Source organism: Aedes aegypti, unplaced genomic scaffold (assembly GCF_002204515.2).
Source record: "Aedes aegypti strain LVP_AGWG unplaced genomic scaffold, AaegL5.0 Primary Assembly AGWG_AaegL5_hic_scaff_1027_PBJ_arrow, whole genome shotgun sequence".
Lineage (NCBI taxonomy): Eukaryota > Metazoa > Arthropoda > Insecta > Diptera > Culicidae > Aedes > Aedes aegypti.
Window position 1 is genome coordinate 14063 of NW_018734436.1, and position 63142 is coordinate 77204.

At 38.3% G+C, this 63142-nt stretch overlaps 2 protein-coding genes and 1 long non-coding RNA gene across 3 annotated transcripts; 2 read left to right on the plus strand and 1 right to left on the minus strand.

The window, feature by feature from the left end:
* Positions 1-7326: 7326 nt before the first annotated feature.
* Positions 7327-8728, plus strand: LOC110680201 (sentrin-specific protease 8-like). The gene has a single exon (XM_021856020.1). It carries the CDS (start codon positions 7797-7799, stop codon positions 8442-8444), a length of 648 nt encoding a protein of 215 aa, XP_021711712.1. The 5' UTR covers positions 7327-7796; the 3' UTR covers positions 8445-8728.
* A 9514-nt stretch (positions 8729-18242) lies between these two features.
* Positions 18243-56033, minus strand: LOC110680199 (fatty-acid amide hydrolase 2-B-like). The gene is given in 7 exon segments (XM_021856018.1): positions 18243-19272; positions 19337-19483; positions 19486-19595; positions 37336-37468; positions 37535-37754; positions 39572-40044; positions 55835-56033. Coding segments are annotated over 6 exon segments (1698 nt in total). The 5' UTR covers positions 39872-40044; positions 55835-56033; the 3' UTR covers positions 18243-18484.
* A 436-nt stretch (positions 56034-56469) lies between these two features.
* LOC110680200 lies at positions 56470-57330 on the plus strand. Its single transcript, XR_002502788.1, has 3 exons — positions 56470-56745; positions 57029-57179; positions 57253-57330. It is a non-coding gene; the product is annotated as an uncharacterized LOC110680200 (long non-coding RNA).
* The last annotated feature ends 5812 nt before the right edge of the window (positions 57331-63142 follow it).

Genomic DNA, 63142 nt, shown 5'->3' on the forward strand with positions numbered 1-63142 from the left:
TTGAATTTGATTCCGAGCTGATTAAATTCACCTCGGTGATTTGACTCTAGATTACGGTACTGACATAGGCCATTTGATCCGTCCTCTTGACTATCGCTCATTGCCTGCGCCCTCAGCATTATACAGCTGTTTTTTTCAAAATACAGCTTTCACCTTTCGAACAACAATTAAAGTGTGTTTAACATTTGATCTAAAGGTTATACTGTGTAATACAGCAGTCCCATACCGTAACAAACTTAAGTTTATTCAGATCATCAATTAATTCAGTACGTTATCTCTTTGAGATTGGTTCAAACCTTGAACCCATTACACAGCGTAACAAAAATTACATTTTTGCGTGTCTCAAGGATCAAATTATGTATCTCTAGTAGCTTTAGGTTTGCTAAATCTGATGCTGTCACAATTTTTAGCAACAGGTCGCCAAAGTTGTATAAAACACTGTTTTCATTGATGTTTACATGAAATTTAAAGTATGAATTATCAAACTTTTTTGAGATCTAATCCACCAAAAATGCAATATATGACTTCAACTTTCATTTCAGATATAATTTGGTTGAAATTGCTCGAAAAAAAATAGATTTCTTCAACATGTTTGCATACTTCATACAAAATACTTCGTTTTTCTAATATGTCAAAACACAATACTTTTCTAAACCAACAAAAATAACTTTTGAGCATCCAAAGTATCATGAACTTTGTTGATAAGTATTGTTACACACATGAAGCATGCATTCTGTGGCAAATTTAGTAAATAAATTGCCATACATGCTGGAAAACTTGAATTCAAGTTGGGTGAAATAGTCAAATTTTGCATTTTCAGCAGCCAATATTTCAAAAACTAGACGTGCTATGATATTTTTGAAAACGGCAATAGCTTTAGCACCCCTCAATTAAGTAAATTACGGTATTTTGGTGCTTGAGACAAAAACGTGTTCCGTAGTGTTATTAACTGCAACAAAATTTAGATGAAAGGTTCATTGAAGGTCACTCATTTGGCACTCAATGCATCAAAGCAGCGGCGCCACCGTATACCGTTTTGACTCATATTCCGAACACTTAAGGCCAACAGAGACTTCAAATGCATCAGATTGGCATAAATTGGCTGATATTTGTGTGAAATTTTAATTTCTTCGTAAAGTCTAACGGTTAGCTATTGGTTGTACCAATAAAAATGTTAATTTTATTAGTTTTAGTATTGTTTTTACGTTAAAGTATGGAGCAACATTTTGATTCAAATGCCGAACACTGTGTTCATTCTGTCTCATATTCCGAACACCTTGATTCAAATTCCGAACAGAACAAATAAATCGTATTCAAATGAATAATTTGGCAAATAAATTAATCTGAGCTTGTTCTACTGGTCTCAAACTGGAAGGGAGAAACCGATACGAAATTTATGTACGTCACAGTGAGCCGAGATTCTGCTGTCACGAACTGTCACTGTGAGCCCGGATCTTAAACAATGGACAAACATGGTAAAAGCGCGTATTTGATTAAAACATATTTTTTGCATTTCGTTAAATGTGACAAAAAAGACTATTCTTGCTTATTCAAAAGCAATGTCACGATAGTACATTTTATTCTAATTGAATATAAAGTTCAAAATACGCATAATTTTACTTTTTCCAAATTGAAATGCCTAGAAAACTTTGGCCCTTTTTTCATGTTTGTCCAAAAAGTTCGAAAGTACACAACAACATAAAACTAGTGATTTTCATCAAGTCTGCCTTGATTGTCGTCGGCAAGCTGAAGTTTTCTTGCAGTTTGAAAAAACTTGCTGTCATATTTTGTGTGTAGTATCGGTGCCTCCCTCCCAGGTCTCAAACTAGTGAATCATCACTACTCCCGCGGTATAAATTATATTGGAGACGTTAGAGTTAGATTGCAATTGACTGCCATTTTCTTGTTATTTGGTGACATATTTCAGCGAAACATTTCAACCAAATCGCCATACAAAAACAGAGTGTTCGGAATATGAGTCTGTTCGGAATTTGAGACAAAACGGTATGGGATTTGACATTGTTGCAGCATTGCTGTTCTGTCAAACACACACGTCTACGATGGTGCTATCTATGCATTTCATAGCGGCCGTTTTGGTTATTTTAATGATCCATTAGTGATCGCGAAAGGCGAATGTGTCGAAAATGTCGAACTATAAATATACGAAGCATGTCGTAAAATATTATTTCATAACGGATGATTCAATACTAATTTGAACGATAACTTATGCAAACCATCGAGGTTAATTTTTTTTGAGTTTCTAATTTTTAATTTTTAATTTGTACGATGTAAAGAATAGCAGGGTGAATATTAAAAAGTGTTCAGAATAGAAGTGGTCAAAGCAACAGGAGTACCCGGTAATAACATAAAGTTTGTTTAACCCCTCTACCGGCAGCTTCATTTTTTACCCCAAAAATATTCAAACTGCGATAACCTTTTGATTTTAGACATTTTTGCACCATTTTTTCACAAGATCTCATATCTCGTATGGCTTTGACGATATTTAAATGTTCCTTAGGGGACCGAAATTCCCAATATAAAAAATCTTTGGCCACCATTTTGTTTTTAGTCAATTTTTCGAAAAACTAAAATGTGGCTATACAGTGTCATATTATATGCAGCTACTCTGAAAAAATATGAAAATCGGTTGAGTTGTCTTCAAGAAATCTGAGAATTACAAAATGATGTAATTTGAAGATTTGAAGATCTTTGTACGGCCAGATTGGTACCATAAACAAAAATGTTCATTACTCCAAAACTGTTGCACCAATTTGCCTCATTTCTTCACAGCAGACTCTCGTTGAAGTATTGATTCGAGAAGCAAATGATCGAACATGAGAAAATTTCTGTAGCCTTCGATATTTATGTGGGTTATGGAACAACGTCGGTCCCCCAAGAAATATTGGAATTTCTCCGGAAACAGATGACCAATGATCAATATCGACACAGATTATTGAAAAAGGAGAATTTTTTGAGGGCTTGTGAAGAAATGGTGCAAAATCATCGAAAAACAAAAAAGTTATCGCTGTTTGAATATTTGTTTGTGGTGAACATGTTGAGTTTATTGTGGAGGCCTTCTATAGCATTTGTGACGCACTAACTAAAATATTAGAAGAAAGCGATGTTTATCAACTGAAAAACGACTTTCACATAACAATCCATACAAATTTTATAGAAGTTAGGAATGTAGGCAAGCAGAGCACAAGCGGACACACGCGTGCTGGTCTCGGAAGGATGAAATAAAACGGAATAAACGCCGCGATACTTTTACGAACAAGGACGAACTGAATTTACATACAATAGGCCTATTCACATGACGTTCCAAAACAGCTGATCTGGAAGCAGTTCTATGAAAATGGCAGCCTCGTGTATGCACCGATCCTCCACCGATGTAAACAAATGCATAGACGGACCTGTCACATGAAAAGGCCTATGGCGATATCGAATTTACTACAGGCTAAAAATAACTTTATTGTTGTCGCCTTCTTTAAAAACATAAACACTTAGAGTATTACCAGAAGGGCCAAATATAAATAGGGGTAAGAATGTCAAAACTAAAAGATGTAGTAAGGGGTGAGACACTGCCATATCCCATCAATAAAAACGATCCAATCTTCTATTAAGGCTGACCAGAATGTCACTTGCTGCAAATGACTTGCAGCCCTTTGCACTTGGGTTCCTCAACTGTTTAACATAAGCTACTCATACATGTGTCAAACCTACTAACGCGCAGAAGATATGCGCGCAATTCAAACGCAACGTCAAAACTCAAGTAGGCTTGTTCGTTCTTCAACGACGCAAATGTTTCAAATTTGCTAAATCTGAAACATGAGCTGATTTTTATTATCACTGCGACGGTATATCGAGATTTTCAGATAATATCATAACATGGATTTATCTTGCAGAGCACAATATATTTTATTACTATTAGAACGTGGCTCAAGTTGTTGTAAAATATGTTGCAGAATTACAATTTTTTCAGTTCGAGTTGTACGACGAGTGCTGTAAAAATCGAGTTCTGCAACGAGTTACGTACAACATTTTTTGCAATTTCTTAAAAAGTTGCGTAATGTAAAAGCTTTGTGTAACAGTCATATCGCAACTGATTTCAATTAGATAATGACCTTTCCATGACAGATTGGCGTGATGAAAAACAACCTTTTACGATGAGAAATTGCAAAAATAAATATTGGCTGTTCCTTCTAATTGTAACTGAGGTTACTCAAGTAAGTCAGATGTGAAAATATTGTATAATATTGGTCCCAAAATGCTGCCTTGAGGAACACTAGCTCTTACAGGAAGTCTCTCAGACCTCGAGTTCTGATAATTAACCTGATGTGTACGATTTGACAGATAACTTTGAATTACTCTAACAATGCATGTTGGAAAATTAAAGTTTTTTTTATTTTACAATCAAGCATTCATGCCAAACACAGTCGAATGCTTTTTATACGTCTAGAAGAGCAAGAGCAGTAAAATAGCCTTCAGATTATTGGAAGTGCACTGTTGCACTGCTACACATCAGTACGCCCCTCGGTGTGCACAACTAGAGAATGCAACTCCATGCGACTGCAGAATCCATCTCTGCTACACCGGCAACAGCAGCAAATGTTGGCGGTTATTTTTCACTACAGTTTTTCACATCGACGTGTCCAAACGTGTATTTCTCTTCGCTTAAAATAAAAGTTGTTTCGAAAGTATTCTCGCGAGTTTCTTATTTCGTGCTTCCTATTCCGATTCCCGTACGATGTTCTCTGTTGCCATTTGTCCACCTGCGCCATCACAGATTTGTTGGAACGAATCAAATTTGTTGCACGTAAAAGTTGATGAGTGGTCGAAAGTCCATGACGGACTCCAAACTATTCATTGGCAAAAATTGAATTTTCGTTGATGTGGACTATCATTCTGTTCAAAATGACCTTCTCAAAAAGTTTACTGATGGAAGAAAACAAACTGATTGGACGATAGCTAGAAGCTTCTGCAGGATTTTTGTCTGGTTTTAAAAATGGTACAACCTTAGCATTTTTCCATTTGTCAGGAAAATATTCCAACTGAAAGCTTTTTTTCAATATATCAACTAAAAATGATAAACTACTTTCTGCAAGTTTCTTGATGAGGATGTTGACAATTCCATCATCGTCAGGAGCTTTCATAGTTTTGATTTTTTTAATAATAGTTCTCACTTCTTCCAAATCAGTCTCGCAGGCATTTTCGAAAACGTTCTCTTGATTGAGAATATTTTCGAAGTCCTGAGTAACTTGATTTTCAATTGGACTAGTAAGTCCTAAATTAAAATTAAGCGCGCATTCAAACTGCATAGCAAGTTTTTGAGCTTTTTCGCAATTAACAAGTAATAATTTGATTTCCTCTTTCAATGCCGGAATTGGCTTCTGAGGTATTTAAAAATTTTTAGATAATTTTGAAAAAGGCTTAGAGCCAGGGTCTAATTGATATATTTTATTTTCAAAATTTTTGTTTCTTAATTGAGAAAAACGTTTCTTGATTTCTTTCTGCAAGTCTTGCCATATAATTTTCATAGCAGAATCGCGAGTGCGTTGAAATTGCCTTCTCCTCACATTTTTAAGACGGATCAAGAGTTTAAGATCATCGTCTATAATCACGGATTCAATTTTTACTTCACATTTTGGAATTGCAACTCTCCTGGCTTCAACAATGGAATTTGTTAAAGTTTCAAGAGCATTGTCAATATCAAGTTTTGTTTGTAAAGAAATGTTAACATCAAGATAAGAGTCAATATACGTTTCATATATATTCCGACTGTCCAAAATAATTGAAAGTGGAGCTGATTGGATTGAGAATCGCTTCATGGGACATTTGAAATGTAACAGGGACATGATCAGAATCAAAATCAGCATGAGTAATTAGTTGGCTTCAAAGATGACTAGAGTCGGTTAAGACCAAATCAATCGTAGATGGGTTTCTAGAAGAAGAAAAAACATGTTTGGCATTAAAGTGAACAGTGACGAAATTTTTTGACTTATTTCGAGTCAATTACCGCAAGTTATTTTTAAGCAAATTTGCCTGATGCCCAGTGCATTGAAAAAGCAAGTAAGTAGAATATGAAAGTATATTTACCAAGATGTGTTTCAACAGAAACAAAAAACATTTATTTCAAATGACGAAAAAAGTTGATGTTTTATATGCCAATGAATGTTGATTGCAACTCTTCAAGATATTTGGAAAGAAGTTCGCGATATTAAGGAGTTTCCTGCAAATCGCGACAGTCTCCTTCCTTTGCGATTTGAAAGAAAATATCAATTTCCTCCATGAAGTTCAAAATTTCCTGCCCAAATCTTCCAAATTCCTTTCTCCCATTTTTGCCACGTTGAGTGACAGTTTCAAACCCCACTATTGTGGAAGGAAGTTGTGAATTCAGAGATTCATCCTTCCTTTTGTTCGTAGTTGCAACCATGTTCAGTTAATAAAAGAAGAAGTGATCTTCCATGAGTTTTTTTTTTCAAGACGGTGTCCAAGAAGAAGGATTACCACCGCTAGCTTTCGCTAACGAGTAAAACAAAAACTTAAAAGCACGGATCCAAAAATGGTTCGAAAAATACAAAAAATAGTACTGTTCTTGTAGCACTGAAAAGTACTCTTTTGGTTAGCACTGAGAAGTACTGTTTTATTGCTATATGCAGCTTTTGAAAGAAAAAAAATCCTAGAGCAGAACAAATTTGTGTACGCACAGCATGAAGGTACGTTGCGCACTTAGTCCTGAAACCGTGATATATCACAGTGCGAATCCATCGGATTTGGAGTTAGAACTAGTGCGAACCTAGGATGGAAGTAACATAAACGAATTCGACAGAAGATGAACAATGGGACAGATTCCCTATGTTGCGTCATTACAATGCAAGCAACATGACATGTATGAACGATGTTTCGTCCCGAGTTTGTCTCGTTGCTAGCATTGGGAAATGCACATCCGAAGAAAAAAAAAATTTTTCATAAAAAGCAGCTCACAACATACCAAATTGAATAGAAGATTCATTTTTTTTTTTAATTAAATTGTGTTGGTGTGGAATCAGAAACATTTGGTGAATCACCACATACTGACTACGATGTACTTTGGCAAACATGGTTTGTTAAAACATAATGTAGATCGGAAAACTTGTTAACGCGATTGCTTTCCAGTTAAGCTTTTGATAGCTTTGAATCAAAAATATGTTAAATTTAATATTATTTCCTCACAGCTTAAACTACTTCGTTTCGATTTACTGTTTGGTATCATCCATAAGAGTGACATAAAAAATGTCGCATGCCGTCTACGAGCTCTCAGCTCTGCACCGCTCAGTTCTCAGTATATTCCGCTCTCTCGTCTTGTGCAGTTCAGTGGTTGTGAGTGGTGTGCATAACATTCGCGATATTCTCTTGCATCTCGCAACGCAGGAAGCATCCAGCAGTGCAGTGTTCGCTATCAGTGTGTTGTGGCTTCGGGTAAACGTTTGTGCAGTGTCGGGAAAAGGTTCAATCATTGTGTGCGTGTTTCGTTCTTTTACGACTCGACGAGGGAATCAAATAAAGCCAAGTACTGGTGAGTACCCTTCAAAAATGCATTTTGCCGCGATTCACGTTTTCTCTCTCAGCAAAAATCAAAACAATCACTCAAAAAGTGCAGTGCATCTCTGTTGCGTGCGGTTGCCGCGCAACAATCCGTATCTGTCAAAATTTGTTTTCGTTTCCTCGGTGAGTTTCGATTTGTTGTGCTTCCGCGCTGCCAAAAAACAGCTGTTCCGAGTGAAATCCGTAATTCCCGAATCGACCGACTATCCAGGATGTCATCCCGCGGGGATCAGGTTGCCTTGAGCTACCACGAGTCGTGTCTGCGGTTGTCCGACGTGGAACTACTTAAAGGCCCGTTCTGGCTGAACGACCAGATAATTTCCTTCTACTTTGAATACCTGGAGAAGATGATCTTCCGGGATGAGGAGGACTTGCTGTTCGTGAGCCCGGAAGTGACCCAATGCATCCGGATGGTTTCGGAGGAAGATGTTGGGATATTTCTGGAACCGCTGCGCGCCTCGGAGCGGTCGTTTATATTTTTCGCGCTGAACGACAACCAGATAGCGGATCAGGCCGGAGGATCGCATTGGAGCTTGCTGGTGTTCTCCCGGCCGGAAATGGTGTTCTATCACTTCGACTCGTCACACAACAGCAACTCGGACATTTGTCGGCAGTTTGTGACGGCGCTGAAGCGGACGTTGAGGTGTCCCAAGGCGCAACTTCGGACCGGAGATTGCCTGCAGCAGAGTAACGGATACGACTGCGGGGTTCATGTCCTGTGCACCGTGGACAAGGTAACGCAACAAATCCGGAAGGCGGGGAAGATCGAGGGCGTCAAGAGTGCGAGATATGACGTTATTCGAGGCAAGCGAGAGGAAGTTCTGAACATCATCATAGACCTGGGCGGGAGGATCAACTAGGGAGAATGGCGCGAAAGTTGAGCTTGTATGGATTCCACTCCACCGGAAGTGCTTTTTTAGCGATCAGTGTTTAGATGCCACCTCCTGAGATGTCTGATGTTTCTTCGTATTGTAGCGTAAAATTGTTCGTTGAAATAGAATATGTATATTTTATAGACATTTTTCAATTGTGCACAGAAAATTTACGTCTTATATTTTGTGATTCTAGATTATAGTAATTTATCAATCCTCGAAATAGTGATCGAAAAATGTAGCCTGCATTTGATACAGAAGCACAAACTTCAGTTGGTAGATGAATTCTTTGAAACATATCACGCGTCCATAAAGAACTTGATTTAGAAATAGTTTCCAGAATTGTTGAAGCATTGCAAAGCCGTCATTTGATTCTTGTAATGAATATCTTTCTTGTAGGCACAGCTTCAACGTCAACGTCTACAACCGGTTGCTCGAAAGGAATATCAAAGAAGACCTCCAAATGCTTACCACGGGAAGATAAACGGAAAGATGATTCCCAATATCAGTCATCGATCGATGGAACCGTTCGGTTGATTGCCGTCAGTATAAGAGCACATTGAAGCCTCCTGTATTTTGCCTGTGTTGGTAGCAAAGCTCAAAGCTTTGAGCCAACCCTTTTCCAGTAGAAAAGCTAGGCAAAATACAGGACGGTTCGATGCTTACTGACTTCAAAATGGCTTGCTCAACTTTCACTACCTGATTAAATTTCAATCTTGTCGCTCCCTTGCGACGCCTATCCACCTATTCATTTCCATCATTTGCTTCTATAGACTCCTTTTAGCTTTGAGTCGCATGACCGCTAAAGCCATAAAACAATTAAAATTAAAACAATCACGGTCGATACCTTCTCCTATATAGGAAAGATAAACTTTGCAATGAAGTCTCAGTCGGCAAGCGCTCTTCGTATGCATTTTCCAAGATTTGCATGTTGCGCAAACTATCTTCGTACCGGAAAAACACTCTTGTATATATTAGTAACCTGCTAAAGTGACCAGTTCTGCTTCAAAGATATATTTCTAAAAAAAGTCTACGATTCAGCGGATACAATGACTCCAAAAGCAACGAGTTGCAACAAGTCAAGCTTGAAAACACGACAACATACTTTTACTTTAATTTATGAAGCAGAATTCCAGTCTTCGTGGTCCTTATAGAGAAAATCTAAGATGTGCTGTTTCGACGGTTTCGATGCACTTCGCCATATGCTTGCCACAGCACGGTAAGTCAATAACTAAATCGCGTTATGCAGCCCACAGGCGACTCAGACTCTTTGACCAAAATGGACTCCGGCACCAGGTTAATGCCAAATTGAAAGTTAATGAAACCGATTTGACGGTTGGCGAACCGGTCGGTCAAAATCAAATGAGTTAGCTCGAACCACTGGAGGCTGAACCAAATGATTGACGAACTGATTGTACCATTTGTAGGGATGTTGCACGAATATCGACGCCAGCACGTTAAATTGAAGCATTGGCGTCGCATGAACTTCCGATGCAGATGAATGGCAAGTCAAAATGCGTAAATTAAGAGAACATGATCCGTCATTGAGTTCGGAATTTTCAAATGCATTATTTTCATTCATAGTCTAGAAAATTTACACGAAAATCTGTTCACTGTATTCTCCAACCGAGACATTTCAAATTTGCATCAAATAATGTTCAGTTTCGAACAGAAAAACGGATTTTTGAACGTTAAATCCACACGCAGCTCGACTTCACGGTGGTCTAGTGCGCTCCCAGAAATCTTCAATCTATAGACCAATGCACTTGTTCACTAATTTGACGTTTGAGTTCCTTCAGGGTTTCCATCAGGAGTCCCTCTGAGAATTCCATCGGTAATTCCACTAGGGATTGCACCGGAAATTTCTCTAGGGATTCCATCAGAAGTTTCTCTAGGAATTCCATCAAAAGTTCTTCAGGAGATTTCATCATAAGTTCTTCTAGAGACTCCATCAGGAGTTCCCTTAGGGATTCCATCTAGAATAACTCCAAGGATTCCTACGGGAGGTTCTTCAGGGATTACACCTGGAACTTCTCTAGGAATTCCTTGAGCAATTCCATCAGAAGTTTTTCCAGGGATTCCGTCAGGAGTTCTAGGGATTACATAAGGAGTTCAACCAATGATTCCATCAGGAGTTCTATAAAGAATATCTTTAGGATTTCCTACAACAATTCCATCAGGAGTTCCTATAAGGATTCTATTAGGAGTACTTTTAAGGCTTCCATCAGGAATTCTTTCAGGAACCTTATAATACACACTGGGGTCATGCACAAATTACGTAACGCTCCGAAGGGGGGGAGGGGGTCAAGCCAAGCGTGACAAGCCATACAAACATTTCGGAGGGCTCGTACAAAAAACGTGACAAAGGGGGGGGGTCAAAAAAGTTGAAATGTAGCGTGACGTAATTTGTGTACCATCCCACTCAGATTAAATTACTGGGGTCGGTGAAATTTTACTGGGTTTTGGAACTACCGAAAAAGTCAGTAAAATGAAAACTGTCGCCACGCGTAATTAAAAAGCAAATATCACCATGTTTTATTTTTTATAGATATATGATATAAAAAGAAAGCTCTCCGCAAAATTTCAGTGAAAAATCTCTGTTTTTCGATTTCTGACATTTTGTTTTAGTTTACTGACTTTTTCGGTAGTTCAAAAACCCAGCTATTTTTACCGAACAGATGGAGTGTGTGAATTCCTCCGGAAATCTGGGAGTCTGGGATTTCATCAGAAGTTCTGGAATTCTTCCAAAAGTTCCATCAGGAATTCCTCTAGGGTTATTCTGGGTTCCATCATATATACTACATATCCCTTTCAGGACGAACCAGCACAATTGTGCTGTTCGACACCCTTGACATTGAATGACTAATTCAGCCAATAAATCATTGTTTTACTAAACTTTTTCGATTTCGATTATTGAATTATCATTGATACTTGTAATCAAGCACAACAGCTTTTGTTTACATCGTGTTTAGAAAACACCAGCTCAGGGTAAACAAAAAGTAAACAAACACCGTAAGAATTGAAAAAGTTTTATCTGTCGCAACTTTTCAACTCAATACAGAACCAGAACAACGGCCTAACTGTCGCCACGCGTTATTGAAAAGCAAATTTCACCATGTTTTATTGTTATCGATATATGATATAAAATGAAAGCTCTCTGCAAAATTTCAGTGAAAAATCTCTGTTTTTAGATTTCTGACATTTTTTTTAAGTTTACTGACTTTTTCGGTAGTTCAAAAACCCAGTTATTTTACCGAACATATTGAGTGTGTACCGAAGAATTGAATAGATTGAGTGTGTAAATTTCTGCGGAAATCTGGAATTCTGAGATTTCATCAGAAGTTCCTTGAGGGTATCGGGAATTCTTCCAAAAGTTCCATCAGGAATTCCTCTGGGTTCCATCATGCTATATACTGCGGATTCCTCCCGGAATTTATTAGGGGTTTTACGTAAAATTTTCTGCCAGGGGTTTCTCTAGAGAATTCTTCAAAAGATTTCTCCAGGAATTCTTCAAGGAAGTCCTCCCGGAATTGCTTAAGGGTTTCAAACCGGAATTTGTCAAGGGATTTCTCCCAGAATTAATCAAGGAATGCCTTTCGAAATCTCCCATAAAGGAATTAATCTCGGAATTCCTCCTGAAATATCTCCAACGATTCTCGTGGATTAAGGGGCATATTTTGTAAATCGAGCAGATTCATGTGACTCGTCTGTATTCATTGTCGATCAAAGCAAACATGCATATTTCAGATGTCACCCGTGGACTCCCATATTAATCCAGTCACATAGAGTGACAACTGATGATGATGATAATGATGATTATTTAGCCACCATCAGCGCAAGGATTACCTATGGCTGCAGAATCATACCGGGATGGTATGATCTACCTGATGGTTTGTTGTAGCAGGGCTAGTTAATATCTTTGAAGACCTTTGGAAGACAACACTAAGGCTGTTTTCTCGTGACAAAAGGCTGGCGACCCCACGCACTTTCATCCAGTCGACAGTTCAATTAACTCCCTTAGGCTACCCCTCCCCAATACCCAATATATAGTAAAATATCATACATAGTGTTATTAAAGTATCTTACCGTAAAATTATAAAAATAAAGAAATTAAAAATTATACTCAGCTTAATCCAAATAATCTCAAAAAAAAAAAACGTCTGGGAAAGTATTTCAAGCTTGAAAGTTAACCAGTTTGAAACATGAAATGAACATCAAAAAATGGAATGCTTCTGATATTGAACGACCTCTTGAATATTTTGCATCCAACAGATCCAAAAGTTCTTCTCCAGAGCGGATTAATCTGGAAAACGGATCACTTCCAAAGGCTCGTCACGAACTCCAAATCTAGAAAACGGATCACATCTCACAATCTCCTGGAACTTGTATCCGAAACGCCACAGCACACACGGAAACCGAAACCTCGAACAGCTTCTATGGTTCGGAAAATTTTCTCCTCCTGAAAACGGAGAAAAAAGTTGGACGTTGAAAAAACTTGACTTGTTAATTCAAGGCCTACTAAAGTATCAGTCACATAGAGTGACAACTGTCGAAAAACTCGAGTGACAGAGCAGAGTCGAGCGAATTTTTCGGTCGACAGTGACTCCAGTCGAGTCGATTTGATCGAATCGACTTATAAAATAGACCCCTAAGATTGGTTTGCTGTTGACGAGAAACGTAATCACCTATCTTGATGCATTTCTACAAAAGAGCGCTTATTTCTGATCGTAGTACGCAGTTGAAAATAAATGTCAGTTCTAACGGGAGTAGTTGTAGAAAATTTCTGCAAGAAATCGGCGAGAAATGTCCTTAGCGATTCCTTTTCAGCAGCAAATCAAACTTTATCAGGATTGCTCCAGGGATGTAACCCTAATTGGAAGCTAGAAATACCAATATATGATAATTTAGCAAAACGTCCAAAATACAACTTTGTATTGTTTTGATGATCGGTGTACTTTGGACGTATTGGGGCTTCTGAAAATCAAACGTCCTATATGACAGTTTAGATGCTAACTTCGTGAAAATGAACATTGGACGTTTTATTCATTTTCATTTTTGTTTAATCAATGGATTCTGATGTAGATGAGTGTTTTATATATCGTTCATTACTAAATACGTTATCATTTGCACGGATAAACTCATTTTTTTTTTTTTCAAATTTGTTACTTAGGTCCTCTTGAAAAGTTACGCAAGATTTCATTGCGCGTGCTTAAATTTGAATTTGGGAGGTATGAAGATTAGTCTGAAGGGTAGACCGATTTCCAGAATGGTTTCGATATTCGGTTTGAGTGATGGGAGAACTTCTGAACCGTTCCAATTAGGGATAGTCGTCAATTATGGTCTTTTGAGAAGAGTGGCATTTAGTAAGACTAATGTGGGTGAAATTGGGAACAGCTAAACCGTTTTCTTTTCCTTTTCTAGGATCGAACTGAACCTACCTGAGGTTAGGTCTCATACCAGGCATTTCAACACGTGCGAATACGAGAGAATAGAATGCGATGTGGTAGTCCCTAGGTTGCTTAATAGGGTAATATACGGAATTCTTTCGGAGTAGACCGCCAGTCGTTCCCAAACGATTTTGGCGTGCTACACACTCCAAAGTTCTCACCAGAAGTTTTCCACAGTTCTATCTAAATTAATGAAGGATATGGGCAAAATCCCTCTTTTATCCCGATTAGGAATTCCCACGTCAAAAATCTAGCTAGATATAACTTTTTTTTATCTTTAACGAGATTTTCAGGCCTAGGCAAATGCATCTTGGTACCAAGTTTCCTTCCAAAGGAAGTCGTAACTATAACCTTTTGGTTAAAATTGACTATCTCGGGGATCGGATCCTCAGAACCTCAGCGTGAGTGGCGTGTGTTCGAACCACTACACCAGGTCCGTCCATAAATAATTCACAACAACTCATTTAAAAGTATACCTATGGGCCCGCACAGATAAATAGGCCTATATTGATGAGATCAGTTTACCATTCTGACCAGTTAGTTTGTTATTCTTGAACTGTAGAATGGTATAGCATCCTATAACTATCTCAATGTCGTTGGTTTCCATTGTTCGCTCCACTGTCCTAGAAATTTCCTGCGTTGTTTTGACCCTCATTGCCTACGTTCTCAGCACCATTAAAGTGTTCTTCAAAGTGCTGCTTCCACCTTTCAATCACTTCACGTTCATCAATCAAGATACTCCCATTCTTCTTACTGCACATCTCGGCTCGCGAGACGAAGGTAATGCTCCACTAGCTTCTAGTAGCACTCACGCACATAACATAAGTGGAACTCGAGCTCAAGAAGTGATACCCACTTTAATATTTGCATGCTGGTATAAGGACATCGAAATGTCAAAAGAGTTATACAATATTCATTATCGATATTCACGCTTAGCCAGCGCTGTATATGTTCAAACTACACAGAATGAGGCAACCAATGCAGAACTAGCTGACTGAGTGAAAATTCTGTGTAGGTCACACTCATTCTGTGAGTAGCTTTCCTATACAAAATGAAATGAGAAATCATCTGCTGATCAACTGTGGACATGAGAAAAGCAGGTAATCCGTTGGCCGTTGGTAAGATGGGGAGTTTTCTAGCGAAAAGCCGGAAGACGATCGCAAATGCGAAAGTTTTTCCCCATTTGCTTCCGCTGCGGCTATTCGAATGAAAAATCCCTGAAAAACTTTAAAATTTGTTTTTTATGAAGCAAAACAAAAATAGAAGCAAATTCTGCAAGCGTGGAGAAGCAAATTCTCCTCTTCTGTGCGTAATTCACTAATTCAGTTTTGTTCACCACTGTTTGCACAAAACTGTGTCAGCCCCCTTTGCACTGAATATGTGCTGCACGAAATGAGGCCGATTTTGTGCGCTCGGTACCCATTTTTGAGCGGAACAAGTTTAGCGTGTTGTATTGAAATGAATTAAAGATAACATATATTCAGAGTGGCTACAAAGAGAATGGAAATAATTATTTTTGGTACAGCTTTAGAATTAGATTTCGGCCTCTCATATCCGAGATAATTGAGTCAATGTAAAAGCTATCTACACGGAGAAATATTTTTACCTAATTTTTGAGTTTACTTTACCCAAAATTAAGTATATCGATTATAGTTTCAACCCAAAATCTCTCGGTTTTCTCTTTCTCCCACACGAATGTTGTCAAAAATAGAGAGAGCTGCATCTACCCAATGGGGGTACTTTGGCCCAATAAGCCAAATTTGGGTAAATGCAACTTTTCTTATGTTTGGGTCGAAAGAACTCAATTTTGCGTTAAATCAACCCAAAATTGGGTATATTTTTCTAATGGAATTAAAGCCAAACTACCTAGTGGGGACCTTGAAAATTTAGCCAAAATTGAGTTATTGGGCTGAACTACGGAATTGCGTTGAAACAACCCAAAATTGAGTGAATTCCGTCTCCGTGTATGTTGTTTCTAACATTGTCATGTCTACCTATATCAAGTGATAGTCATTACACTACCCTATGACTCTGGCACATTTTACTTGTTCGTACCTATTGGATTTCTGAGCTATGAATACTGGCTGCTGTATGCACAGAACAGGGAGAGTGTTCTCGGACGATGGACTGATTAACATATTATTTTATTCTTTATTTACAGGATATAAAAGTGGCGACGAGGATCATGGAAACGTGTGTTGGGGATAATCGTTTTTCTTTGGGGTGTCGAATTGCCAATTTCATTTGTTTTTGAAAAGTGTGGTGAAATTGCCGATATGAGTTGAACCAAATTGTTCTCTAGAGCTGACGAAATCGTCGTTTATTTTGAAAAAAGTTGTTCTTTTGTGAAGCGATTACTGTATTGAGATGAACGGAATTGTTCTTTAGTGTTGACGAATTTTCAAATGTAATGTTGAGCAGTGTGAATCCAATGGTTCGAATGTTTTGTTGTAATCATAATCAAATTTGTGAGTTGAAATTAAAATTGTGGAATTTTCTGGGTATATTTTCGATTGCTCATTGTATGAATTATTGTAATTATTGTCTTTTTAAAGAGTTATTGCAAAGTTTCTAAAGGGGAAAGGACTGTCATGTCTACCTATATCAAGTGATAGTCATTACACTACCCTATGACTGTGGTACATTTTACTTGTTCGTATCTATTGGATTTCTGAGCTATAAATACTGGCTGCTGTATGCACAGAACAGGGAGAGTGTTCTCGGACGGTGGACTGATCAACATATTCTTTTAATATTTATTTGCAGGATATAAAACAAAGCATTTTTAGATGAATGAACGGAAGGATTTTGAAAAACAAAAGCTTTTTCGCGTTAGTAAACATTCTGTGGTTATGAAACCTGAATATTGGAGATTATGAAAGAAATCATTAACAAATTATGAAAAAAAAATGTCTTATCGTCAGACATTGCTTTTCAGCGTTCCCTGATCGTAATGTCTGCAATCTTTGCAGCAACTGGTCTATTGCTCGAATCATGTGTTTTTTGTTTACCGTTGGCAATGACACTCGATGTCTTCTATCTAGTTTAGTTTGTTTACCACTTGTCAGCAGCTGAAAGTGGGTACAACTTTTCAACTTGCTGTGGCTTCCGAGTTCCACATATGTTATGTGACTCACGTGTTTCTTTAGACCAGATATCTTAGGATATATCGGGCTAAACATGTTGCTTAGTGCTTGCAATGACTATGAAAGTGATTCTAGCAGAAGTTTTCCCATTTTGAAAGACATTTTTCCAAAATACTGTCAATAATTTTTCCATAAACTGTTCTTGCGATTTGATTAGATTTTTATCAGAAATTTATCCAGGAATTTCTGCAAACAGTCATTGATAATTTTGTGCCAAGAACTTGCTCTATAAATGATCTCCAGCTTTTTTCAGAATTCCTCCGCGAGTCAGAAACTCCATCAAGAATTCGTGATTATGTTGTACTTGACAATACCACTTTCAGGTATTTTTAAAAAGTTTCATCTAGAAAATCTCCCTCGGAATTGCAATGAAACTTGCTGTGATTACATATACTTTTTTCCAAGTTTCTCCCAGAAGTCCATTCATACAGTTTTCACAAGTACTCAACCAGAAATACCTGAAATAATTATTACAGTTGCCTCTCCACATCTCGATATCGAAGGGACCATCGAGATAGGGAGAGATCGAGACAAAGAACGAATTTTTGATGAATACTAGATTGAAAAACACTCCGTTGCCAAGAAAGTAATACACAAACAGACGTCATTTTGAGCTCCTAATTTGTTTTGAATCCCAAAACTTTGGTCTAGTAACCTTCGATATTGGTCATATCGATATACGGAGACAAAATTGAGAACGAAAAATCAACAGAAACACATCGAGATATGGAGATATCGAGATAAGGAGGATATCGAGATATGGAAAGTGAAAATGTTTGCAGACTGAAGGGACTTATGAAATCATCGACATAGGGAAAGATATCGAGGTGTAGAACATCGAGATGTGGAGAGTCGACTGTATTATTTTTCTTCTTCTTGAAATTACGTCCTCATAGGGACAGAGCCTGCTTCTCAGCTTAGTGTTCAATGAGCACTTCCATAGTTATTAACTGAGAGCTTTCTTTGCCAAAATTGCCATTTTAGCATTTGTTTATCGTGTGGCAGGTACGATGATACTAATGCCCTGGTAAGTCAAGGAAATTTTCATTTCGAAAAGATCCAGGACCAACCGGGAATTGAATCCAGACACCTTCAGCATGGCTTTGCTTTGTAGCTGCGAACTCTAGCCACTCGGCTTGGGAAGGTCCCAAAAAATAATTATTAAAGGTCATCAAAAGAATTTGTTAAATGTGTTAACCATTTTATACCATGTATATTTTCTCCATAAAAAAATATATCAATACACTAAACAGTAAAAGGCCGGTGCCGAAATGCTCGACTGCATTCGCAAACGCATACAAATACCTCTGAAGCTCGTTTGTATGTACGTGTCAGCAAACACAAAATAGTAAGTTCACATTAGTTTCCTGCAGTAACGTCTCGTTGATCACTGGTCCCATCGTATCATTATCCCTCGTGTCCCCCCGTTCGCCGGCTAGGCCAAAACCTCCGGTGCAACCCATCCACCGAAGGCACGTTCCAGCTCGCACGCTACGGCCAAGCATAGCCTGTCCTGGTTCACGTTGGCCACGACCTGCAGCCCGATTGGCAAACCCTCCCGACCCAACCCCAGAGGTACTGCCGTCGCCGGGAATCCCAACACGTTGATGATTCCGGTATAGCTGAAGTTCAACGCCCTCACGATCGGTTCGTTGTGGTAAGGCGCCACCGTCGGATGGGTCGGGTAGATGAACACTCCGTTGTCCCCGAGCATGGTTTTCATCTCCTGCAGGAGTTCATCCCGCTGTTTGACCATGTAATGGTACTTATCTGTTCCGTACTGGATTCCCTTCCGTTCGGTGATCGCAGTCATGATACCCACAAAGGTATGATTCGACTGCCCGATCATCCACTTCAGAGCCTCCACGTACGGATTGATCTTGTCTTCCAGATTGTCCAGTTGCGCGTCGAACGAAATGTTCTCCTTGTGCTTCATGTTACCGAACCAGATGGGAGCCGACTTGCGCAGCTTGTCCAGGTACACCTTCCGAACTTCGGCCTTAACGGTGCTGCGGAAGTGAGCCATCACCTTCTCCATGGCGTCGCGGATATCCAGGTCGACCGGGGACACTAGCAAACCGCCTCCGTCGTTCTGTTGGTAGAAGAATCGAACCTGCTTCAGGTCAACGGGTTCGTCCAGTCTTAGCTTCGCTGCGTTCTGATCCGCGATTATCCGCAGCATAGGTTTGAGATCCGTCGCGTAGCGACACATCGGTCCAATTCCTAAAATAGAAATAATTCCGATGATCAATCTGTAATTGTTTGGAAGATCAAAAATCCAACAAACCAAGGAACATCTCCTGTTCGTCGCTGATCGCCTGAGGGTACTGTCCGTCGTTTGAGACCACATTCCGGGACGGTTTGTGTCCGAAGATTCCGTTGAAGAACGCCGGCATCCGGATGGAACCTCCGATGTCCGACCCAAGTCCGAAGGGGAACCGGCCGCAGCCTGGATGGCACCCTCACCACCGCTCGATCCACCGACGATGCGATTATTGTCGTACGGATTGCATGTGCGACCATGGATGGTGTTGGTACTTTCCCACCTGGGAGAGAAAAGAGTAGAAAAGATTGATCATTAATAACTTTTGTATGAATCACAGCAGTGTCTTCTATGCTGACCAATAAAACAGCAGTGGATGCAAAGTGAAAGGAGCACTTTCAGCAGTTTCAGAATGGTGAAAATGGAAATATAGCGAGGAAACGGATGAACACAGACGAAAACAGTGGAGCTGTAAACCCACAAACGATAAGAGAGGTTATAAGGCTATAGCGTTCTTCGTAAGACTTCTGTGAAGAACGAGATCCCCGTCAAGCTTCTCAGGCACGGCAGTGAGCGGCTTTACTAAACGTTCCATCGAGTAGTTCAGAAAATCTGAAATCAAAAAAATGCCTACCGGTTGGTACGCCCAAAATATGCGTCGTATTACAGTGCTTCTTATTGCATAGTTCCAGACAATTCGGCCGAGAAAAACCCCTCATGCCAAAGTGAATCATGGAAGTGTCCAAGTTGCTCTACACCCTACTATATTTTTGTTTATTTAATTCTTCATGTGCCGAATTGCTTAGACGAACGACCACATGAAAAGAACGACTTTTCATAGAGTAAACTGATTGTCTCCCCTACGTCTGCTAGAGATCCGATTCCAAGTTAGAATCCCTTACCTGAATCAGATTTGGATCATCCGACGGATGTGGAATCAGAAGCTAGTTGATTAAGTCATTGAAAAATCCAGACTAATTTGAAGAATGGTGTATGGACGCACTCAGGTATAATTTTGGCAACTCCGAAAACAGAACTGAAAAGTGTTACTCTGCCCATAACTGCATATTTGTAACATTCGACAAAAGTAGGCATTGAGTAAATGGAATACCAAGTGTGCGTTTTATGGCAGTATGGAAGGAAACTAAAATTTCTAAAAATTACCAGTAACTCAAAAGTGCTTATTTGAGGCTGATATTTTGAACAACTCATATCGCATACTAGGTGAATTGTCATAAAATAATTCTGATAGAAATTTCAGTGCCCTTGCTTTATGAGAATCATTTATAATCTCAATGTGACTATTATGCGGTTATTATTACCAATGTGACAAAACAACTTGGGATTTTTATCGAATTTTCTAGAACAATCTCACAGATTTCAGTAAGGTGATCGAAAGTATTTATCATTTGATGACTCTCCATGGTATTAATTCCAATTTGTCAAAAATGTCGAATGTGACTGTTTTGCAGTTATGGGCAGTACTTTTCAATACAGTTTTCAATGCTGAAAAGTAGCACTTTTCGGCATTGTTTTGTGTGGTTGGAAAAGTAGGCTGTTATGTGGTCCATTCTGTTAATAAAAAGTAGGCAGATATGCAACGGAATTGCAAAAAAAAAAACATTTTAGAGGTCTGTGAAGAAAATTCTTTGGAACTACACGATATAAGAAATACACGGACTGTTCAACAATAGGTGAGATTTTTAGCCGTTCAACATTGGGCAAATTGCCCTATTTGCTAGAAAACTCTTTAATTGAAAAAAATTCGGCGCGCCGCAATCAAGACGCTATTTGAGCTGTTCAGTGAGGATCCTTTCGGGCATGAACTTTAATCAACTCGCTAAAACATGGGATGGTACACAAATTATGTCACGCTTAATGAGAGCTTTTTCAATACCCCCCCCCTCTTTCTTTCTCACGCTTTTTTATAAGACCTCCAAAAGTTTTTTAAGGCTTGTCAAGCTATGCTTGACCCCCTCTTCCACTTTGCAGCGTGATATTATTCTTGAATTGACCCTTGGTAAAACAATTCAATCTAAAGCCTTGATTACACTACGCGCGCAATGCACGAACGTTTGTTCAGAAAAAAAAATCGTTCAATATTCGCGCGAACTGTTCGAGGTAAGTACGAACTGTCCACCCATATATAAAACAGTTCGAACAAACACGTCATTGGTTCCATGATTGTTGGTCGTTGCAACCGAAGTGTGGTGTATTCATTGTTCGTCAAAAAGTGCTGCTGTTGCTGTTATCAGAGTATATTATTAACCAACGATTTACCTCAACTAATGCTTCTTTACTTCCAGATATTTATTTAAAATTATTCTATGGTTTCTTTCAAAGACCTTGCAAACATTAATGCAAAAATGTTAAGAAGTATCTTCAGGATTGACCTAATAAAAATGTCGAGGAAATCCTTTAGATATTTCGTCAGAAACTCAAGAACATCATGATATTTAGAATTTCCTTTAGGATATCGTTCATTGAATGTTTTATCGATTCCTTCCGAAAGCCGTTAGATTCCTCCAGGAAGCCCTTTTTTCGGTACCAGATTTTCTAGACCGATTCTGATAGGGCTCCAGAAATCCTCCTGGGATTTTTCCAAGGATTATTCAAATTTCACAGATATGCATTTTGTTGGATTACTCAGGAATTTTTTCCAGGATTCATTAAATAGTTCTTCAGAGATTCTTCCAAAGATTCTTCAAGTGATTTCTCCTTATATTCCTCTAAAAATTCTTCCAGAAAGACCTGAGAATTTCTCTAGGAAAATCTCTATTGGGGATGTTCTCAAGGCTTTCTCTAGTTTAACGACAATTTCTTAAAGGAGTACTTCAGATATTTCTCCAGTGATATCTCCAGAAACTCCTCAAGTAGTTCTTTCGATATTTTTCAAAGAATTATTTCTGAGATTTTCTCCAGAGATCGCTTCAGAAATTCTTCCAGAGATTCCACCGATAACTTATTAAAGGATTCTACAAGAAATAACTTCCTCAATTCCTATAGAGATTCCTCAAGGATTTCCTTCAGGAACTCTCCCAGGAAATTCACTACATGAATTATTCCTATGATTTTTCCAGGTAATCCTTCAAGTTTTTCCTTTTAAACTTCTTCAGAGATTCGTTCAAGACCTCAAAAAATCTAATATCTGCTCTATAAATTCCTACAGAGATTACCCCACGAATTCCACCCATGAATTCCTGGAGCAATCCATTAAGGAACCTCTTTAAAAATCTCTAGAAGAATCCTCGGTGAAATTTATCGAAAAAAAAACTGAAGAAATTCTTGCATGAGTCTATGGGGGGATTCCCGAGGAAATCTCTGGAGGAATTCCTGAAGAAATCTCTGGAACATAAAACATGCCTTACGGCTACACAGTCTTCATTTTTTCAACGTTTTTTTTTTATAATAAAGACTACGTAGACGAAAAGCATATTTCATTAAAATATACGGTCTATTCTCTACCACCTCATTTCTGGAACAATTTCAAGAGGAAACCATCAAGAGATTTTCTGGAGCCTTGTAGGAATTTCTGTCAAAATAACTGGATTTCTCTGCGGGAATCATTTTAGAGATTTTCTCAGAGTTATCCCTGGAGAAACTCCTGTGTGGGAAGGATTATCTAAGTAACTAATTCAGGGTGTCTACTACCTGGAAAAACCTGGAAAACCTGGAATTATCAGGGAATTTTGTGAAACCTGGAAAAAACCTGGAATTCTCAGGGAATTTCACTAACAATCAGGGAAATTTCTTTGAGGCAGTAATTCATGGTAGAATGTGTACATGACAAATGACTTTCACGTAGAAACTCCCCAAAAAAATTCGGCTGCGCCGCTATCAAAACCCTCCTTTAGGTTTTCAGTGAATCTTATCGACTTCCCAAGACATGATTGTCTCTATTTTTGATGAAAGGTTTCTGAAGTTTTTTTTTATCAAAATGGTCTCTAAAATCACTTTTTTCATATCTTGCTTGCAGTGAATTCTGATGCTAAATGATGTAGGCATAAGAGAAACCTTCGGTGACTGTTACGAGACTTTTCAACTAATTCTTTAAATTTTAATCTCAGATTTCTCGAGGAAAACCTTCAGGAATAATCCTAGTTGTTTCTCTGGAGATTTCCTCTGGGATACTTCCAGGGATTCCTATCAGGATATCGCACGAAATTCTTCTGAAGATTCCTCTGCCAATTCTCTTAGATATTCTCCCAGAGATTTTTATAAAAGATCTTGAGTAATTTATCCAGAATTTGCTCCAGGAAACACTATATGAGGACTTTCTCTAGATATTTTTCCATTAATCCTTCAACCGAATTTTCTAGTTGTTACTGTAGGAGATCTTCTGAGAATGTTTACTGTATTTTTTCCAAGAAAAACCGCAAAGGTCAATTCCACAGTTTTTGAAAGAAATTGTTCAGAGGTTTCCCCTCAAACTCGACCCTGTGTTTTATCATAGAATTCTTCTAGACTTCTCCAGAATTTCATCGAATGATCACAACTGCAGTCGAGTCTAGTACACGACACTAAAGATGGCCTTTCAGTTGAGGTCGAAATACGCGTATTTGTCAAAGGATACAAACTGTAGTGGAATTAAATGGTATAGTACTAAATTCGGTTTTTCATTCACTTACAACTGCAATTCTTCAAAACATTTCTCATAAAATCCCATGGAACTTACACAAGTGATAACAGTTTCCATACTAATTAACACTGTAGCATTTTACCAGAAAATTATACACATATTTTTTGCTTTTTTTTCAATTATCCCAACAATTTAACAAGAAAATCTTCAAAAAATTCTTCAAGGGTCTATGAGTTCTTCTAGTAACCGTGTGACTTAAAAACTTACACAAATTTCATCAGAGTTTGCTTTAAAATTTGCTTCAGAAATACCTCACGAATTGAAAATTTTCTCAAATTTCTGAAAAATTGCCTTCACATTTTCAGGCAGGAAAGCCTAAAAAAAATCCTGGAAGTATACTTGGACAAATCATTAAAGACTTCCTTGAGAAATCTTTAAAGGATTACTGTAGTAATTCCTAAAGAAATCAGAGTAATTCGCGGAGTCATCCTTAGAAAAATTTGAAGTTGAAATCTTAAAGAAATTATGAAGGACAATTTTTAAGAAATCCCTAGATACATCTTTGAAGAAACTTCTGGTTGATTTTTTGAAGAAGCTCTAAACGAAAGTCTTAGAGGATGTCCAAGGAAAATTGATGGAAGAATCACTGGGTAAAATCTTGGAGGACTTAGGTCTTTCTTGGAAAACATCCGATAGAATCAGTAAAGACATTGCTGACGATCTCTGATTTAATTTCTGTGGTTACAAATGGCAAAACCAGGTCGTGTTTTTGAGATATCTAAAACATAATTAGCTTATTTTGAGAGTTTCGGCTTACAGTCTTTCAAAATTGCGTTGATTAATTACTTATCATCTCCGACGTTTCGGTCCGGCTATTGGACCATCTTCAGGTCCAATAGCCGGACCGAAACGTCGGCGATGATAAGTAATTAATCAACGCAATTTTGAAAGACTGTAAGCCGAAACTCTCAAAATAAGCTAACAAATTGTCCAGTCGAAACATATTATCATAAAACATAATTCTTTTACGAATTCCTTAGATAAATTCTCGAAGGGATTCCATGGGAAATAGTCACTACATGAACTCCTGGAGACATTTAAGTCGTGAGCTAGCCTAGTGGTGCAAATTTCACAAATAAAGAAATCCATCCATCTATCCTAGCCTGAGTAAATCTTCGGAGTAACATCTGGATCTTTGGGCAAATACTTGAATTAATGTCTGGTGAAATTCCTTTAGAAAATAATTGAAATATTTATCGAAAAACATGTTTTACGACATGTAATTTTAATTGTGAAATATTAATAGTTTGGGTTCACCCCTCAGTATGATGCAAATCGTGCAAAAGTTTGGGTTCATCTGAGCCACACGCACATCATTTTTGTCAATATCTCTGTCATTTTTCAACCGATTTTAATAGTTTAAAGCTTCAATGGCGCGTACATGATTGGTTTGAGATTTCACAGATTTAAGTAAGTTCAGGTGAACCCAAACTTTTGCACGATACACCATACTGAGGGGTGAACCCAAACTTTTGCACGATTTGCATCATACTGAGGGGTGAACCCAAACTTTTGCACGATGACTTGACTGACTGTTTCAATGATTTTGAATACTTTCCAGATTTTTCCGCCGAAATTTCGTGGGGTCTCTTCAAAGAATATAAGATTACGATTCTAATGACACCTTGATTTAAAATTTTGGTCGACCCAATGCTGAGGAAATTAGATATGATTTTTCAGTGTGTTTTTTGAAAAATTTTACAACTTACAGTATAAATTTAGTATACAAAATTAAAAAAATGTTTTTGGAAAAATACATACGAAGTAAGAATAACTCTTTGCCTTTCAAATGCGGCTTAAAGAGTTTGAATTGGACTTGTAATCACAGAGATATGGACAGAACACTTTTGTATGTTTTTGAGGGGGTGAACCCAAACTTATGCACGGGAGTGTACAATCTAGGCTTTGTATCAAATACAATTCAGTGGACAAAAACTTAAGCTTTGAAATTGTTCTACCTTTAAATAGCTTCGACAAAATATTTGGAAGCTTGAAACGAATTGAAGCAAATTATTTTGTCAATAACTTTTTATATGTCTGAAATTGGAATATTTCTTAATCCTGGAATTATTTTGTAGAACCTGAAAAAAACCTGGAAATATCAGGGAATTTCATTTATGTAAACGAGTAGACACCCTGTAATTACTGAAGAACTCCTGGAGGCATCTTTGGAAGAACCCTTGGAGGTATCCCAGGAAGCATCACTCTAGAGATTTTACTGGTGGAATTCCTAGAGAAATTTTCCTGGAGAAATTGTTAGAATAATTTCTGATGAAATTCATGCAGGAATTCATGGGAGAATCTCTGGAAGAATTCCAAGAGGAACTCTTAGAAGAATTCTTGGATGCTTTTTTGAAGGCCCAGAACGAATCTCGCGATGAATCTCAGGGGAATCCCTGTTTTCTGAAGAGATCCTTGGAGTAAGTCATGCAGCGATTTTCCTTGTAGTAACTCTAGTAGAATTCCTGGATGAAATTCTTGTGGAATTCGTGAGATGCAGAGCACCTGGAGAAATTCCTGATGAAATACCTGGAGGGATTCCTGGAAAAAATCTTGGGAGCAAATCGTTCGAGAATTCCGGAAAAAATCTTCGGAATAATTTCTGAAAGAATCTTGAGATGCCTACTTGGGGATATATCTGTATCCGTGGAGGAATCCTTGGAGGAAACAATGGAGAAATATCTTGAATAATGCTTGAAGAGATTATCCTAGTGTAACTCCTGGAACAATTACTGGAGAAAGCCTTGAAGATATCTTTGCAAGAATTTTTGTAGAGATAGTCTAAATAGTCCTTGGAGAAATCTCGGTAAAAATTATGAAGGAAAGATTTTACTGGAGGAATCTATAAAGGGATCACTGGAGGCATTCTTTCAGGAACTCCTTTTAAAATTTCTAAATAAAGGAATCCCTGCAAAAACTCCTGGAATAATTTTTGAAGGAATTGCTCCTGGTAATCCATGAGCGGTTTCAGAAACGGTCTAAGATGCTTCATAAAAAAATGGCATTGCCCTGATGAAATCCCTGAAGAAATCCCTATAGAGATTACGGGACAGATTTCTTGGAGGATTTTCTGGTAAAATCCTTGGAGGAATCTCCGAATGAATTCCTGGAGACATCTCTGGATATATTTCAAGAGGAATTTTTGAAGGAATTCCTGGAGATTTTCCTAAGCCCCATTTGAACTGATCTTTTGATTGCTGTCAAACGTTAAAATTCGTCAGCGATAAAATGTCGTTTTACCAAAGACACATAAAAGACCTCCATGTCCCTTGCAGTTGCTTAAAATTTCATGGCTCATAAGGTAATCTAGAATGCCGTGAAAAGTGTACTGCGATCTGTCAAACTTGGGTACCTTTTGCACTACCGATGGACCAATCTGAGACCGAGTCGGACGGACCTAGTTTTACTCATAGATGAAAGAGACATCAATTAGGTCTTGTCGAATGATACCGATTGCTTAGAGAATATTGTTTTCGAATTCCACCGGTCGAGGATTATTTTGGATTGGAAATGTTAAGATCTGGATGAAAAATCATGAATTTTGAGCTGTCGCATGATGGTCTGAAAATATCCACACCATACCCTACTGGGACCCGTTGAAATTTGAACCGTCGTACCCTACATCCGTATAAATTACTGACTATGACATGTACCATTTCCTTCTGAAACAGGTTCCAGGTGCCCTTGTGCCATTGTGCCCAGAATGGCAATACCCACAAAAACTGCCCAGAATTCTATTCTAGGGATCCATATCTTTCATATGGAGCTTAAAGAACGAGTTTTAACAGAAATTACTCCATGATTTGCTTTAGAAATACCATCAGTGCACCAGTATCCGCTCATGTCCCAATTTCCGCTTACTGGTGTAAACATGGATTTTTCGTGTCGAAACCCAAATTTTTCGCATATATATATATTCTAGCAATATAATCATCTTTCAAATGAAGTCGTCTGACATTATTTTGATTTGATAAAATAAATCTTTATATTGAAAACACAAAACCTCGTGAGCGGTTATTGAATCACTAGGTATTTTTGTGTGTTCCAATAACCGCTCATGTAAAAACTCAAACAAAATTTCAAAGAAATGTCGATTTTAGTATACAGCCTTCTTCATTGCAGTAGTAGCTATGGTTTTACCATAAAAATATCAGAATTAACAACTGAATTCGAAATAATGCATTTTTAGTAAGTTCGTCACGAAATCTGTTTATCCGTAACGGAAATAGGAACACTTAGATGCAGTAACAAATGCAATTAAATAATTGTTTGTGAAAGTTTTTCAAATTATTTTTACATTTGGAGCTACATTGTGACGTAAAAATAGCATTGATCAACACAAAAGTTATTTTATAATAGACATTTGAACACATAATTTCCCTTAAATGAGCGGAATCTGGTGCACATTTCTCAGGTTTCTGGAAACTTTCTTTCACATGTCCCTGGAGAAATGCATGAAAAAAATCCTGGAAAAATGCTTGAAAAAATATTTGAAAATTTCCTTGAGAAATCTCCTTGAATTACTGGAGGAATTCCCTAAGAAATATTAGGAGCATTCTCAGGAGTAATTCCTGAAAGATTTTCGGGTCATTTGGCCGAATGCCGTTTGGCCGAAATTAAAAACAATAGTAAACTACACTTAGTATGCAGTTGTGATGAATTTCCAGGCTGAATTTCATAGCACAGTTTATTTTTAAAGAAGAATAAACCATCCTTGATATATAGCTCTTTAGTGTTAGTTCAAGGAACAGTCAATGCTGAAAGTAGAACATTCTAAATGTAAGCATCTATTCACTTCTCTGCTAGCAAAGGTTTTCGTATTGCGTTTGTTGTTTCTAACAGTTACTAAAACGGTTTACGACTTATTCGTATTTCTGTAACATCGATTTTCTTCAATCCTTCAGAGAGTACTTAGCAAGTTGATTAATTTCTAGCAACCACAAGTTTGACTTCTCCTTTTCCCAACTAATGAACAGTTAGCTTCTCTAACGTAATTGTTCACCGAGTCGTTCGCTTTAATTTTTAATGAGACTCTATGTACGTATAATAAGCTTTAGTTCCATTAACCATCAAAAATATTAGAGTATTGAAGAACAGCCTATGATCAAAAGAAGGAAAAATCTCTTATAAAAATTTAAGCTGGTGTGATGTAAATAATTGTTATATCAATATAAATCTAAAGAACTCCCGATGATTTGAATAAGGTAAAACTTCCAATTGAAAAATAAGCCAAATTATTGACAGTAGTAATGAAACCAGTACATGTTGAAATAATAGCCTATGTTTAAAAGAAAGGAACATTTCTTATGAAATTATCAAAAACATTTCAAACCCTAGCACACCGTTGGTAGCCCGAGACGAACCTTGGGTTCAGAATCTTGACACGAGTTTACAACTTCGTCCTGAAAGAATGGACAATTTAATGTATTCTCTTGGAGCACTTATATAGCGACAAACATGACGTCTCGCCATATCATAAAGATCAGCAGATCAATTATTTTGTCACACTTATGAATCGTACATATCAGCGTTGAAATTTTTTTTATAATTTTGGTTTTGTTTTTGATTCGGCCAAACGGCATTCGACTAAACGACCCATTCGGCCAAATGGCCGGACACCCCAGAAAGTATCCTTAGATAAGGGGCCCAGATAGCCGTAACAAAACGTGCAGCTATCCAGCAAGATCAAGCTGAAAATCACGGGTTCGAATTTCACCGATCGAGGATAATTTCGTGTTGGAAATTCTCTCGACATCCCAGGGCATAGAGTATCTTCGTACCTGCCACACGATGTACACATGCAAAAATGCTCAATCGGTAAAAAATTCTCAGTTAATAACTGTAGAAGTACTCAAAAGAACACTAAACTCTGTCCCAATTGGGACGTAACGCCAGAAAGAAGAAAAAGATCCTTAAAGAAATTCGTAGTTCAAATCTTAAAGATACTCTGAAGGATTATTTTGTAGGAAATCCTGAGAAATCCTTGGGGACATCTGGAGATGTTTCTGGTTCAATATTCCTACATATTCTGAACGGGAGTCTTGAAGGATGTTCTAGAAAAAACTGATAACTGGATGCCATCCTGAAGGACCAAGGGTTTTCTTGAAAAGTATCCGAAATAATACATAAAGGAATTCCTAATGGAATTTCTGAGGTATTTATTTTTGGAAGTTTTTGAAAAAAAATTTGGATTGCATTTTTCGATATCTGAATCAAAATTTTTGGAGGAATTCCTTAGGAAAATTCTTGGAGGGATTTCATAAGAAATAATCGCTAAATGAACCTGAAGAAAACGCAAATCTTTCCAATAAAGATATCTATCCATCTGTCTCACCTGATGAAATTATTTGTCCTAATATCATGAGAAATTTTCAAGAAAAGTTTTAAAAATATTCTCAAAGAAATGTATGGCCTGACTCCATAAGGAATCAAGCTTTTTTCTTCTGGTTTCTGTTAGGTTTCGGAACAAAACGGATAAACAATTTATTAGTGTTTGGTCTCTTTTCGATACCTGTTTAGTTTTTTTTTTCAGGTAAGATGTTTCTGAATTTCCTGGTTTCAAGACACTTAGTTGTCTGCAGCCCTGCTTCATGCACATTTTTTTGAAATTATTCTAAAACATTTGATTTCAAAAAAAATATATTTTGGAAAAGCAATTTTTAAATTAATTACCACATTCAAATGTTATACAGGTCTGACGTAATTAACCGAAGACTTGATAATCCAAGTTTCTATTATAAAAAATGGATCCGGGGTCCCAGAAGTTTTACGGGTTATTTGTATTAAATTGGACAAAAATATACCTAATCAAATAGGTAGCAGATAACTTTTGTAACAATCATTAACACGATTCAATCAATATTTTAATGAATATTCTTTTTGCAGATCAGAGCGGTATGATCACAATTTGCGAAAACATCCGAAAACTCAGTATTTGTTCGGAAGTATTGTCACAAGTCCAAGTAAAGTTTTACTTCTGCGCTCATGAAGTTGTCTTAGGTATCCACCGTGCGTCGTTAAGGCCCAAGCGAGAAAGTTCGATTATTTTTCGCATCGGCCGAATGATTTTCGTTTCGGAGTAATGTGTGGTCTTTTGATTCTGTTGCACGCTCCTGTGGATTGAATGAAAACCGCTGAATCAAAATGTCTGGTGAGCTCGTTTCATGCTTTAATAACACATTTTCCTCGTAACAACGTTACGTTTATATAATTTTTAAACATTTTTTGACGTAGAAGTACGTCTTTCTTCTCTATACAGGAGTGAAATTGGAATTTCAAAACCAAGAGCGTTACGCTGGCATGAAATATTTTAAACGTTTATAACTTCTCGCTGGCTTAACGAAATTTCTTGATTAGCACCTCAATCGAAAGATAAGACATCAAAGCTTCATGTCGTTTACTTACTGAATCTCAAATACCTGTCCAAATAGTTTAATAACTGTTTTAAAATAGAACGTTGATTTCAAGCAAATCTATAAATAGGGGTGGCTAGAGAAAATTTGACGTCATTTGCTTTCCACTCTCCGATTGGCTCGCATCACAGCAGGCGACAGATCGGCTTGCTCTGACCGGGCGTGCTTCTCAGGCACAGACATCGATAGCGAAGGACGCCCCCGTTTGTCTTGCTTCGCTCAAATCAAACTGTCGAGCGAGCGAGGGAAGATGCCGTCCGAAGCCAAAGCCATCACCGCTGCCGCCGCCTAGAAGAAGAAGAGGAAGCAGTCTACAGGTGAATTTGCGGTCGAACTGTGAACACGGTCGGGCGAGTCATTCTCGCTTTGTGGTTCACCGCTTGTTTGCGTTCACCCAGCCATCGTCATCGCCGCCGCAAATTTCATCGGCCGAGGAGCTGTTGACCCGCGCTTCAAAATTTCGACTAGTGATGAAATCATCATTGGTGGTCAAGAAGCAATCCCGTTAGGAGCAAATACCAGAAGCCCCCTGAGTTTTGCTGGTCCGAGCAGTGTTATTTATCCGTAACAACATCGAAGCTAACAAAGCCATCGGTTCTTTTCAGAGCCATTAAATTTTTGGAAAAGAGTTACAAGAGAAATATTTCCGACTTTATTTATAACTTCGAATATTCCTAAATCAATTTCACGGCTTCATACAAAATTTAATTTGTCATGAATAATTTATGACTCAACCATTTGAGTTGTACGATTGTACTCGCGGACGCTGCTGCAGTACCGTCGGGTGAATGCTCAACATTTCACAACGTTTGTAAATAAAGTGGCTTTTCCAACAGCGCCTTTTATGTTCCATATTTTATGGGAACACCTTGATTAGGAATATTATCCCATGTAACAAAATTGCGAAATATTTAGAATGCTTTTGATAAGACATTCTCATTCAACAATTGTAATAATGTTGGCACCCATGGATCCGAAATTTACCGTCATAATAAAGAAAACTATTGATTATCAATAGCTCATATAGAATATTAAGGGAATGCCAATCATTCCAAGAATTCATGTTCGACCAATTTCTCACGTATTAGTATTCTCCACAATTTTCAAGTAATTCCAAGCCCAACACATTATTAGCACATACCCATTTCCCAGATTGGTCGATCAGAAAGCGAAGAGCACAAAAGGGAGGAGCATCATCTGCTATTCCAAGGTTATAAAACATGCTGCCTTCGTTGGATTCAGTTTCATTCCATTTCCGCTTTCGAGCTGGTAAGAGCTCTTGCTTAGCGAGAAGTACCTCGCTGCTAGAAGCCTGCTAAGCTGTTAATCCAGAATCTGGTTTGTGAAATCGCTCAAGATTTCAAAATTGAGCTACGTTTTCAGATTTCAACTAAATCCCTGTGATCCGCTACCCTGTTGCACCCATGAAATATTTAGCTGGTTTGTCGAATAAACTGAGAACTTATTCACATCTTCTTATTCTTCTTCTTCTTCTTGGCATTAACGTCCTCACTGGGACAGAGCCTGCTTCTCAGCTTAGTGTTCTTATGACACTTCCACAGTTATTAACTGAGAGCTTTCTTTGCCAAAGTTTCCATTTTTGCATTCGTATATCGTATGGCAGGTACGATTATACTCTATGCCCAGGGAAGTCAAGAAAATTTCCATTACGAAAAGATCCTAAACCGACCGGGAATCCAACCCAGACACCTTCAGCATGGCTTTGCTTTGTAGCCGCGGACTCTAACCACTCGGCTAAGGAAGGCCCCAACTTATTCACATTCATTTGAAACTTTTTCAATTTTCCATACAAAATGACCAACTGTAAGTTAGATCTAAGTTATTTATGGAAATATTTTCGAATGAGACTTTTACAGAACATCAGATGTAACTTGAGTTTTAACATATATTTTTGAATAATTTTTCCAATCACAAGTTTATAAGTAATAACGGTTTGACTAAACTGTAATTTTCGACGAAAAATTCAAAACTTTTTATTTTAAAATCTGATAACCTTACACAAAAACTGTCTTCAGCAAACTTATTCATCTCGTCAAAATCTACAACTTTGCTGAAGATACCATGAAGCTATTCCTTCAATATGTTTAGTTATGTCAATTATAAAATATCGTCAAAATTCACTTTAGTCAAACCGTTACTGCTATTCAACGTGTGATTGGAAAAATCACTCAATAATATATGTTAAATTTAAGTTATGTCTGATATTCTGTGAAAATTTCATTCAAATCGGTCCAAAATAACTGAGATATAGTTTATCAAAGTTGGTCATTTTGCATGAAAAATCAAAAGAGAAGAATTACACCATCAACGAAAATAGCGCGAAAGCAATAACCAATCGCGTGCGAGTAGTGAACGGAGGGACGAAACAACTAAGCGAGAACCCCACCACTCGCCATCGGTGAACGGAGCTCGAGCAAATAAAACCACTGGTTGTTCTGCTCCCACCTCATTCGCAAATCGAACGGCGTAACGAACGGATCATTCGGAGCAGCAAGGAAGAGCGCGTGAAAGCCACAATAGTGTGCGAGTAGCGTAAGGAACGAGAGAGCAACGAAACGGAAGCCTGTTCCTAGTCAGTACCAAAGGAACAACCTGTTGGAAACTAACGCTAGCGAAATATACACCATCTGCCTCTCCTTACCATTCATATTCTTGTACTTGATGAATTCAATGAAATGGTTTGGTTTGGCGATGGAGCAAAGAGTTATTTAGGATGATTTTACTTGACAAAGAGTTGTTGATAAATATTCCAATCAATAAGAGTTGTTTTGAAAATGTTCACTTTTAGCAGAATTTTCCTCGGAAAATTTATGCTTTACCAAAGAGTTGTTAATGAAATTCCTGCAGCAAAGGGTCGAGTTTCTCCCTACGAATATTTCCAGTCAGGACCAGTCATGGTCCCCGCTTCCAAAATTCTCGAGTACGGAAATTAGAACATATATTAAAATTGCGACAGATTTTAAATACTGTTCAATAAACTGTTTCTTGACCAATTGTAATAAGCAACTATTGATCTGAATTGATTTTTCTACATGTTGTCTATTGCGTTAATCTGAGAAATAGGCTATATGAAATTGATGTCTTGGCAAGGGATGTACAAGATGAGCATTATGCTGTTATTGCATCCCGACGGCACTGCAGCAGCGTGCTCGGACCATCCTCAAATTGTCGTATTGTCGATTATTCGTGATAAATCAGATATTGTATGATGCTACGAGATGAATTAAGAGATTATAGCAAGTATGTGGTAAGCACATTAAGAAATATTACTAGCTATACAATGTTTATCACGAGAAGTTCTTACTAGCTCGAAAGTGTAAATGAAATGAACCGAATCCTGTTGTTGTTACAGAGGGATTTTAATCCGAAGGTCATTCGTCCCTTAAATGAACCGAATCTGTCGAAGATTTGAATTGCAGACGATGCTCCTCCCTTTCGTATTCTTCGCCTTCTTTTGATTGACCAATCTAGGATAAGGTACATGAAGTTGATGTCTTGGTTAGGGATTTACATATCTTGGAAAATTCACATGCGCGTTCGTATGGACAGTAAAATATCAACATTATTTTAATAACTTATTGCTGTGTGCGTTTGAAATGCAAATATCAAATGCGGGAACACCAAACGCGGTAAGATTTTTCACAAGTAATGCGATGTCAAAGATAGGTTTTTCTTGCTAGGGCGGCGGTGATTTATATAATCGTTGCTAGGTGTCCTTTGATTGTTTTGTGTTACCACATTCGAAGGACGTTTAGTCGAGATTTGCATCTCAAATGCAAACAGCAATACAATAAATTAAAATCACGCATGATTTGCTTTCGTGCAAATTTTAAATATTTCTGATCAATGTTCAATGTGTTCTGATTTATATACTATGACATTTGCAATAGACTAACACGTAGAAAAATTTCAGATCAATAGTTGCTCATTACAATTGGTCAGGAAATAGTTTATTAAACAGTATTTAAAATCTGTCGCAATTTTAATACATTTTCCAATTTCCATACTCAAGAATTTAGGAAGTGTTCCCCATTATATGATAAATCAACGATGCTGTTAGAAATACCATACAATGCTGAGTAGTATAATGTTATTATGAACCAAATTGTAGTATACCGCGATATTTAGATCATTATAGATAAATCAGTAAATATCATCCAATAAACCCTTTTATGAACGTATGTTGGCCCTGAAAAGGGCCTATTGAACTTGGATGCTGTGACCACGAGTTTACCACGAATCGAAATCTAGAAGCGCGGATCGGTCAACCTAGAAATATTGAGCGATTTCACAAACCAGATGCTGGATTGGCAGCATGAAGATTAACAGCTCATCAGATTTCTAGCAGCGAGGTACTTCTCGCTGAGCAAGTTCGGAGGAGCTCTTACCAGCTCGAAAGCGGAATTGGAATGAAACTGAATCCGACGATGGAAGTATGTTTTATTACCTCAGAATAGCAGATGATGCTCCTCCCTTTTGTGCTCTTCGCTTTCTGATCGACCAATCTGGAAAATGGGTATGTGCCAATAATGTGTTGGGCTTGGAATTACTTGAAAATTGCGGAGAATGCTAATGCGTGAGAAATTGGTCGAACATGAATTGCTGGAAGGGTTGACATTAACTAAATATTCAATACGAGCTATTGGTAATCAATAGTTTTCTTTATTATGAAGGTAAATTTCTGATCCATGGGTGTCAACATTATTACAATTGTTGAATGAGAATGTCTTATCAAAAGCATTCTAAATATTTCGCAATTTTGTTACATGTGATAATTTTCCTAATCAAAGTGTTCCCTTAAAATATGGAACATCAAGGACGCTGTTGGAAATGCCACTCTATTTTACAATTGTTGTGGAATGTTGAGCACTCACCCCGACAGCACTGCAGCAGCGTCCGCGATTACAGTCTCAAAATGTTTAGTCATAAATTATTCATGACAAATGAAATTTTGTCTGAAGCTGTGAAATTGATTTAGTGAATATAAGAAGTCAGATATAGAGTCGGAAATATTTCTCTTTTAACTCTTTTCCACTAATTTGATGACCCTGAAAATCAAATCAAATTATTAATCATCGTAGTTCTACGTCAACCCCGCGGTAATGTAATAGACATTACCCACCCCATTTTTTTTTAATGGTTCGTCACTACATGTATCGATCTGTCAACCTCTTACATAAATCTCTAGAGATTGACCTCGTGGCCGTGCGGTTAGTGTCGTCAGGCATTTAAGCGCATCGTGTCAAGGGGTGTGGGTTCGATTTCCGCTTCAGCCATTGCAACTTTTCGTCAGAAATGTTCCTTGGCTATGCCACTGGAGCATGCTTTTCCGTTGTCTAGTGAGAAGTCTAGTCTAGTGTGATGTTACAGTCTGTGCAGCTAAATGGCTGAAAACGGTGTCCGTGTCTTTTAAGAGCTTTTAGCGCAATTATTTGATCAATACTTGAGAATAGCTACAGAGGAAGCTCCAAGAAAGGTTTATGATAAAATCTCTGCAAAAATGTCTTGAACAATTGAAACGCTAATGAATACGTGTTTCCTAGTGTTTTAAAGCAATCAATTTGTAGAATAGCATGAGCAATATGTATACAAAGAACGGATCCAGAATAAGTATCTGTATTGAAACCTCAAAGAATTTTAGAGAAGTAGATTTTGACTCCTTGAAGTAGTTCTCCTAAAATTTTTTGAAGAATTTCTTTCGTATTTCGATGACCATTCCAAGCGGCACGGGTGATAAACATCTAGTCTGTAGGGCTAAGTTTCGTTGCATCGTGTAATCGAGAAGCCCTATTTAAGTCGAGCCAAGATTAGTGAAACACTCTCGCAAGACAAACAATCAAACAAATCCACCGGCTGAGCATTCACTCGTCTCCCATCCCAATCTCGTAACGAGTTGTTTACCCACTTATCTATTAGCAGATGTTCCCCTCCGTCTACGCTTAGGTACTCACCACATGCAACACTCGGAAACATTCGTCAGCGCAAACGGTATGGCACCGGCTTTCCTCATCAGCTCCATGGCGCGGGCGTCCTTCTCTCCTCGAATGTTGCGTCGCTTCCAGATGCCGGCCGTGTGTAACAAATCTAAAAAAAGTAACCGATTATAACTCAATCAACGTCTAATTACACCGAGAGGCGACGAGTTCTGACCCTTCACCCGGATGCAGTCTTTGGTGGAGATCGGCACGCCCAGGAAGGGTTTCTCCGCGGCCAATTGCTCTTCGGTGAGCGTTTTGGAGGCAATCAGCTTGTCTGCCATGGCGGCATCTTTCAGTGCCGCTTCGTAGCACTGGTCAACGACACAGTTCAGTTGCGGGTTGATCTCCTTGCAGCGCTCGATGAAGGCCTCCGTCACTTCGACGCTGGTGAGCTGTGGGCGAGATGGGGATGAGAAGAAAGATTTGTAAGCAACAGTCAATATAATTTCAGTCAAAGGTAGCCTACGTGACATATCAGTAAGAGTAACAGCATTCTAAAGGGTCGCCAGGTTTCCATACGAAGAGATCTTAAGGTGAAAGTTCATTGAGCACGTAAACATAATGTTGCCACCCGCTCGAGCCACCCGCTAAAGCACCCTCTCGAGCCACCCAACAAGGTGGAGCACAATGTTATGTGCATCGGCCAAAAATAAATCATCATGTTCCATGTATACCTCCACCCACAGAATTATGTAGGCAGTATTACTAGCACACGTTTCATACAAAAGTATTATTGTCGGTATGATTTCATCAACAACTTCATTAAAGCTTAAAACCATAATTTATTTCACTTGGTAGTAAAAACATGTTTTTTACCAAAATCATAAGCATTTTTCACACCATGCGTGTGTTGTTTACCTTTTTGGCAGTTTTCTCCTCTCTTCTCCGTGAGAAGACGGAGAAAGTTGCCATCAGTATGCATTTGGATTCTACAGTCAATTGTACTGTATAATATCTTATATTCATTTTTGCTGCTAAATTGCGTCGTACATTGTTTTTCTCACGCATAAAAATGTTTTGCAACACTTGTGACATTATACACCTTTTGAGTGTTACGAAATTGTAAAATACGTGGTTGTAACAAGTGTATGAATATCCAAAAAGTTTTAATTCTAAACATAAAAACTGACATCACTTCCAATCAGTGAGAGCAGCGCATCCTATTCAAAAACAATGTTGGCTCAGTGAATTTGCGCTCCGGTGCTGTTTTCGAGCACAAATTGACTAATAGAAGTGATTTATTGCTCCCAGGAGCATTTTGCCCGAAAAATCAAAGTGTTTCAAGTATTGCATTAGATTTTTGAAGTGCTACGGTGAGTTGAAATACGATTAAAAGTGAGTTTTAGAACGGGCACCGAAAAGCCATCAAACAATATCTCGGTGCGTGAAGAAGAAGTGATTCGGTAGTGCGTGGTATTTTTTAACACAAATCACAGCAATAACTACGTGTTTGCATTCAAAAACCGGTATTTTATGGAAAATACACTATGGAATGCTTTCAGTTAAGAAACCACCCCTCTACAATAAGGTTGGTAACTTCAAAAAATCATTTTTTTGTGATCGCTCTCGAAAACACTGTGAGAAGCGTGGGAGGAGGGAGCGGAAAGTTAAGGGGGAAGTAAGGTGCCATATTAGAGGCCATTTTGGTACTCTTGGAGATATGTCCTTAAAGAAAGTTTGGGACTGAGACTGAACAAACCTCTTCTAGGTGGTGGGAACTCATCTCAATATGTGATCATTATGCCTCTAATCCCTTTAATAGTCAAATTTCGTTGTTTTTTTTTTCAAAGGGATGCAACAATTTTGTGTCAAACGGATGATAAAGATTGCCATAAAGAATATTTGCTCCTTGAACATAGAACAAACTCAAATGCACTAGGTAAAATAATGATCAATTTTAAGCTTATCACCCTAATTAACACCCAGATTAGCGGACCTCCACCGTTCGCTTCAATAAATTGATAAATTTGCTCATATCGGTTGATAAACGATACGGCCAAAGGGCAGCGGTGTGAAATCATCGCGTTCTGGATTGATATCGCACTTGCTCGCAAATATTTACATTGTGCAGATTACCGTGCCGCCGTCGTTCTACTGTAATCAACCAACACTCGTTCAAGTGCTCGCTTATCTCGTCCAACTTCGACTCTCAATAGTAGTAAATCGATACGTTACACTACACTTAAGCCACATATAGGCGGGTACTCACCTTTCGCGTCCGGATCTTCAACGCCAGCGACGAAGCCGACTCCATCAGTATCAGGTTCCGGATCGGGGGCATCTTCTGCCCGTGTTCTCCGTAGATTGTCCTCAGGAACCATCGCACCAACAGCACCAGGAACTTGTGACCCACGTTCAGGACCGTCTTGACCAGGCTATGAGGTTTGCGCTTGTCTACGAAGCTAGTCGTGGACTGTTTGTTCTGTTGATCTTCGTCCATTCTGGTGCACGCATTCAAGCTTCGCAGCACGGATTTTGCCTTATGTCGCAGCCGTTCTCGCAGTTTCATCGAATGCTAAGCGCGGCCTGGTTGGCTCGCTGCTGGACGAACAGCGACTACTCCGCGAACGGTTGACCACACTAGAGCACTGAGGAAGTAAGCGAGCTCGCTCTCTGCCCGCTCGTGCTCGATAAGCTCTCACTCTCACGCTGAGGACTGCGAAGTGACGATCGTCGTTGTTTCTGAAGGAGGAAAGGTAGAAAAAAAAACCATAAAACAATAAGATATCGAAGTAAATAATCGCACTTTTCTTGTTTTCATACACAGTTGGATGTGGACTTTGGTCGTACCGCAAATGGTCTATATTTTTGTCTTGTACGTTTCTGCAAGTTGTCGTCCTAGCAATTAGGTCTGGACTGATTATTACATGGCTGGAAAATGTTTTGGTCGTTGACCTGTTTCATGTGGATGTATGTATGCATGTCGCAAAAGTAGAACAGGTTACATTATGGCATGCCCGTTACAACGAGGTCGAAGGGTCACAATTAGTTTTAAACTTTTGAAAAGTTTTATCGCTTAAGATTTTTTATTCAGGCTTATATAATCTATTGATAATAACTGATAAAAAAGCTTTACTGCCCATGAAAGCATAACTGAGTAATTTTTGGTGACGTGATCACTTTTTCGAAGCCCGTCACTAAAATGTATTTTTTTGGCGGCATTTATACTAAAGTAATTTTCCGACAATAACTCATTATTTCCAACAAGCTCCGAAAGCACTGATGATGACAAGGACGCAAGCTACTCAAGCCAAGACGTCAAAATCATCATAGGAGATCTAAACGCTAAGATTTGCCAGGAGGTGGAATTCAGACCGACGATTGGAAAGTTCAGAGCCTACCGGATGACGAACGAAAACGGCCTACGACTAATTGATTTCGCCGCCTCCAAGAATATGGCCATTCGTAGCACCTACTTCCAGCACAGTCTTCCATACCGATACACTTGGAGATCACCACAGCAGACAGAATCACAAATCGACCACGTTCTGATTGGTGGACGGCACTTCTCCAACATTATCGACGTCAGGACCTATCGTGACGCTAACATCAACTCTGACCACTATCTGGTGATGGTGAAACTGCGCCCAAAACTCTCCGTCGTTAACAAAGTACGGTACCGACGGCCGCCCCGATATGATTTAGAGCGGCTTAAGCAACCGGATGTCGCAACTGCATACGCACAGCACCTTAAGGCTACATTACCGGAAGAGGGTGAGCTGGATGAAGCCCCTCTTGAGGACTGCTGGAGAACAGTAAAAGCAGCCATCAACGATGCAGCAGAGAGCAATGTCGGGTACGTGGGACGGAGTCGACGGAACGATTGGTTCGACGAGGAGTGCCAGGAGGTTTTTGAGGAGAAGAATGCAGCGCGGGCGGTCATGCTGCAGGAAAGGATCCGGCAGAACGTGGAACGTTATAGACAGAAACGGCAACAACAGACCCGCCTCTTTCGGGAGAAAAAACGCCGCCTGGAGGAGACGGAGTGCGAGGAGATGAAACAGCTGTGCCGGTCTCAAGAATCGCGTAAGTTCTATCAGAAGCTCAACGCATTTCGCAACGGCTTCGTGCCGCGATGTGCAGGGATAAGGATGGGAGCATTTTGACGGAAGAGCGTGAGGTGATCGAAAGGTGGAAGCAGCACTTCGATGAACACCTGAATGGCGCTGAGAGCACTGGCAATGAAGGTCGGCATAACGGAGGAAATACCTTCGTCGGTACTGCGGAGGATGGAAACCAACCAGCCCCCACTTTGAGGGAGATTAAGGATGCTATTCACCAGCTCAAGAACAATAAAGTTGCTGGTAAGGATGGTATCGGAGCCGAACTCATAAAGATGGGCCCGGAGAGGCTGGCCATTTGTTTGAACCGGCTGATCTGGGAAACGTTAGCCGTGAAATACGGAGGCGCATCATCAGTGGAAGTCAGGCCTACTATGGCCTCCACAAGAAGCTGCGGCCAAAAAAGATTCACACCCGCACCAAATGTACCAGGTACAAAACGCTCATAAGGCCGGTAGTCCTCTACGGGCATGAAACGTGGACGACCCTCGAGGAGAACTTGCAACCACTTGAAGTCTTCGAACGTCGGGTGCTTAGAACGATCTTCGGCGGTGTGCAGGAAAACGGTGTGTGGCGGCGAAGGATGAATCACGAGCTCGCCCAACTCTACGGCGAACCCAGTATCCAGAAGGCGGTCAAAGCTGGAAGGATACGATGGGCAGGGCATGTTGCAAGAATGACGGACAGCAGCCCTGCAAAGATGGTGTTCGCGTCGGATCCGGTTGGTACAAGAAGGCGTGGAGCGCAGCGAGCTAGGTGGGCGGATCAAGTGCGTATCGATTTGACGAGCGTGGGGCAGAACCGAGGATGGAGAGATGCGGGCATGAACCGAGTATTGTGGCATGAAATTGTTGATTCAATGTTATCTGTTTAGATGTTAACTAAATAAATGAAAAAAGAGAAAACTGATAGTAATCACAAGAAACATGGTTAATATTAATAAGATACTATTTTGTGTCATTCATATATTTATTCACTCAAACAAAAGATTTCTGTTTATCTTTACTCTGTACTTTTTCTACTGTACCAAAATATTTCAAAAGCACAATGTTTCAACGACAAATCACAAAAACTGATTTCTAAAATGACTTTAAATATGGTGTCTTTGGAAAAATTGTAGATAATTTCAATACAAACAACTTTACCGTTTGCTTCGTTCTTGAGTTATGATTTTTCAAAATAAGTAGTGTCAGAGGAAAACAAAAAAATTCCAACTGAGTTTTCCGGGAAAATAAACGACCCTGAATTTTTCTCAATTATTTTTAATCATATATTGATGAGCCCTTCCTGTGGAAAAAGTTTCATGAAAATCTGAGACCCTTCGGCCCACTTTGTACGGAAATTGAAAAAAATCCCCTTATTCCCTTAAATCTTCGATGTCACATTTCTTAAATATGGAGTTATTATATGAACGACCCCCCAAAAACAGTTTTCCTCGTATATTTTGAAAATATGAGGTTTTCGGTAGCAACATTGTTCTACAGAAGTGTGTAAACTGTCAAAATGAATCATTTCCTCAAAGATACTAGAGTTGTAAAATGTAAGGGAAAGCAATCATAGAGAGTTAAATGCAAATATCAGTCACCTTCGTAGGTCGTATATTTTTTCGGGTGGCAAGTGGTGGCAGATGAAGTTCACTGGGTTTTAAAATATATCACTAGTAGTTGTTAATGTCGAAAGTACCATGAATATCCACGAGTATCCCTTTCAGTTAACGGGATTTGTATCAGGGTCTATTTAGGAAAGTTTGGATTCTGATTATCTGGTTATGGAATGATATAAACAATTTGATATGTTGCATTAGAGTGATGCAAATTTTGAAATATTGGCTCCCCTATGCTCAAACGATTTCTTTTATAGTAACTAGCATTCTCCCAAAGTTTGAAATGATTTAGATGAAATTTGACTGCGCACACGACATTTGATATTTGTATGGAGATTACTATGGAAAACGCCAACGTTTTGTGTTCAGCCGTCTATCTCTTCATCATAATATTTTATGGAAAAGTGAACACACTCTTCTCATATGAAATCCTTCCGGCTACAACTTTGCCAAAGACCACATTTTGATTGGACGTCTGGATAAATTGTTATTCATAATCATAAAGTGGCTTTGCATTTTACATGCTTCACCAACTGCTCGGCAGACAACAATGGAGCTCTTGGCGGGAAGAATAGATCAAAGTGATCCAGGCTACTATGTTCTACAGCAAAAAGGCAGTGTTGCTCTGAAAGTAATTAAATGATCATCTCAGCATCATTTAGACTTTGTTATCAATAATATCAAATTATCCTTACGTCCTATCAAAATGTGGTCTTCGGCAAAGTTGTAGCTGGGAAGATTGCATATGAGAAGAGTTTGATCACTTTTTCATAGATTATTATGACAAGCAGTTGGAGGACTGAATACAAAAGGTTTACGTTTTCCATAGTAATTTCCATATCAACTTTAAGTGGCATGTGCACAACCAAATCTCTTCCAAATCACTTCAAATTTTGGGAGAATGATTTTTATCATAATTGACACCGTTTAACCCCTCTACCAGCAGCTTCACTTTTTACCGCAGGAAAAAAATTCAAATCGCGATAACTTTTTTGTTTCTCGGTATTTTTGCACCATTTTTTCACAAGTTCTCAAAAAACTCTTCTAGTTTGAGGATCCGTGTCGATATTGATCATTGGTCATCTGGATCCAGAGATATTCCGAAATTCCTTGGGGGACCGACGCTTAATCATAACCCACGTATATATCTTAGGCTACAGATTTTTTAACGTATTCAGATGTTCACTTTTTGGAACAATACACTAATGAGAGTATGTTGTGAAAAAATGAAGCAATTTGGAGCAGCCGTCTTTGAGTAATGAGCATTTATGTTGCTAGTACCAAGCTGCCCAATTAAAGATCTTGAAAACTTCAAAAAACTTCTTATAGTATTTTTCAGATATCTCTAAGAATTCTTAACCAATTTGTATGATTTTTTCAGAGTAGCTCCTTATTACATGGCATTGTATAGCCCATCTTTTACTTTTTCGATAAGTTGACGTAAAACAAAATGGCCGCCTAAGACATTTTGTATGGAAAATGTCGGTCCCTCAAGGAACATTGGAATATCTTTAAAACCAGATCACAAATCATCAATATCGACACGGATCCTCAAACTAGAAGAGTTTTTTTAGAACTTGTGAAAAAATGGTGCAAAAAATACCGAGAAACAAAAAAGTTATCGCGATTTGAATTTTTTTCTTGCGGTAAAAAATGAAGCTGCCGGTAGAAGGGTTAAGCATAGGGGAGCAAAAACTTCAAAATTTGCATCAGTCTAATGTTGCATTATTGAGTTTCACAATGGTTTCCCGCCAAAAGAGATTATATACAAAACATTAAAAACCAATAACTCATTAGAGCACGCATAATTTTCACTAATCAAATTGACTGAATTATTTAAAATTTTACTCTGAATTCGAGTCAACCTCGAAGCACAGACAAACAGACGTAACACTGACGAAATTTCCATCGACTACTCATTTAACTATCAATTAAAATTCGCTATGTTACAAATCACACAACCAGAGGCGCGTGCATCGTTTTCCTCCGCGTTTGACGTTACACACTACTGCCATCTGCAGGTCTTGTTGCACGAAACAGTATTTCGTGCAATATACTCACTAGATAATGATGGAGTACACTGACCGATGGATTTTAAAGACATTTTTTCTAAGTGTTGCATCTGTTTGTCTGTGCTCGAAGTCTCACGTTATTGAAAATATATAGACATCGTTCAACATTGGCACTCACTCCAGTAACAGTGATATGCAATCCGGCCAATTCTTATCGGACACGATTCGTCAACCGTTCTTATCGCAAACTGGAACAGCTGTTAGCTGCGTGTGGCAACAAGGTGGATTACAACGTGTACCCGTTGGCTTTCAGGTTGACACACGCAACAACATATATTGAAGGAACGCGATGCATCACTCCACTTCCTGTTTAAAAAGCGAAATAATGCCGAATATCGCTGGCGACAGTGGGCTTTACTACCTCAAGTTCAGTCCTCGATATCTCCGTATGTATCTACCAAGCTGTATATTAGAGCTGTTCACTTTTTTCAGGATACCCTTACCCGAACTTTTTTATCAAAACAAATTATCTTCTTCTTCTTCTTGGCATTACGTCCTCACTGGGACAGAGCCGGCTCTCAGCTTAGTGTTCTTATGAGCACTTCCACAGTTATTAACTGAGAGCTTTCTTTGCAAACTTGCCATTTTTGCATTCGTATATCGTGTGGCAGGTACGATGATACTCTATGGCCAGGGAAGTCAAGGAAATTTCCATTACGAAAAGATCCTGGACCGACCGGGAATTGAACCCAGACACCTTCAGCATGGCTTTGCTTTGTAGCCGCGGACTCTAACCACTCGGCTAAGAAAGGCCCAAATTATCTGTTCAAAATATTTCATTTTACGAAACGGCAACACTGATGATATTGCTGTTACTTTCACACGTTACGACACCGCATCCTGGTCAAAATTTCATTCTTAAAATAAGCGATCTACTGTTCAAAAACGTCTCATAAAATGGACTATTTAGCTAACTTGGTAGTTTTGTTTTTTTTATGTGTACAGGTCTACTGTTTATGTATGGCAAAACCGATAGTGTGTGCATAACTGATAACCTGCAATTTCCTACAGGAAAAACGAACCGTCATCGTCACACGCGAACGGAGAATGTTTCATGGGTTGTGTTTGCTGAATGGCCATGTGAATGACAAATAATTGGCGAGTTAATTGGCTTGATTTTACTTTTGCTGTCCGTTGTACGATCTATCGATTGTACTTTTTCGACTAATCTTTTGGAGCCATCAACGATTCTATGATATGCATTATCAAAGCCGAATTAGACTGCTTAATTTTTTGTTTACTGTGTATGAATCCAAAAAAATCATCATAGTCTGTGTCAATCCAATAAGGCACTGAGTAAGATATTGATAAGAATGACACATTATAATTAACTGCCGACGGCGGACAAGTATTTGAATCACACTTCTATCTATACTATTACAGAGCAGGAACAGTAAGGCACTCAAGTAACCACTCATGTCAAGTATGTACTCGCCTTTTTGCCTCAATTTACTCCAGAGCCTAAGACAAACATCTTATGCAATCGAATTAGCATAAATGCGACGATGTGCAATGTTATTGTTTTCGTTCTGCACACGCGTCTCTGATCACCGAACCATGGAAAGCCGGAAAAAAATGCACCACCAACAGCGCCACCTGCAGCTATGTATTTAGCTTCCAACCATTACTGTGGATGAAACATTCACTCATTTATTATTACTTTCAGTAGCATTCAATGAAAGTGCTAGATAGTTCACACACGCAGAGCCGGGCGGTCGATGGACGACTACTGGACTTTGCGTGGGTTCAATGATTGTATAAATGGCTTAAGTGCCAATATGAACTGAAATTCACTTTCACGGAGTGTAAGGATCTCAAATTTGTTTTAAAGATTCTTAGATCTATATACTCATATATACACATCTAAGAGGCGAATGAACCCTTCTGGTTTGAAACCTCTCTAATAAACGCAAAAAAATATCCACATCTGGATACAGATTCTTATCCTTCTTAGCTCCATATCTTTTAATCTAATGCTAAATCTTGAGCTAGAATGTTTAAACAGAGCTCACCAATAATCCAAAAAGTTCATTTTCTAATATAAATCATACCTTTTCAATATCGGGAAATGGAGAGTTTCCTGTTTTTGTATTTTTTTTTTTTTTGCAATAATCCTACAATATTCAAACGTTCCAGGTGATGTAGAATACGTCAAAAATGTAATCAGCAAGTAAAACACATCTAACAAATGTTCGGAATCGATCGGCAAATCTACAATCACGCACCAGGAGGTGTTAGTATACTGTAGTAGACGCCGCACAAGCGAAGCTGCCGAGTTCCTACAGTTAAGTGCTCGGAGACATTTTCGCTTCATTAATATTAATTAAGTAATCATCGCGTTCAGCAACATCAGCCGGCAAAAGCCACCACACCGTCATGAACCGGTTGACCAGGCTGCAAAACAGACACATTGTGGGTGAAATAGTGAGAATGTGTGAGCACAGCTCACAATAACTGTCATTATGACTCAATACGACCAAGGTATAATCAATACTCAACTGTAACGTGAAATGTAGCTTGCAGTTGATTTAAATGCTAAGCTGGCAATCAATTTACATTTCACATCGTGTAAAATTACAGTATCGACTAGTAAATTTATGCGGGTGACACAAAATTGATTAGAATACATGCTTGTTATTGGGGCCCATTCAGCCGTAGCGGTAAGCGCTCAGCTATTCAACAAACCATGCTGGGTTTGAATCCCACCGGTATTTTCGTGAAAGAAATTTTGTCTACTTTCTAGGGCATACAGTATTTTCGTGTTTGCCACACGATTTACCTACGAATGCCTAAATTGGCAAGAGCTTAATAACTGTGGAAATGCAGATAAGTAACCCATACCAATAAGAAGCTGTTATACAAACTCTGTCTCAATTGGGACGTAATAGTTGTCGTGGAAAATAACACTACTTCAATATAATTTATATACCATACAATATGAACTTTCAAAAAATTACTCAATATTAATATTTCAATCAAAACACGGATTTGTTAATTTCCAGAAAGTTGCTTAGGAAGTATTCCACAGTTTCCATCAGCATTTTTTAGGAATTTATTCGGGATTTCGGCTCAAGCTTCTCCTATGACTTCTCCAGAACTTTCTTCATGAATTTCTCTCTCAATTGTTCCTTAATGTCTTTAGCAAATTTTTCCAGGCGATCATCCTAAAATTTATCTAGAAACATCTGCTAGATTGCATGATACTCCAGATATTTGGTGGAATCCGTCTTGACGTTTCTCAACAGTTTTCTTTAGTATACTTCCGGAAAATTTCCCAAAATTCTTAGCAGATTTCTCTAAAAATCTCTGCATTTGTAAAGATTTTTTAAATGTCACTTGTCTTGCAATGGAACCGGGCAATACTACAGAATTTACTGTTTTTCAGTTCCTAAGGCTAATCACTAATATTTCTATCAAAATTTTAGAATTTATTAAATGAATTTATTTCTTAAAAAAGTCTATCAAAAATTGTATACTCAAACAATTTATCTATCAATACCTTAACGTTTTAATTTTTGTGGAGCTTTGTGGATGATTTCATCGGCTTTTTTCGATTAAAACGTAGCCACGTAGTAGACTACGTCGACCTATTTATGGATTCGGTCATTCTCAGCGGTTCATGCTATAGAGCAAGTCCTACACCATCATCTACTTGTTTACTTCTAGAACATTTGTAGAAATTTGTGACTGAACTATTTTTTGGTGAAAACTTTACCTGTAAAACTTGATAATTTCTGCCAGATTCTAGATTTTTTTCAACTTTTCGTATAATTGTAAATAGCCACTAATTATACAATCTGTGTAATTTTCCCAGATCATCAAAAATCCTTTACAGATTTATCCTGAAATTCTTAGAGGAATTCATTTGGAAACCCCTCCAAAATACTAACAGTAATTTATTCAAGAGTCCCTCTTGAAATTCCTTTGAAAAACTTTTCCTAAACATTCTTCCAGATTTTGTACATAAATTTTCCAAATAACTTCTAAAATTATTTCAAGTGTTGTATCTTTGATTACCCCAGAAGTTTTCCCAGGAACTCCTATGAATGTTTGTTATTGGGATTTTTATTATTTTATTTTTTAATATCTACACCGTTATCTTCAATATATAATGGCTTGGAAATATAACCAAAACATTTGTTTAGCTTCAAGAATTATTTCATGATTACTGATAAATTTGAAAATTCCGTAAAGACATTCATGGAGGTGTTCTGCAAGGTGTCCGCCAATTTGGCCTTATGCCGTTAGGCCAAATGCCGTTTGGCCGAACGCCACCTGGCCGAATGCCATGTGGCCAAACGGGTCGTTTGACCGTATGCCGTTCGGTCAAATTACGAACAAAACAATAATCTAATTGCTACAACGCTGATGTGTTAAATTCAGAAGAGCGGCACAATAACTGTGTTGGGATAGAACATCATGTTTGTCTCTGCGATACCAACGGTGTGCTGAAGTTAACAGTGATTTACAATGACTGCATCTGAAATTTAGTCTTCTTTTAAACATAAGCTATTTTTTCGAGTTCTACTGGTTACATTACTATTGACAAAAATTGCGCTTATATTTTAATTGGGAGTAAAATATTTTTTAAATCATCTGCAGTTCGTTTTAGTTATACTGATATAACGATTATTTGCATTACACTTGCTTATGTTTTCATAAAAAATGTTTCCTTCTTTTGAAAAAAGTCTGTACTTGCAAGAAAAAAGTATTGCTTATAATTGCAATCAATTTGCTTATTTTTTATATGGGAATTCTACCGTCTTTAAATCATTTGCTCTTCTTTGTAGTCAAACTGATATAACTGATAATATATAGTATATCTATTTGCATCACACTTGCCTATATTTTCATAAAAGATTTTTCCTTATTTATTTACTAATGCCTTTCAAGAGAACGGAATGAAGGCTTATGATGCGTGCATATTCAAAACATCACAAGGGTTAATGAGGATGTCATTCTCTTTCAAAATTGAGATTGCAACGTGCGAACTGAATTCTATACCGTTGCTTGCGTGAAGCAGTAAACCGATTGACTCGGTGTACACTCACGTCACTTCGTTGTGAAAAGAATAAGACAAAATTTTGTGTTTGCAAAAGCTGCATGTTAATTTGATTGCTAGCACTATACAATAATTTACTAAGTGCGATTCTTGAGAGATCCTGAAAAAGGACGAATAAGTCGTAAACCATTTTTGTCACTGTCAAAAATTGATTACAAACGTAATGAGAGAAAGTGAAATAGTGAATAATGAAAAAATGAATAGTTGCTTACAGTAAGATGATAGCTCTACATGTTTTGCTCTCTTCTCACTTTAACGATTGACTCGGTCTTAACCGACTCTAGTCACCTTTTTAGCCAACTGATTACTCACGCTAATTTTGATTCTGATCATGTGATTGTATCCCGTTTGGCATAAAGTCGTTTGGCATAACGGTCATTTGACATAATGGCCGTTTGGCATAATGATTGATTTAAAATAAATATCGGCATTTTTTAAGCTTTTACCGAGATCAACACCACTAAGTCGATAGCAAAAATTTTTGGTAGGTTCTAAACAAGCGTAGTGTTCGTTCAGAAATTTTCCAAGCTAAGAATTCCAAAAACTGTTGTGACATTAGAGAGCATTACTAAATAAAACTCGTGACTTGGCTCTGCATCTCAGAACATAAAGTATCTTTGAGCTTGTTGCGATATACATATTTGAAAACAGTAAATTGGCAAAGAAAGTTCACAGTTATTTATCAAGGAAACGCTCAAAGAATATTTCACTGCAGATCAAACTCTGTCCCAGTTTGTACGTAACACTCGATGAAAATTTCTTGATAAAGGAATGGAATTTTTTTTGCAAAATATCAAAAGCTCTAATCCAAAGATCTGTCAATGCGAATTAATGCAAAAATAGCCTATATACGAAAGCAGATTATTTTTCGTTTAAAATGTTTAAGGCTCTCACGCAAAAAAATCTTTTCACAGCATACACAGCTAAAAATATGTTTTAAATTTAAGTTTATTTACATGCACATATTTGGAGCATCAAAATGAACCTAAATTTCAACGACCAATCCATTATTTTTCGATCGAATTCACTTTAAATTTACACGATCTTGTAATATTCAACCATTTATAGTTGAAAATTGAATGTATATTCATTTAAATTTACATGATGCTGTAACAATAAACGAGTTTGATTTATTTTTACAGTAGACTTCAGTTTACATCACATTGAAAATTAAATATTCTTATCTGTGCAGCTCAAATGAACAACACATCTTTAAGAGAAAATATTTGTGGCAAAACTTCTCAACGGTTCAATATAAATTCTAATTTTGAAAGTGTACATCAAAAACATCGTCTATTATCGAGAGAAGGGAAAATTTGTGATTGAAATAATATTGTTTCCAGCATATCTCGGAAAGAGATCACGCGTTTGCCCCAAAAAAGTATATGTTAAACTTACTGATATCTGTGAGATTGTTCTAGAAAATTCCAAAAAAAAAAATACCAAGTTGTTTTGTCACACTGGCAATTGTAACCGCATAACAGTCACATTGAGATTATACATGCGCCTCATAATGCAGTAGCAACGAAGTAGCAGTCTATCAGAATTATTTTCTGACTATTCACCCAATATGCGATATGAGTTGTACAAAATTTCAGCCTCAAATAAGCACTTTTGAATTCTTAGTGATTTTTTGAAATTTTAGTTTCCTCCCATTCTGCGATGAATTGCAAACTTGGTATCCCATTTACTCAATGCCTACTTTTGTCGAATGTTACAAATATGCAGTTATAGGCAGTAAAATAATTATCATTCTAACAACACATCTGGCAAGAATTGATAAAACAGCAAAATATATAAATGGTTAACATTTAGCTTTACTCAATAATAAAATTTAAAACTCTATAAATATAAAGAACAGCATATTATCAAAAGAAAGCAAAATTTATAATTAAATTAATAGAAGAATGGGCGCCAAAAATTATTGCGGAATAATATAACGAAAAGACATAAAAAAGTGCGTTCAGAATCATCGAAATGATTGTGCTACTTTTACCTGAATGCCATTTCCCCGAATGACTGGTTTCCCCGAAAAAATGGTGACGAGAAAGAACGATAAACAGTCAAAAAAAGTGTACGGAGATAAACCAGCCAAGGGCTGAAAATCTCCCTAATAAAGATAAATAATAATAAACAGTCAAAATAAGGAAGTATTCTGTCATTCTCGGCTTTACACGTGTTGGCAAAAATGCTGAGGACGGGAAAAATCGAGAGAACCACCAATTTAATAAAGAATGGTGCATATTAGACGGTCAGTTCGTTCACCACCCTGAAATGTATAAAGTTACGACAATTATGAGTAAGGGAAACGGGATATTTGGGGAACTGGAACTCAGGGAACTGGCGTTTGGGGAAACGACATTCGGGAACCAACGTTTGGGGAAAAGTAGCACAACCCATCGAAGTAACTGCAGTAATCGGTTTCTCTTTTCGCTGATAATTTCAGCAGATCAATGTTATCGATTGCCGCACTTGTGTCAGTTGGAAACAAAAAAAAATACTTTAAGAATAATGAATGAGTTTAAGAATATAGCTCCACAAAAAAGCCTATGCATGAAAGAAGGAGAAATATATTGAAACTTTAAATCAACAGTTTTCATACCTATAATTATGGTTACATCATATTTAGGAAAACAAATAGAACAATTAAAAGAAGGGTAAATTTGTGCTAAGTATTTGAAAATCTTCAGTGCAAAAGTTTGTTGTTGAAAGAAGGGTAATTTCTGGATATAAAAAATACTATTGGCAATAACTTTCGTAATATGCTTTAGTTTATTCAAGAGCATATGCATATCAAGAGCATATGTTGAATAAAGTGTCATTTTGTATCAATTGGTATGAATTGACTCCAAAAAAGCCTGATGTTATCAGGAAGATTCAATAGAAACGTAAAATCGAAAAATTGAGAGATTCTTGGTTTCAGACTCATTATGCTAAACGACTATTATGCCAAATAACCATTATGCCAAACGACCGTTATGTCAAACGACTTTATGCCAAATGACCATTATATCTAACGACTTTATGCCAAATGACCTACCACCGATCATGTCCCTGTTACATTTCATTCCAAATATCCCATGAAGCGATTCTCAATCCTACCAGCACCACTTCCAATTATTTTTTATTAAACGCCTCTGGCGGATATAAATTTCTACACCCTCATCAAAAAATTTAACAAATTTTTTCAGTTGGCATATTTTCCTGACAAATGTAAAAATTCCAAAACTGTACCAATTTTAAAACCGGACCATTATTCTACAGAAACTTCTACTGCCCCTCTTTGCACAACAGTCACAATACACAATAATTTTGTTTAATTCATTTTGATCAGCCGCCTTTTACCGAAAGCGCTTTGAAAATATTTCAAATTTGTTGAGTTAGAAAAGTACAATTAGATTAAGTATTTATTTTAGATACAGAAGTCAAGTTCAGATTCAACATTGCACAGTATTTAGCATGGCGTGCATCCAGGTTCAAAATAATATTCCCAATTTTATTGCACAGAGCTCCTCTAACTTATTTGATTCCCAAGTGTTCCACACAATTATTGAAAAGCATGTCGAAACGATTTTTTTATGGAAATATTCATACCTACATTTCCTAACTATTAAAACAGAAACATTCCATATAATAGCATATTATTAATAGAAGGTGATTTTTAGAGCAGCCTATTCCTCCATAACCATATAAGTATAGAGAATAGCCCATGATTCAAAGAAGGGAAAATGTATGATGGAAATATTAAGAGCTGTAATGACATTAATTATTGAATTATAACGTCTTGAAAGAATAGCTTATTTATAGAAGAAAAACATTCTCATTAAAACATTAGCAGTACTAACTCCAATAATTAGGTCAATATAACTATAAAGAACAGAACCTTTCATTTAAAGAAGGGATAATCTCTGATGAAAGATTTTCCAGTTATATGTGTACAACCAAACTCAAGAGATGAGCAACAGATCATGCACAGTGTCGTTCTTATTATTGGCATTACACCTAACGCAAATCTTTAGCGTAGTGTTCTACGAGCACATTCACAATGATTAACCAAAAGTTTGATTTGCCAAAGTAGTCATTTTGCATTCTTATTTGTGCACAATACACGAGCACGATTATGATTCATGGCGAAGAAAATGAAGAAAACGAAAAGATTCTGGATCGATTTTGAAGTGACCACCTTCAGCATGGCTTTGCTGTATGGTCGCAGAAGTAACAACAAAGCTAATGAAGGCCCCTTACACTATTATGCTGATCATTTAATCAAGTTTTGTCCTAGAAATTCATTTGAAAGAATTTACAACTGCAAGGCAATCGCATTTCAAAGGAAACACTTTCGATATTTGCAGCCCTTAAAAATTATCAAAAAAGTCTGCTCACTTTCCACACATACGATTTCAATTTTCATTTTGGAAATAATGCCTATCGTATTTATACCTAACGTATTTATATTTAACGTCGTGCACCCGGTCCACATCAACGAAAATTCAGTTTTTGTTAATGAACAGTTCGGATTCCAACATGGACATTCGACCACTCATCAACTTTCACGTGTAACAAATTTGCTGCGTCCAACAAACCTGAAAGCAATTCTTCGGGTCTTGCTCTTCTAGACATAGAACAAGCCTTCGACAGTGTTTGGCATGAAGGCTTGATTGTAAAATAAAAAAAAAAAACTTTAATTTTTCAACATTCATTGTTAGAATAATCCAAAGTTTTCTGTGAAATCGTACACTTAAGGTCAATTATCAGAACTGAATCCGAACTCTGAAAGACTTCCTGTAAGTTCTCCTCAAGGCAGCATTTTGGGACCTATATTATACAATATTTTCAGTTCTGACTGAGTTACCACTAGAATATCGAACATATTTGTATGCAAACACACAGGACTCTTCTCCAAAGGACAAAGCCTGCGTGTTATCTGTAGTAAAGTTGATGGAAGTTTTGATGTAGGGCATATAACTGCTCAGGCACCTTTATGATTCACTTTGATACGATAAGTTTTTCTAGGCCGAATCGTCTGAAACTTTGCAATAGGCAACTCAATACATGGTGCAAATTGTGGCCAAATATGAGCTCAGTAGCTTTTGAAAATCCCCTGACGAAGTGAATCAAAAGAGTCAAAAATAGGATCCAGTTCTCTATGCACAAAGAAACAGGATCTATTCCAATCTATAATGTCCCAAAGTAGGCTAATCGCCACGATATCCGTCACCGCATAACCGTCTCATCCCGTCTCAGAATCAACAAGTTGTGTCTAAAATCATGGGCTATTTAGCATAATTCTGCTATATTTCCCTCATCCGCTTTCGTTGACTGTTCGCCTCGATTACGTTATCTATCGCTGTAGTGTAGCTTACTTTTCCGCAAACCCGGTTTTGATTTTGCAAGTGTACCTTCTCGAGCCCAGGTTTATCACTGTATACGGCCTATGGCGCGAGCTCCGTCAAGCGTGACCGAGGGCAATTTCGCATGACTTCATTGGGCATGATGAACGTAAGAATGCATTGTTTTATGAAAGCACTCTCGTGATTCGCCGATGGATTTTGCTCACTTTCGATTCAATATGTTTCAAATTTGTTGCCTCCTTCGATGGTTATTTTTAGAAACCACTTCAAAACCAAACATTCTTGCGATCGGACATATAGCACATCCATTTGCTGGTACGCACCTTATTTTGGCTTATTCACGTGAATCTCCCCACATCCGGATTAATCCGGACTTTTTTAATCACAATAGCTTGATAAAATTCCACTTTACCAACACCCACACACGAGTGCACTATTCTTCGGACAACACGCGCGAAATATTCGCTGATCAAAGCAAGCTAGTGTCCGCACTCGGAGACGGCTCAGCGACGATTACCTACTTCTGTCGTTCTCTGGCTCAGTCTGTAGTACAATGACTCTCTCCGCCTTCTATCTATACAGTATTAGACAATACGTTTGTAATTTTTTCTATTTTCCATGCAAAATAGTAGGTAATGTTTTTACTAGTTCGATTATTTGAGGCTCAATTGCTTTTAACACTTTACGGAGCCTAGATTCATTGTTTGTATAATTAACAATTTATTGTACTTTTCAGTACCAAAATTAGTAAGGGATGGAGCCCAGAGTACTCGTGGTAACTCTAGGTTAATGATCATTTTTTTCTTCAAGTAATGACATGATCCATAAATAACTCAAATCTAACCCTTTGAATTTGACTATTTTGTCTGGAAAATTAAAAAAGTTGCAAATGTATTGTCCAAGTCTGTACATGTTGATAGCGATGTCGTATTACTGGTTTCTTATAGAGGATGATAGAATGCCCGGCGGCAAAGCAGAGAATGGCTCTCACAATTCCGTCAGTCGACGAGAAGCCGCTAAAACGTCTGTAGACCATCAGTGTGATTCAACCATTTCTCAACTCTACAAACAGAGCACTACCACATACGGTGCGAAGCGTGAGAGTGTGCAAGATTATCGCCGATTTTGTATTTTACGGTGAGTGTACCGTTCTATCGTTCAGGTGACTGATTGTGCGATAACTGTGAGCTACGTTCCATATCAAATCCCTCCTTTCTATCAGCTTATCAATTTGGTAAGTTTAAAGGTTGATAATGACAGTGTCGGGTTGTCAAAGTGGGCGATGAAACATACAAAAATGTGCGTGTCGCTTCTGACATGAAATTGCTGTGCTGCGATCGAAGAATGCAGGGTAAAAAGTTGCAAAACAGAGAGGATGGACACGATTTAAGAGAGAGTATTTAGGGGAACTCGTGAGAGTTGTGTTCAAATAGGGGATGATGGGTTTTATTATGTAAAATTTGTAGGGTGAAATGTATGCAAATTATTTAACACAATTTATTTCTAATTCGTTTTAGATTCGTGAAAAAACAACAAAAATGGGTGACAATCGTGAATTGCAAGTGCCCCGAGTAGGAATAGAAGTTAACAATGCCGCGACATCGCCGATCAAGACACCATTGACGCAGTTTAAACAAGCCAACAAACAATCGACAGGATCAGCAACAGGTTAGTGTCGAATGCTGATTAAATACCGTAAAACTGCGTATCTTTGATAATGCGGGTAACGTTGATAGAACAGGTTACAAATCCACCATCGAGGGACCATCGAGTAAGGGAGGTATCGAGTTATAAAACACAAAACTGGGATCCAAGGGACCATCGAGGTGGCCAGGAAAACCAACTTTTACTATGGTATTCTAACTCGATATCGAGATATGGATTATCGACTAAGGGAGATTTGACTGAATATATTTTTGTTTCTGTAACGTTAGAATAAATTCAAAATTGACCTTAGCACAAAGGCTTCAGTCAATATTCATAAAAATAATTCAACAATTTTGTTTCACATAATTTGAACAAAGAACACTTCAATACCATTTTTTTTATCAATTTTGTATTTCAATGCATACTTTATAGGCCCCTCTCTTTTATGACAGTCTCAACAAATGTTCAAACATTTCAAACAGTATTCTAAATGTGCGTTTGCTTTCATAAGGGATGGTACAACATATTATGTCACGCTAAAATTTCGACTTTTTCGACCCCCCCCCCCCTTTGTCATGTTTTTATATGAGTCCTTCGAAAATTGTGTAAGGCTTGTCACGCCTGGCTTGACCCCCTCCCCCCTTAGAGCGTGATGTAATTTGTGCATGACCCCTAAGTACAGTCGACTCTACACAACTCGATATTCTATAACTCGATTTATTCTATGATTCGATTTTCGGCCCCTTCAAACTCCCATACATCATAAGTCGATATTTCTATAACTCGATGTCTCCACTAGTCGATCACATGTGAGGAAAATTTCCCTCTATAACGCGATATCTACCCAAAAATTCTTTTTATACAGACAAACAATGTCCATTTCTGGTTTAAAAGTGAATAAAGTCTCTAACCAGTTGAGTAAGAGTAAAAAAGCATGCAAATAAAAATTTTGATTTTCAGTAAAATTAAGTGATTTTTCGACCATTTGGAAAAAAAGTCTTCACATATAATTTTTCAAAATGCTACCAACAAAATAATATTGCTTTCTTACAAAAGTGATCATAAAAGTATTGGATATACAGAAATTTCATACTTTCATTTTTAGATTTTTTGTCTCGGTATGTTCTATAACTCGATAATTCTATAGCAGTCGATGGTCCTTCGAATATCGAGTTATGGAGAGTCTACTGTATTATCAAAGTTTCTTCAAAACCGAAAACTGAGTTTCAATTGCATGATAATTCATAGGTAATTTATGAACCCATTATACATTGAATCGTATATGATAAGTTATGAAAGTACAAAAGAGGAGACAATATACGTGCACTTGTCATCAGACTGCATGGAAGTGTACGTATATTGCCTTTTTTATGCACTCTTGTATACTATCATAAACGTTCTTGTATTCAATGGGAATCAATTGATGGTAAAATTTTCCCTCTGCAAATGATTACAAGCATAACAGTACAATTTAAAAAATATATAATGAAGTACTTGAAGACATTCTGTTGGTATTCGAATAGTTCTGCAAACAAAATAATTTGATTTAGCCTTATGAATTCGGGGTACCCCCGTTGGTTTTACCACATTTAATCTGAACACTTTCTAATCTGTACCCCGCTAATTTGCACATCATACGTTTGAATTTTGGTAGATGTTACGAATGTGGGAATTGGGTGAATTTTAGACATAAATTCAAAACTTTTCCATTTGACTCAAGGGTGAATGTAGATGGAAACATTTTGTGGTTGGCAAATAATGGATGACACCTACTACCTTCAATGTGGATAAATTATTTTAAACTCAATACATCTTTTAATAGTGTTTTTACCAGCTTGATGTGAAGGCAGTGTCCTGTGCGAGTGTGAAGTTGGGCCACTGTATTTGGGAAGACCCAAGCAAGACGGTTTTGTTTGCGGGACGCGAAGAATTTTGCTGTCAGTGTCAGTTTTGTGTTCAGTCGATAATGGATTACCAACTGTTGAGTTCATTTCATGCTTATGATAACACATTTTTTCTTGTAAGCGTAACTTTTAAGTAATATTAAAAACAAACTTTGTATGGTTCGTCACTATAAGTGTCGGCATTATGCTTTTTTTCTTATACAATTTCAATATACATATATTTTTCTCTGATTGACATTATTAAAAATTATCTTTTGAATTGTTCGACATTGTGAATGTTGATGTATTTTTTAAAACTTCTACCATATCGAGACAATATGCACAATATGTAATTTTCCAACAAACTATGTATGGTTCGTCACTACAAGTGTCGGCATTATTCCTGTTTCATATAATTTAAAATATATACATGTAGATCTTTTCCTCCCTCACTAATAAACAACCCTTCCCGTGGTGATTGTGGAGATGCAAGGTATTCTCGGTCTCTAGAAGCAACAATCATTACACCCTAACATTCCTTCCCCATCCAACTGACTGTAAGGACTTGGCCGGCGCCGTTATTGATCAATAATATTAGATCTGCTTAAAATTGCACTTCGAGAATAAGCGGAAACTCCCATCCCTTATTCATTTGGATCGTAGTACAATTCTTACCAGTTTCTATCAATCACGGAGTAGCAACCATTGACATGTACAGTCAGTCTATGCTATGCTATGCTATGCTATGTACCCCGCTAATTCGCACTTCGTTCAGATTAAAAATGGTTCAAACGTCATTCAACTTATGGAACGGAGTAAAGTTAAGTATATAAATATTTCTCACTCTGCGAAAAATGGCAAACATTTTGTTTGGATATATTTTTGAAAAAAAAATCAGTTTTCTGAAAATAGCTATTCTACAATTTTGTGTACCTTATTAAATTGAAAAGTTTTACAGAAGAGTCGATTGCTCTAAATTTGTCCTTTATAAAAATATTTCTAATTCAAATTTATATATTTTTTTCTAAAATTGGAAATTTGCAGTAACACAACAGTTTGTTTATGAATAGCTTTGAATTTGAAGCTTAACTAATTTGAATTATTTTCAGGGTGTGGCAAAATTTCCAATCAATCGGAGCACTAGAGGCCGAGAATCCACCGTTTTGTATGAAAACAAAATGGCCAATGCGTACTTTATTCTGTCCGATACTGTAAAAATCATCTCAGAATTCCATGAAACTGAATTAGCGATTCAGTACTTTTATTAATATGAATTTTATAAAAAGAGGCTGTTCAGTCTCGCAGCAACGACTCTCCCATTGAATGATAGGCGCACTCAGCTGCAGCAGCAGCGCAGCAGTGTGTGTATTTAATTTGCTCCTTTCGCCCAGCTAGCAGCAAGCAGCCCGTTTGCTTTCATGCTTGTTGCTTTGGGGGCTGCGTGATGATAGCTGTCGGCGCACTGTTATCTATGTAACAATACCGTATGCGATGTGCACTTTTGCTACCTCTTGCATATATAAGAATCACCGTTCTCTCTGTGATATTAGTTGTAAGTTGTTATCGTCACGAATAGTATTCCCCACCGAGCAGGAGCACTGCCTCTTCGGTGGTGGCAATAAATTATCGTGAGATTGAAGTAAAAGAGTTTCGTTATTCGTCTGCCCCTCCGGGACCAAACCATTACACAACGTAGGGCCTGGTCAACCCTGGACGAAACATTGGTGCCATGACCAGGATAACGGACACCCCGGAGGACCATTCGACGAGTGACGGACTGCTACAGCAACGGACAACTCAACCCGGGCCGAAGTGTCGTCCAATCGGACCTCGCCGTCCACCTGTAGGACCTAGCGTCCACCCGCCGGACCATTGCCGTCCATGCATCGGACCCCTGCGTCCATCCCCGAACCCCTGCGTCCACCTGTTGGGACCTCTGCGTCCATTCCCGGACCCCTGCGTCCATTCCGGACCATTGCCGTCCAACCGGACCTCGCCGTCCACCTGTTGAGACCCTCGTGTCCACCCGCCGGACCATTGCCGTCCATGCACCGGACCATCGCCGTCCATCCGGACCCCTGCGTCCATCTGTGGGACCTTAGTCGTCCATGCGGACCCCGCCGTCCACCCGCCGGACCCCTGCGTCCACTAGCAAGGCCGAAGCGTCGACTTGCGAAGAGAAGATCATTCCCAGGACCCCTGCGTCCATCAGTGCAAAGCTGAAGTGTCGATTTTCCGAATAGAAGTGTGACCCTTGGACCCCTGCGTCCACCCGCTGGATCCCCGCATCCAATCCAACCGTCATCAATGGATCAAGCGTCATCTGAATCAATCATCGATCAAGCCAAATTGTCATTCCCGTCTACCGTCCATCATCAATCGGAATCAATCAAGCGAACAACATTACCAACCCAACAACACTACCTGAGCTGACTGCGCATCACCACCATCGAAAGCGAAGCATCTCGTCTACCAACAGCAAGCTGTCGTTCGCGCCGAGCCGACTACCTATAGAGGAAAACATTCGTTTTCGGGCGGGAGTATGTTCGGGCTCACCGCAACGATTCCCCATTCATTGCTAGGCGCACTCTGCTATAGCAGATGCGCAGCAGCGTATTTAATTTCACTGTTTCTCCCCCAGCTAGCAGCAAGCAGCCCAACTGCTTTCATGCTGTTGCATTGGGCTGCGTGATGCTAGCTGTCGGCGCAAATTATCATTGTAAAGCAAAGCAAATCCGTACTACCTCTCGCATATAAAAGAGGCACAGTAATCATGTGAAATGTTAGTTGTAAGTTGTTATCGTTACCCATAGTATCCCCCCACCGAGCAGGAGCACTGCCTCTCGGTGGTGGGTAATAAATTAGTCATCGTAATAGAAGCTCGTTTGTTCGTTATTCGTCTGCCCCTTCGGGACCAAAAGTTAACACAACGTTAGGGCCTGGTCAACCCTGGACGAAACATTGGTGCCGTGACCAGGATAACGGACACCCCGGAGGACCATTCGACGACTGACTGTTGGCAGAGCCAGCAGACCTTGAACCAGGAAAGCGAGCAACCAGAAGGGGTCGTCACCACTTCCTAAGTTCACTTATATACTCACCAGAACTAATCCGCTTCCGCAGGGCTTCCTTCAACTTCAACCGGCTTTTCGGATTTCGGATCGGTGTCAAAAATATTCGAAGTCTCAAATAAATTTGCCTAACGCAATCTTTATTAGTGAACTTCCATCGGGGTCCGATCACATCCGATTGAGAATGATTTCGGTTGGTGCACCCACCCGACCTAACTCTTCACTGAACATTGTACACTAGCGATGTCTAACTTGCTACCTACCTACGCGCGCACGCGACCTGCTGTTCGCTCTCGTTTTCTTTATTATGACAGCTGCGCTCTTGCTCTCGCTCTCTATTTATGTTTCGGGGGGTGTTGCCAATTACACCGACTTTCATTATACCGACAATTTACACCGTACAACAAATAATGAAAAATTAATATTCCAATACGTCCCCTTAATTTATCATTTTTATCAATTCGCACATTTTGTTGAAACGTGATTTCATTAGGGGTTTTGTAAACATATCAGCAATCTGATCTTCACTTCTTATGTATTCTAACACAATTTCTTCTCATGAATCAAATTTCGCAATACATATACCGCACATCAATATGTTTTGTTCATTGATGTTCCCTCGGCTCCTCCGAAATCCGAATGCAGGGTATGTTGTCTTCATATATGGTGAAGGGAATGGACGAAATTCCAACCTCTTGTAGCAAATTTGATATCCAAACACCTTCTTTACCAGCTTCACACAACGAAACCAGTTCTGCTTCCGTCGACGATAATGTCACAATCTGTTGTCGCTTGCTCTTCCAGGACACGATGTTACCGTACACCAGGAAAACATTTCCAGAATTGGACTTCCGTTCTTCAATATCGTTCGCAAAATCAGCATCTGCATATCCCTTGAGTGGTTCGTCATCTTCTCACGAGAATAAACCAGGCGATACGTTTTCGTTCCATAGAGATATCGAAGAATCCTCTTCAACCCAACCCAGTGTTCGTCCCCTGGCATGCTCTGAAATTGGCTCAAAATACTCAC

Excerpts from the sequence above, each read along its gene's own strand:
- LOC110680201 (XM_021856020.1), top strand. The coding sequence starts at position 7,797 with ATGTCATCCCGCGGGGATCAGGTTGCCTTGAGCTACCACGAGTCGTGT.